At 42.9% G+C, this 72,089-nt stretch overlaps 1 protein-coding gene and 1 pseudogene across 4 annotated transcripts; one reads left to right on the top strand and one right to left on the bottom strand.

Moving 5' to 3' along the window:
• The first annotated feature begins 16,439 nt into the window (after positions 1 to 16,439).
• On the top strand, positions 16,440 to 16,729 carry LOC142448687 (small integral membrane protein 8 pseudogene; annotated as a pseudogene).
• A 13,061-nt stretch (positions 16,730 to 29,790) lies between these two features.
• YWHAZ (tyrosine 3-monooxygenase/tryptophan 5-monooxygenase activation protein zeta) lies at positions 29,791 to 59,329 on the bottom strand. 4 transcript variants are annotated; one of them, XM_075549431.1, is made up of 6 exons: positions 59,261 to 59,329; positions 58,728 to 58,914; positions 55,899 to 56,203; positions 35,303 to 35,426; positions 34,638 to 34,801; positions 29,791 to 34,563 (listed from the first exon to the last, which is right to left on the bottom strand). In XM_075549431.1, exons 3-6 carry the CDS (start codon positions 56,190 to 56,192, stop codon positions 34,417 to 34,419), a joined length of 729 nt encoding a protein of 242 aa, XP_075405546.1. In that variant the 5' UTR covers positions 56,193 to 56,203; positions 58,728 to 58,914; positions 59,261 to 59,329; the 3' UTR covers positions 29,791 to 34,416. The 4 variants fall into 4 exon arrangements, with proteins under 4 accessions (XP_075405546.1, XP_075405548.1, XP_075405545.1 ...); XM_075549433.1 differs by lacking the exons at positions 58,728 to 58,914; positions 59,261 to 59,329 and adding an exon at positions 57,331 to 57,353 and having other exon boundaries at positions 29,791 to 31,922; positions 34,468 to 34,563; XM_075549430.1 differs by lacking the exon at positions 59,261 to 59,329 and having other exon boundaries at positions 58,728 to 58,936.
• Between the last annotated feature and the right edge of the window lie 12,760 nt (positions 59,330 to 72,089).

The raw sequence follows: 72,089 nt of genomic DNA, 5'->3' as shown, positions 1-72,089 counted from the left end.
CAGCCCTTTCCCGACACAACCTCTGAAGATAAAGCACACCAGCCTGTGTGATCACGAGATGCCAAAGGGATCAGTTATCAGGCATCAAAGAACAAAAATCATATCATTGTGTGCTCTCCTCCATGATACGATCGCTGAAGACAAATGGGTGCATAAGAAAATGTGGTGAAGAAAGCTGATGGTGCCCAACTACCAAGAGATAGCATCTGGGGTCTTAAAGGCTTGAAGGTAAACAAGCAGCCATCTAGCTCAGAAGCAGCAAAGCCCACATGGAAGAAGCACAGCAGCCTGTGCGATCACGAGGTGTCGAAGGGATCAGGTATCAGGCATCATCAGAAAAAAAATCATTTTTTAAAGAAACATACTGTATATATTTTATACAGCCCATCTCAAGAAATGAAATCAACAACATTCTATTAACCCTTCCATATATGTGGTTCTCTTCATCGTTCCATGTCTACTTCTTTGCATCCCTGATACACCCTCTCTAGTCCAGCTCCTCACTTCCTGTTCCCTAACCCCTCCCTCATTCCCCAATGTTGCTGACTGCTCTATCCACCCCTACTTTGGCCTCATAGAGACCGCTCTTCACTTTGTGGCCAATGAGATCTTTCCAATGTTTGGTTTTGATGATTAATGGCATGAGACGTAAGTCATTCTTTACACAGGATTTACAAAGTCTGTGCTTACTTCTCCAAAGCAGGGTGACAATTAAGGGGAGGGGTGCCCCAAATGCATAACCAGAATAAATAACTACATTTTAATGAAGTATTTTTTTAAACTTAATGGAATATATCCATGTTGAAAAATATACCAGCATTCACAATAAAGACATCATCAAGATGATAATTTTGATCTTCTTTTGTGCCAGGCTCCAATGTGGCTCTACACAGCACTGTCTTCATTGTTACAAAAACCGCATCCCGCTGCCCCACCCTTTAAAGTCACCTTTTCACTGTCACAGAAACTAAAAATATGTATATATATTTCTGAGAATTTAAATAATTATATAATCCACAACTAGCTTATAAAATACAGACACATAAGCTTAAGAAACTAATCCTAGCCATCACTGTTGATTAAGTAAATAACAATCCATCATTTGAAGACTCTCTTTTGGGAAATCCCCTAACAGTTTGTATTGTATATAAACAGACCAAGATAATAACAAGCTGTCTGCTCTGAGACCAGAGGAATTAGATGGTGTTTGGCTACCACTAGGGACTGTTCTGACCAGGAACAGTCCTTCATCCACATGATCCTCTTGTTTCTGCCTCTGTGAACCAGGAAGTCCACCTGTCACTCTGTCTCACAGTTCCATAGCCTCAGCACTGCTCTATGTTCTGCCTCCTGGTCTGCTTGCATCAGTCTCTGGTGCCTCTGCCTCTGCCTCTTCAGACAGAGATCTAGAATGTGCTCCACTGGTGGTTGTTCTTTGATGGTCCTACGATTTCCCTGTTCCTGCTTCTGGGATGGCTCCTTCTATATTCTTATAGAGCACCAACTAAAACTCACCAATCCTCTCCATTAGTGTTTCACACACTCTATTTTCATGGTCTCACTCAATCCTTTGGTAGGAATTACAGAAACATGGATAGTAGAATCATCTTAGGAGATGTCACTTCACCACACGTGGGAAACAGAAGTGGGAAGAGTGTGTAGGAGGACAAACTCTCAACACTTACATGTTAAGAAGTCTGAGGGCCAAAGGCTCCCGCAGAGGCAATCTTCACAGTCATGGGTTGGAGATGGGTCCCACTCACATTCTCCTAAATAGAAGTTGTTCCCCAGGACGTGCCCCCATAATAATGCCAAATCTAAGGTGCTGTTTGCAAACACATAATCACTGACTATACACATGGAGATCAACTGCTTGAAGTTATCTGCCTGTAGGTTGTCAGCCATCTGAGGCAATCAGACCCCATTGTCTGTCCCACCCTAAGTAGGGCCCACTCCCTTCTGATAAGAATAATGGATTGTTCCCCTGAGGGAAAGCTCAAAGACTCCTAAGGTCAAGCCAACGTAAGGAAGACAAGGGTTAGGCTGCCATCTTGAGTCTAGAGCCCAGCTATCTCATTATGTGTAGGCCTTCCTGTCTCATGTGTGTCCCTAGTGCCTCCCCTTCCTCTTGTCAATATCCTCCTAGCTCGTCCCCCTCCTGCTACACGTATGGTCTATTGTACAACCCCTTCCTTCCTATTACCATGCTTGCCGTGGCCTCCTGCTCAAGATGATACAAACTCATGGGACTACATTATGCTTCTCTGCGTGGACCTGGCCCGTGAAGTCATGACTGTGGAGGTGAGCCCGTGTATGTTTTATCTTGTCTGATGGCTCTTTAATTTACTCCTCAGTTACACAACCGCCCCTTGGGCCCATTCCATCCAGGGGCCTGGTCCCTATAGCCACAATCTCTAACCTATGGACCTGGCACAAAGGGATGTCTAGCTTCAGAAAACAAAGCAAGACTTCACATTCTATACAAAAGAGACCTTTCAATGGATTAAAGACCTAAATACAAAACATGAAACTATAAAAACCATGGAAGAAAATAGAGAGTCAATGCTAGGGGCCCCAATGTAAGGCACAGTAGAATACTAAACATAACTAAAAACACACAATCAGCAGAGGATGACCTAGATAAATGGGACCTTCTAAGAATTCAGTGGGAGAAAGATGAGGCTTTCTACTCCTGTAAAGAGTCAGTTCTCAGACACCCACTGGGATAATGGTACCCTGTCCTAAAGGGCAGCTAGGGGTCAGAATTGACTTGATGGCAGTGAGTTTGGTTATTTTTTAGAATAATTAAATATTATGTTGATTAAATGTTTTCTCTCTAAGAGCAAACATTCTCCAAAAGAATGAAATACTATGGTCATAAAAAATTTTCTCAAAAAGAAAAAAAATTTGGAGGTTTATAAAAGCTGTGAGAGCTCCCAATAAAATGATCTTTTAATTTAAAAAAGAAAAAAGACACAGTGTAAGATATGAAAAAATGTGTACGTATATAATTTATCAGGGGTTCTTGAGGGTGGGGTGGTGGAAAAAGGAACTTATTAATAAGGGCTCAAGTAGAAAGACAGTGTTTTTTAAATGATGATGGCAACATATGTACAAATTTGCTTCATATAATTGGTTTATGGATTGTTATAGTATCTGTAAGAGCCCCCAATAAAATGATAATTTTTTTAAAAAGAGAAAGAAAAATCTGACATATTGGGGGTGGGGGAGGAATTAGCTACAGTATACCTAACAGAGATCTAATCTCTAAAATTTATTGAACACTTTAGAGATTGATAACAAAAAGATGTAAACAATGTAAATGCCCATCAATGGGTGAACCAATAGTATGTGGTCCATACTGTGTACTAATAAAGAATGACAAGTCTGTGAAACATTCACAGATGGTTGAATTTAAGGACATTATGCTGAGTGAAATAAGTTCATCAAAAAGGACAAATGTTGTGTAAGACCACTACTACTTTTCAAAAACACACAGAAAATGTTGACACATGGGGAGGCTTTCTTGGATGGTTACTTGGCTGGGAAGCGTAGGGAGGGAAGCTAGAGAGAAGGTGTTCATCATGGCAGAGGAAAAGGGAATACACAACACGAGGGAGTGAACGCAGCATGAAAAAGACAAAGGAACCACGGAAAGAAATCCAAGCCTAAAGGGAAACTGGCAATTCCTATCACAGACATCCTGCAGCCAGCAGGAGTGGCAAATGATAATTTACAATACGTTCACAGATAAACATGCTAAGCAGCTATGGAAAAATGTTAAAGGGCACACCCACCTGCAGATGTAAGTTTGTTCACAGATAGTTCTATGTACACAATTACAATATTAATATAGCCAATAGAGCAGGGGTTCTCAACCTGTGGGTCACGACTCCTTTGGGGGTCAAATGACCCTTTCACAAGGGTCACCTGATTCATAACAGTAGCAAAATTACAGTTATGAAGTAGCAACGGAAATAATTTTATGGTTTGGGGGGGGTGGTCACCACAACATGAGGGATCATATTAAAGGGTCACGGCATTAGGAAGGCTGAGAACCACAGCATTAGAGTGTACAAGGGGCATAGTCAGGGAAACATCTCAGACATAACCAACTACCTTGTAGGATAAAGCTCCTAAGCTTGAGGGCAATGGACCACAGACTTGGAGGACTGCTGTGCTGACCGGCACCCACAGTTCACAAAGGCAGCGATGAGGATGGCCCAGGACACAGCAGTGCTCCCTTCTGTAGACCTGGGATCACGGTGAGCCAGAGCCGACTTGATGGCACCACCAACCGCAAGCGTTCCTAAGGACATATGCTCTCCATACTACTTTGGTGCGGTCTTAAAAGTTTGAGTTACTTAGTACCCTATCGTTAGAGCTTCCTGAGGATCCATTTACATTTGTTCTAGTTTTAATACTTATGCTTTCTTTTTAACTTATGGTAGGCTTCTATCTGCTTTACTTGGTTATTCTGATTAGTTGGTTTTTTTTGGTTATGACTTGTTTTAAAAATGTGTTTCTGTCTATGAAATAGAGGATAGATAAATCCATAGCAACAGTAACTGGATTAGGGGTCCCTGGGAGGTATGGCAGGGGAGGGGAGAGGGGAAATGGGGAACTAATCATGGTAAGTACAACATTGAGGAAAATGTTCTAAAACTGATTGTGGTAATGATTGAACAACTTTTCTTGGTGTGATTCAACTATGGAATTGTAGGATATGTGACTTATAGGCCAATAAAACTGTCAGAGAAAAAATATTTGTGAGCCATCTAAGATGCAAATATCAGTGTCTTGTCATCTAGAGCAAAGTAGTTTAAAAGAAACCAAAGTCTCAAGGGAGCAATTGGCCCAAAGGACTAATGGACTACGTGTACCACAGCTTATTCAACTGTGAGACCAGAACTAGGTGGTGCCCAGCTACCACTACCACCCACTCTGACTGGCATCATCAGAGGGTTCCAGGCAGAGTAAAGGGAAAATTAAGAACCAAAACATTATCCACGCACACACAAATTAGTCACAAAAAGACCAGACTTACTGGTCTGACAGAGACTGGAGGAACCCATTGAGACTACAGCCCTAGAACACATCTTTCTGATCTGAACTGAAGACATTCTGAGAGGCCACCTTTCAGGCAATATTCAGGCCCACACAATGAACAGAATCACCATAGAGGAGCATGCTCTTTAGAACAATTAATGACACAAGATCAAAAAGAAAAGCGAGAAGTCAGAAAGGAGTAGAAAATTCAGGAGAGAAGAAATGGGGAACTCGTGGAGAGTGCTACCACAGGGGGAGGAAGGCAGCAGAGGCAATGGCATGTGGGCCCTGAGTGAGCTCCTCCAGCCTCAGTGCGGAGACAGAGAACCCAGTTTCACAGCTGCCCGAGGGTGATTCCTGCGGCGAAGGGTTCAGACATCCCTCCACTCCCGATCCTTCTTTACCCTGTTCTGACACCAACTATCCCTCACACCACACTCGACGTTTGTGCTGAGTTCTATAATCGGTTGCAATGGCTACATATAACCCACAGACGATGCTCACAATAATGGGGGGTTATTAGGAAAGGTAACAGGTTAAAACAAGTCAGGATCAGAAAGCTTATAAGGTTATAACTCTTTTGCTTGCAGCACCTTCTCAGCTAGGCCAGCAGTCATGTCTCTCTGATCCTTGGCTCCACAGCCACACAGTCCTTGGTCTGTACCCAGGTCCATCAGGTGTCATAAAGCTCCTTTACCAAATTCCCAGAGGGTACTCCACTCTGTAACCCATCCTCCTGTCCTAAAGCACTCAGTTTGATTCACTCTGTGGGCTGAACAGCCCACCATTGTCTCACGGTCTCAGCCTGCCTTCTCTGCTCTGTCTCGCTGTCTTGGTGCACAGCCTCTGGTGCCTCTGGACCTCCATCTTCCAAGCAGAGATCTCTATGCACTTTGCTTCTTCCTTGATGATCATGGGATTCTCTGCTTCTGCTTCTGAGATGGCTCGAGTTTATACCCAACAAAATGGCAAAGCTGACCAATTCCCAAATTGAAGTCCTCTATACCTTATTTGCATGTTATGGATAGAAGAACCAGAGCAAGAAATCTCACTTCAGTGAAGCATTTGATGTCACTTTATGTATGCTTGATGTACAAACTGTCAAATGGGAAATTGGTTCACTCTGAAAACTTTTACCTGAAACAATAAAAAGTTAAAGCAAACCCCAAATACTGCAATGTGATGAGCTCATCTCCTCAGAGGAGCGCTCTGTTCTCAGTTTTCCACCTCAGAAAATCTTCTAGTGGTAATTGACTATTGATAAGATTTTTTTTCCCTTCACCCATTGCATGTGTCCCAGGACTTTTATTTCCCCAACCCTCTAACTCCCCTCTGGACCTCTCCCTCTCCTTTGAGCCAAACAGGTAAGTGTTCAGCTGCCAACCAAAAAGTTGTCAGTTCATATCCATTTAGGGACTCCCCGGAGAAAGGATGGTGGATCTGCAGTCCTACTCTGTCACATGGGGTCACTATGCATCAAAATCAACTTGATGGTACCAGCAACAATAGAGCCCTCCCTAGCTAACTCGTGCACATGCGTGCCCTCTCTGAGTGAGTGTCCCTTCCTTCTGAGGCCCGCTCCTCACACAGCAAGCGAGGCTGGCCCATCCTCTCAGACATTTCCCTTAGATTAGCAGCTACCTCATTGTCAAAACTGCCTACTGCATTATTTAGAGAGTCCAGAAAGGAAGATCCATGTCTGGGTGCTTACCCAGTGTGGTATTGTGTCTGTCTCTAGGATGTTACCTCACCCGACTGAAGACTGACAAGTATTTGTCAAATATACTATCCAAACTAGAGTGGATGCCCAGGTTGCTACAGTAATGGCAACTCTGCTTGTGCTTTTAGCTGCACTGGCAGACTAGGATGCAAACAGCCCTCACTCTTCTGGATGGATTAGAGCTCAACCTAGAGGAAAAGGGACCGTCTATTCTACTAGCTGCTGACAATTACAACCTGCCTCTGAAAAGTCTTCAGGTCTGTGTGAGAGAACACGACAAGGACAACGAGGGTGGAAGGAGGAGGAGGGGTGTCTGAGGAAGACCCAAAGAGAGGGGGGGAAGATTTTGTGCATCTAAGAAAAGGTTGAAGAACCGTGAGCTTGGGAGAGGAAATGAGACCAGTGACCCAAAGTACACTCACCCTCCTCCAGGAAAAGTTCTCAGAAAGGTGGAAAACTCTTGAGCAAAGCATAAAGGTGACAAGTTTCAGATGATCTGTTTGTAGGGGGGGGGGCGGATTTAGGGAAAACAACAGCAAATATCTTCAGGGGTTAAAAAAAGATCATTCTGCTTATACCACGCTCCACCCCCACCCCCCACCACCACACTCACACCCTCAACTTTATCCAGTGAGGATGTGCAGAAACTATCATTTGCTCTTCTACCATGAGGTCATGGGTTCAAAGCCACCAACTGCCCCATGGGAAGAAAAATGAAGCAATGTACTTTCATAATGTAGCAGGGTGGAAAAGAGGAAGACTTTCAGCAAGATGGAGTGATACAGTGGGTGCGTCGATGGGCTCAGACAAAAGAACAATTTTGAGGGCGGCACAGGCCTGGGCGGTGTGTCCTGCTGCACGCAGGGGCTTTGGCTGTGAGTTGGAACGGACTCAATGGCACCTAACAATCACCACGTGGGGTCCTCACCATGAGGTCCTTCTTCTGGGGCAGTGGTAGAATTTTTGTCTTCTTTGCTTTCTACTTTAAGGTAAATATCATTATCCCGAGTTTACGACGAAAGAAACAGGCTCAGCAGAGCGTCAGCAGTGTCACGGAGGCCGTTGGCTTTCAGTTCCCACTCAGCCTTCTAGCTCCGAATGCTGAGGCGGTTGCCTGGGGGTAGACTGTAAGAACATTCCAGGATGCTGTAGCGTGTAGACAGTGTCTGATCCCATTTTGCCTGTCTCCCTTATAAACGTATTCATTGCTAATGTCAAAATGAGATCTAAAAAATTTTAAATAGACCTATAAAGTAGTTCAGATTGTCATGTTAGCATCTAAGAGTGGGAAGGACGGGGTTGCGAGGGAGACTGTGGGCAACGGCACAGACAGCTGCCAGTGGGCGCATTCATCATGCAGTAAAGTGGGGCACAGTCAGAGCTGCCCTCGAGCCAGAGCCTGTCTCAGCTTGGAGTAAGTGTCCAGGATGGCATCAGGGAAGTGGGCTCTGGCATCCCAGCTCTGCCCCACCAGTGGCAATCCACTACCCACTCTGGAGCGCAGTCTTTTCACTTCTAGAATGAAGGTTTGCTTAGGTCATCATAAAGATGATTTTCAGGCCAAACTTCGTGGGTTCCCTGGTGTTTCCGTACAGCTACCTGCAGTGCCGCCTGCTGGCCACTCTCCTAAAGGTAGGGGCTGAAGGTCTTTGATTGGAGTGAGCGCGTGCACACTCTGCAGGTTCAGAATCTGGAATCTAGCACAACTGACTCTGCATCCCAATCAGTGATTAGCTGTGTGAACTTGGATTCCTACTTCCCCTCCGCACAGTCTCAATAATGGGGATATACACATCAAAAGCCAAACGGATTTGATTCTGACTTACAGAGACCCTACAGGACAGGGTAGAACTGTCCCCGTGGGTTTCCAAGACAAACTCTTTATGGAGTAGGAAGCCTCATCTTTCTCTGGGAGCAGCTGGTGGTTTCGAACTTCTGACTTTGCAGTTAGCAGCCCAATGCGTAATCCACCACACCACCAGGGTGCAGTGAGGATATTAAATGAAAAAATATATAGCACGGTTCTTTGTGTGAGTAGTCCTGGTGGCACAGTCAGTTAAGCATTGGGCTGCTAACCATGAGGTCATTGGTTCAAACCCACCAGCTGTCCCATGGGAAGAAAGATGAGGCAGTAAGCTTTCATAAAGGTTTTTAGTCTTGGGAACCCTAGGAAGCTTGTTCTACTCTGTCCAAAGGGTTGTGGGACAAAATCAACTGAATGGCAGTGGGTTTGGTTCGGGCTTGGTTCTTCACCCACAGGAGGTCTGTGCCAGCTCCCTGTCCATTGGATGAGGATGCTGATGAGAGCTGTGGCTGGCCCTGAGGGCTTCTCCCAGCAGCTGGGAACTTCCTGGGAAATGGTTTCCTGGTCCAGTACTTTTCAGGGGTCATGACTTTAAGCAGACTGGGCTCTTCAGTGCAAGTAGGACACTTAGTATCCCTAAGCCCTGAGTGTAATACCAGCATTTCCACGCATTGTAATCGCCAAAATGAACTTCCTGCCACATTGGCAAGCCCCTCACCTACAAAGGAGTACTTTGCGTCAAACTGGACTCGATGGCAGTTTGGTTTCTGATCACCACGGGTAGTCCCCACCACTCGCCCTCCCCCCAGTGGGGAGCCTAGAGGGCGGGAGCACACTCCCACAGGTGCTCAGACAAACACGCCTCAGTGCCCTCTCAGTTCCACAGGCCTGAGTCAGTGAGATCGCCCTCTTGCTCAGCACCCCAGACACTGTGGTCTGTTCAGGTCTAAAGAATCACCAGAGACCTCACAGAGTAAGTTGGGCCTTGGTAGCACAGAAGGCGAGAAAAGTCATTCCCTCAGCCATTAAAGAAAGAACAGCAAGTAAGGGACCTAGGGTCTGCTTTCTGCCTTCATGGTGTTCATTCTTCATTGATTCACCAAAATGGACTGAACACCTGTCAGCCACCGAGGAGATTCCGATCAAAACCCAATGAGAAACCACTTCACCCCCACCCCACTAAGATGGCTATGATAAGAAACCCAGTAGATGGCTCGTGGTAGGGAGGATATGGAGAAACCAGGACCCTCCTGCAATGCTGGTGGGAATGCAAAATTGGGGGAACACTTTGGGCACCAGGTTGACCATTCGTCAGAAGGTTAAAGACTTCCCGTGATGTTCATTGTTGTGTGCCACTGATGCCGGCACATAGCAGCCCGACATGGAGAGCAGAACTGCCCCCAGGGCTTCTCAGGCTGTAATGTCCACAAGAATAAATCATCAGGTCTTTCTCCCCCATGAAACGGTAGGTTCAAACTGCCCATCTTTTGATGAGCAGCCAAGCACGTGGCCACTATGACACCAGGGCTCCATGGATTTACACTATGACCTTGTAATTCCACTCCTAGTCACACACCCAAGAAAGACAACACATGTCTGCACAAAATACACAAATATTCATAGGAACATTGTTCATGACAGCCTAACAGTTGAGCAGCCGGCACCAATCCCAATATGCGGACAGCCCCCCTTCCCGCAGAGGACAGCACTGAAGCTGCAGTTCAGGGAGAGGGACACGTCTGATCAGAGCACACGGGAGCAAATGAAGGGGGAGGGAGAGAGAGTGGAGCACACCCTGGCCCGACAAACCCTGAAGACAATATTCCTGATCAGAACAGCCAATGCACAGAGAGGACCATAGGGCTGGCCTCACCACAAGACAGAGACACGACGTCTCTCACCCATAGTGCTATGGAGCACAACACTGGAGACAGTGTGGGGATTGCCCCTGATCTGACCCCACCACACTGAGGCAAAACACTAAGGGTGTGCAACAGAACAGCAAGGGGAACAGAGCAAAGAAGTCCCCAGGGACTATCAAAAAGAGACTTTGGGGCCAGGATGTGGCACCCCATCAGACTTGACTGGAACCCACCCCTATAGATAAAAAAATAGACCTTGAACTATTTACAGGCTTTTCTTTGGTTGCTGTTTTGTTTTCTTTTGTTGCTTTGTTTTGCTGTCTTATTTTTTGTGCGTATTATTATCTCTGTAGGTCTATCTAGATAAGATAGGCAGGATAAACGATCTGGAGGAGAAAACAAGGGGACCGACCATTCTGGGGGGATATGGGAGAGGGGGAAAGGAAGTGGGTGTTAACAAACCCAGGAAGAAGGGAACAATTAGTGATCCAAAATCGTGGTGTAGAAGGGTGTAGGAAGCCTGGTAGGACTTGATCAAGGGCAAGTAGCTGAGAGGAATTACTGAAACCCAAATGAAAACTGAGCATGACAGTGGGATGAGAGGAAAGTAGAAGGAAATAGAGGAAAGAACTAGGAGGCAAAGGGCATTTATAGAGGTCTAAATACAGGCATATATATATATGTATGTATATTTATATATAATGATGGGGAAATAGATCTATGTACATACACTTACAGGTTTAGTATTACGGTGGCAGATGGACATTGGGCCTCCACTCAAGTACTCCCTCAATGCAAGAACACTTTGTTCTGTTAAACTGGCATTCCATGATGCTCACCTTCCCAACACGATCGCTGAAGACAAAGCAGGTGCATAAGCAAATGTGGTGAAGAAAGCTGATGGTGCCCAGCTATCAAAAGATAAAGCATCTGGGGTATTAAAGGCTTGAAGATAAACAAGTGGCCATCTAGCTGAGAAGTAACAAAGCCCACATGGAAGAAGCACATCAGCCTGTGTGACCACAAGGTGTTGATGGGATCAGATATCAGGCATCAAAGAACAAAAAAAACATATCATTATGAATGAGGGTGAATGTACAGTGGAGACCCAAAGTCCATCTGTAGGGAACTGGACATCCCCTTACAGAAGGGTCACAAGGCAGAAACGAACCCTTCAGGGTGCAGTAGAGCACCAAGAAAACATACGACTTCCCTCTAGTTCTTTAATGTTCCACTGTCATGACCCCAATTCTACCTTACAAATCTGGCTAGACCAGAGGATGTACACTGGTACAGATCAGAGCTGGAAGCACAGGGAATCCAGGACAGATGAGCCCCTCAAGACCAATATTGAAAGTAGCGATACCAGGAGATGAAAGGGAAGGTGGGGGGGAAAGGGGGAGCAGATCACAATGATCTACATATAATCCCCTCCCTAGGGGACGGACAACAGAAAAGTGGGTGGAGGGAGACATCGGATAGTGTGAGACCTGAAAAAATATCAAGGGTTTGTAAAGAAGAAAGGGTAGAGGAGGAAGGGGGAAATAAGGAGCTAATAAATACCAAGGGCTCAAGTAGAAAGAAAATGTTGCGAAAATGATGATGGCAACATATGTACAAATGTGCTCGACACAATGGATATATGTAGGGATTGTGATAAGAGCTGTAAGAGCCCCCAATGAAATGATTTTAAACAAATGTGTTGCTACAAAATCATAGAAACTTTATTAAACAATGATACCAAAATGTGTGTTGTTGAATGATCTAAAAAAAATTATACCAAAATGTGAAAAAAAGAAAGCAAACTGTGGTCGTTACATAATCTGGGGTCATCTTGAGACTAGTAAGAGTAAAGGGGTGGAGTTTAGCTTGTCAATCAGGTCGCAGCTGATTTGGAGGCACTGTGGAAATAAACAGCTGACTGAAGCCCAGATACACACTCCTCTCCCTGGGAGACATTCCCGTTCACAAGCCAGATGGAGCTACGCTGATGGAGCCAGAGTTCTGGAGCTGAAGGAGCCACGTGGAGACCCACTCCAGCGCTGAGATGCTTCCACCACCTCTTGATCTGAAACTTTCCAAACACTGGTTTGTAATCTTCTTACATTCGGTATCATTGCATGACTACGTGAATCTAAGAGCAATTTATGGACTAGTATTGACATATGAGCTATTATCGGACTTAATGGACTTAATCTGGATGAGGCTTGGATGTTTTCTTAATGTATAATTGCTCTTTGACACAAAGTTCTCTCTTACACAGACAAATGTCTATGAACTTGTTTCTCTAGTCAACTCAGACTAACACAAAAACCAAAGGTCCTCCAGCTGATGAATGGACAAATAAAATGTGGTAAAGCCATATAATGGGATATTATTTGTTCATTAAAAGAAATGAAGTACTGATACATTTTACAGTTGTGGAGGTCTTTAAATAGTTTAGTGAACTAACGGAGAAGTCTGCGGGGCCAGCCCCAATCCCAGCTACATTGACCCTCCCCCCCACTCCCAGAAGATTGCACTAAGGAGAACAACTTGGGGAGAGTGGTAGGTCTGCCCAGACCACACAGGAGCAAAGGAAGAGGGAAACGGAGGTGGGGGGGGAGGGGGGAGCAGAGAGAGAGAGAGACATCCTGGCCCACCAAGACCCAAGGAAAACATTCCTGCTTGGAGCAGCCCAGGCACAGAGAAGACCCAGTAGGGCGCGCGCCACCACAAGAAATGACATCCCCTCACTGACCCACAGCACTTCAGGGGACAGCATTGGAGATACAGTGTGGGAGCTGTGCCTGGTCTGACCCCCCCCCCCCCCATTGGGGAGCAACATGAAGGGAGCACAACAGAGCAGCAAGGGGAGCAAAGCAACCAAGTTCCCGGGGAATCCTGAAAATAGACTTCAGACTTAGAACGCAGAGCTTGGCAACTCATCACACTTGATCCAAAAACATACTTAAGGATCAGGAGACAGACAGACCTGGAACTGTTCATAGGCCTTTTTTTCTTCTTTCTTTCCCCACGTCTATCTACATAAGATATGCAAGATAGCAATCCTGAGGAGAAAACAATAGGACAGATGGTTCCAGGGGGACAGGGAGGGAAGGAAGGGGAGAGCCAATAAAACCAAGGACCAGGGAACACTAAGAGATCTAAAGTCAATGGCAAGGAGGGCGTAGAATGTCTGGTGGGACTTTGTCAAGTGCAATGTAGCTGAGAGGAATTACTGAGAGCTGGATGAAGGTTGAACATGATAGTGGGATAGGAGGAAAGTAAAAGGAAATAGAGGAAAGAACTAGGAGGCAAAAGACATGTATAGAGGTATAAATATAGCCATTTACATATGTAAATACATTAATATATCTATGTACATAGATTTATATATTAAGTATTAAGGAAACAGATGGACAGTGGGCCTACTCAAGTCCTCCCTCAATGCAAGGACACTTTGGTCTAACAACCTGGCATTCTGTGATGCTCACCTTCCAGACATGATAGCTGAAGATAAAATGGGTGCATAAGCAAATGTAGTGAAGAAAGCTGATGGTGCCAGGTTATCAAAAGATATAGTGTCTGTGGTCTTAAGGACTTGAAGTTAAACAAGTGACCATCTAGAAGGGAAGCAGCAAAGCCCACATGGAAAAAGCACACCACCCCCTGTGATCATGAGGTGTCGACAGGATTGGGTATCAGCATCAGAAGACCCAAAACAATCATACCTATTGGAACAAGTGGAGTCAGAGTGGAGACCCAAGGCTCATCTGTAGACAATTGCACATCCCTTCCCAGAAAAGTCACAAGGAAGGGAGGAGTCAATCGGAGCGCAGTAAAACACTGATGAAACATACAGCATTTCTCTTATGTTTCCTTCCCCCTTTACAATCTTAACCCAGTTCTACCTTACAAATCTGGCTAAACTGGAGCATGTACACTGGGACAGATAAGAACTCTTTGACATATGGAATCCAGGACAAATAAATCCCCCAGGAGCAGTAATGGGAATAGCGATACCATGAAGGTAGGCGGAAGGTGGCAGGGGAAAGGGACAGAAAGGGGGAACTGATCAAAGGATTTAAGTATGACACCCCCCCCCACCAAGGGGGACGAATAACAGAAATGTGGGTGAAGAGAGACAACAGACAGTGTAAGATATGAAATAATAATAACAATGTATAATTGATCAAGGATTCACAAGGGTAGGAGGGTCAGGAGGGAGGGAGAAAAAGAGGAGCGATACCAAGGGCTCAAGTAGAAAGAAAATATTTTGAGAGTGATGATGGCAACATATGTACAAATGTGCTTGATACAATTGATGTATGGAATGTTATAAGAGCTTCAAGAGCCCCCAGTAAAATGATTTAAATATATTTATAAACTTATTTATGATATCATTTCAGTATTTCTCTATACTCAGGCTTTTAAACACATATCCCCCAAATAAACTCACTGTCATATAGTCAATTCTGACTCACGGTGATCATGTAGGATAGAGTAGAGCTGCCCCCTTGTGTTTTTTTTTAACAGGAGCAGAAAGCCTCATCTTTCTCCTGAGGAGCGGCTGGTAGTCTCAAACTGCCGAGCTTGTGTTAGTAGCCCCACAATACATATAGCACATCTTAATTCAGACCAGTCACATTCGAAGTGCTTAGGAGCCATAGGTGGCTAGTAACTATCACATTGAACTGCATAATTCTAGACTATTTTTGGATGGCCTTGGCCCAGTATGATAATGAAAACATGCTCTTCACCTTAATCTGCCTTCTTTCCCCAAGTGCTGGATTTTTCCCCCTGATAGCTCCCAGAGATTCCTATCAAACAGGTGGGCTCTGGGCTTGTGAGGGATAGAAAAGTCATACAGTTGATCGCAGTGTGGACAGTGCAGCCAAGGAGCCCAAGGTATGTTGGAGGCTTAATTACAAGAACGTACCTGGTGTCAAGTATAGTGTCGGGCACTTAAGAAATGGTCGGTGAGTATGAGTTGTCCTCTCGTTCTCCTCCCCGGCCCTCCATCCTTTAGCTGCTCCCGAGGAGGGAGAGACCTAGATGAGTCATTAGACACACGTGACAGCAGAGCCAACATACTGAGGGCTGGAAAACGTTCCCCAGAAACGTCCCACGATTTCAGTGCTTACTCATCCAGAATGTTCGACAAACCCCAACGGACTTCAAATATCCCGCGTCCCTCTCCCTCTACTTCCTAGCAAGTCCGGGAAAGGGTAAAGTAATTTTTAATCTCCTTCGGGCAGAGCAGGTGCCCAGGTAGCCTCTAGAAGGGACAATTTGCTGTGTCCACTCTACGGGGAGCCTGGGGGTGAAATCCAGTCCTGGCCAAGTCACAGAGCCAACACGGTTTTGGAGTCATAGAACTGCTCATTTGTCAAAGAAGGAAGTGACATCACCGAAAACTGATAGGAGAGCGCCCCAACCTTCAGTAGAAGGGCACACACTGGATGTTCTAACAGAGGCAGGCCAGACAGGCAGCGTTCTGCCAAACCAGCCGCTCGGGACAGCTGCCTGTTAGGATGGGTGGTTCGGTGCCGCCCCAGGTCTTTACTATTTCATGGGTTCAAGTAGTGCCACTGGAAAAAAGAACACCCCATACTGACCTTCAGGTTGCTCCAAGACACCGTCATCTTTCATGTGGGTTTTCACAGGCTACTTTCTTGCCAAGTATGCCCTTTTACTTTCAACTGCAACAGAAAGAAATCCCAGAGCCCCTAATCTGGGTCATAGGGTGCTCTTGTAAGACAGAGCCCAACACTATAATCTCTGCTGATGAACTACAGACGGTCATCTGAGCCTGACGCAGCCTATTCATTGGCCAGTGAGTGACTTGGGTGTCTTGGGTTGGGAAGTTGAGCTGGCTCAATCAGTATCTCTCTGGAACTTGAACTACGTCTCTCAAGTGAGGTCAAACATGGGAATCCACTCAAATGGCCTCCAACAAAAGAACAGATAAAAACCTACCGCTCTTGGGTGTCTCCGTGGAAGGTAATAAATCATTGGCAAGATGTCTTTAGCACCTGAGTCCCTAGCCTTTAAAAATGAAGCACCCAAAGACAGATTTTTGAAACCCGGGTCTCAGAGGGGTCCCCACAACAACTTTATTTCAAGCCGCGAATCCAGAGCTTTTCATTAAGCCTAACAAACTGCTAATGGCTTTTGGATTGATAACCTTCACTTTGTGTGGCTTATATCGGTTACCTGCATGCAAGTCAAGAGACTTAAGAGGACCCCTATGAAGCTATTGAGAGTGAGGGACACAGTTGTATGAGAAGGCAAACATCTAAGTGGGATTAACACTACTACAGCGTTTATTACCACCTGTGAAATCTTCCAATAAAAGGCTTTGTGAGTGCACAGAAGAAGAAAAAAGCTACCATTCTCATCTCGCTGTCTCACCAGCGTTTCAATCCCACTACATCTAAAACCAAATCCCCCACACTCACCTCAACAAAGGCACGTCTCCAAATGTTTCTTGTACTGTGTCTTACAGGGTGGATGAATTAGAATTGACTGGAGGACAGTGTGGAGGAGTCCCTGGAGCCCAAACTCTGGTCTGGTGTTGTTATACTACCTGGAGGTTGGCAGTTTGAACCCACTCGTAAGTACCTGGTAACTGGCTTCCAAAGAATCACAATTGTGAGTTAGAATCTACAAGATAGAAACTAAACACCAACTGACAAACATGCTGTCCTGGAGATGTCCTCTTCATTCTAGACTTGGGCCTGAGGTCGCCTTTGTGGTGCCTTTGGAAGGTGCTGAACAAGAAGTGGTCCAAAGAGACCAGGACATTGAAGAACTACCAAGAGAAACAGGAGAGCGAGAAACAAAGTGAACAGAGGCGCTTCCCTCTCATCTTCCCAGCGCCCTGTCCCGGCCCTCCCTGCTTATCCGGTCTGTGTGAGGAGGGGATAGATAATCGGAGAAACTGGACCATCTGGATTGAAGGAAGACTTGACACATTAGGATGTGCAAACGACATGAGTCTGCTGACTGAGAGCAGGAAGACGTGAAGCCCTTCCTGATGGCCAAGGATAGCAGTCTTCAATATGGATTACAACGCAGTGGAAAGAATAAGAAAATCCTCACTACCAATTCTCCGCAAGACTGTTACTGCACATTTTATACGTTGCCATCATCATTTTCAAAATATTTTCTTTTTTTCAAAACATTTTCTTTCGACTTGAGCCCTTGGTATCAGCTCCTTTTTTCCCCCTCCCCCACTTCTCTCTCCCACCCTCTTGACCCCTTGATAAATTAGAAATGATTGTTTTCATATCTTACATCATCTGCTGTCTCTCTTCACCCGTTTGCTTTTTGTTCTCCTGGCGGGGATGGGGGAGAGTTGGTTACACGCTGATCCTTGCGATTCATTTCCCCCTACTTTCCCCCTACTCTCACGGTATCACCACTCCCATTATTGTTCCTGGGGGGTGGTTATCTGCCTTGGATTCCATGTGTCCAGAGCTCTTATCTGTACCAGCGTACATGCTCCAGTCTAGCTGGATTTTTAAGGTACATCTGGGGTCATGATAGTGGGGGAGGGGTGAGAGCAAGCATTATTAAAGATCTAGAGTAGTGGTTCTCAACCTGTGGGTTACAACCCCTTTGGGGGGGTCAAACGGCCCTTTCACAGGGGTCGCCTAATACTTCCTGCGTATCAGATACTTACATTATGATTCATAACAGTAGCAAGCTTACAGTTATGAAGCTGCAACAAAAATAATTTTGTGGTTGTGGGTTACCACAACATGAGCAACTGTATGAAAGTGTCACGGTATTAGGAAGGTTGAGAACCACTGCTCTAGAGGAATGTTGTATGTCCATCGGTGCTATACTGCACTCTAGCTGACTCGTCCTTTCCTTGTGACCCTTCTGTGAGGGCATGTCCAATTGACTACAGATGGGCGTTGGGTCTCCACTCCGACCCCACTTGTTCGCAGAGGTATGATTGTTTTGGGTCTTCGGATACCTGATACCTTATCCTTTCAACGCCTTGTGATCACACAGGCTGGTGTGCTTCCATGTGGGCTTTGTTGCTTTCCTTTTAGATGGTCACTTGTTTATCTTCAAGCCTTTAAGACCCCAGACACTTTTATTGCCAGGCAGCATCAATTTTCTTCACATTTGCTTATGCACCCATTTTGTCTTCAACTGTTATGTCTGGAAGGTGAGCATCACAGAATGCCAGGTTATTACAACAGTGCTGTATTGAGGGAGGACTTGAGTAGAGACCCAATCTCCATCTGCTTCCTTAATACTTAACATATAAATATATGTACATAGGCCTATATGCCTATCATTATATATTAATATATTTATGTATGTACATAAATATATCTCTATAAATGTCTTTTGCTTCCTAGTTCTTTCCTCTATTTAATTTTATTTTCCTTCTGTCCTACTATCATGTTCGACCTTCATTCAGCTCTCAGTAATTCCTCTGGGTTCCACTGCACTTGACCAAACCACCTTGTCCTTGGATTTGTTGACTGCCCCCTCCCCTGTAACTGTCTGTCCTGTGTTTTCTCCTTGGGATTATTTATCTTGCCTATCTTATATAGATAGACATGATAAAGAAGAAGAAAGGGGCCTATAAATAGTTACAAGTCTGTCTCCTGATCCTTAAGTATGTTTCAGACCGAGTCTGGTGAAGTGCCAAGCCCTGCGCTCTGAAGTCTATTTTCATGATTCCTTGGGGACTTGGTTGCTTTGCTGCCCTTGCTGCTCTGTTGTGCTCCCTTTGTGTTATTCCCCAGTTGGAGGTAGGGTGGGGGGTGTCAGATCAGGCCCAGTGCCGCGCTGTCCCCTGAAGTGCTGTTGGTCAGTGAGAGGACGTCATGTATCGTGGTGGGGCTTATGGTCCTCGCAGTTCCTTGGCTGATCAGAGCAACAGTGTCGCCCTCTGGTCTTGGTGGGCCAGATGGGTTTCCTTCACTCTCTGCATCCCCTGACCCTCTCTCCCTCTTAGTTTGCTCCCATGTGGTCTGGGCAGACCTGCCACCCTTCAGTGCTGTCCTCTGTAGTGCAATCTTCTGGGGATGGGATCATCCACATAGCTGAGATCGCCAGCCTCACAGACCTCTCTGTTAGTTCACTGCTTCATGCCGGTCTGTTGCCCTCAAGGCTTGACGTTCCAGGTTGAGGCCTGGCCCCTCTCTCCCTTTCCTGTGGAGACATAAACAATACCCTTTCTGTGGTGGGCTAGTGCCCTCGTCTCCTACTACCCATGTCTTTTTTCCCTCTTTTTCAGTTGGCTGCCTATGCATCCCTGGGTTGGATCTGACCTCTGCCAGGGTGCCTGGGCCTTTCCCGGGAATTCGTGTATGTAGTAGCTTTTCCCCTATGTCCCTTGTGCTTTTTAAGCTTTCCTCGGGGGACTCATGTAGTACTTGTCCTTTTGCACTTGGCTTATTCACTTAGCATGATTTCCTCCAACTCTTCCCCTGTGACGATGTGCTTCAAGCGTTTGTCACTGCTGACTGCATTTCTTCTAGGCCAGATTGGTCCATTCTTTTGGCAATCCCTGCTATACTCAATGTTCTTCACTAACGCCTTCCAGGCCATCCAATCAATCACCAATTTGTATTCATTGTTCAGCGTTTGCATGCCTCTGCGATGACGGAAAACATCATGGCTTAGGTCAGGCACACCTTAGTCTGCAAGGTAACGTCTTTGCTTTTGAACATTTCAAATAAACCTTGACAGATTTGCTGAATGCAAAACACCATTTGATTTTAAAAAATCATATTATTGGGGGCTCGTACAACTCATCACAATCCACATATCCATCCATTGTGCCAAGCACGTTTGTACATATGTTGCCATCATCATTCTCAAAACATTTGCTTTCTCCTTGACCCTTTGGTATCAGCTCCCCATTTCCCCTCTCCCCCCCATAAACTCTTGATAATTTATAAACCATTATTATTTTGTCATATCTTACACTGTCCAGCATCTCCCTTCACCCACTTTTCTGTGTTCCATCCCCCAGGGAGGAGGTTATATATAGATCCTTGTAATCGGTTCCCCCTTTAAACCCCACCCTCCCTGCAGTATCACTTGAGTTCTTGACTGCCACCTACATAGGTGTGATTGTGTATTTATGTAAGATGAAATCCTGCGCAATTTCAGTCTTCTCTCCATTGACCACAGTGTTGCTTATTAGTCCAATTGTAAAGATTTTCGTTTTGTGTTTGTTTTTTTAATCATTTTATTGGGGGTTCTTACAGCTCTTATCACAATCCATCCATCCATTGTATCAAGCACATTGGTCCATATGTCACCATCATTTTTAAAACATTTTCTATTTGAGCCCTTGGTGTCAGCTTCTTTTACTCCCTCCCTCATGAATCCTTGATTTATTTTTCCCCCCCGTGTTACACTGACCGCTGTCTCTTCACCCACTTTTCTATTGTCTGTCCCCTCTGAGAGAACGTTATATGTACATCATTGTGATCAGTTCCACTTTTCTCACCCCACCTCCCCCTTACTCTCCTGGTGTGGCTACTCTCATTATTGGTCCTGAGGGGTTTATCTGTGCTGGATTCCCTGTGCTGTGAGTTCTTATCTGTACCACTGTACATGCTCTGGTCTAACTGGATTTATAAGGTAGAATTGGGGTCATGATGGTTGGGGTGGAAGGGTGGAGAGAAAACATTAAAGACCTAGAAAAAAGCTGTATGCTTCATCGGTGCTATACTGCACCCTGACTGGCTTCTCTTCCTTGTGACCCTTCCTTCTGTAAGTGGATGTCCAGTGTCTACAGATGGGCTTTGCGTTTCCACTCCGCCCTCCCCCTCATTCACGTGGATATTTTTTTGTTCTGGGTCTTCAATGCCTAATACCTGATCCCATCGACGCCTCATGATCACACGAGCTGTTGTGCTTCTTCCATGTTGATTTTATTGCTTCCCTGCTAGACGGCTGCTTGTTTGTCTTCAAGCCATTAAGACCCCAGACACTATATTTCTCAGTAGCCGGGCAACATTAGCCTTCTTCACCACACTTGCTTATGCACACATTTGTCTTCGGTGTTCATATGGGGAAGTGGGGACACAATGATATGATTTTTTGTTCTTTGATGTCTGATACCTGATCCCTTCAACACCTCATGATCACACAGGCTGGTGTGCTTCTTCCATGTGGGTTTTGTTGCTTCTCTGCTAGATGGTCGCTTGTTTACCTTCAAGTCTTTAAGACCCCAGACACTCTATCTTTTGATAGCCGGGCACCATCAGCTTTCTTCATCACACTTAAACACCCATTTTGTCTTCAGCAATCGTGTTGAGAAGGTGAGCATCACAGAATGCCGAGTTATTAGAACAAAGTGTTCTTATGTTGAGGGAGTGCTTGAGTAGAGGCCCAATGCCTGCCTGCTACCTTAGTACTTACCATATAGATATATGTACATAGATCTATTTCCCTATTGTTATATATAAATCTATTTATATATGTACGTGCCTGTATTTAGATTTCTACAAGTGTCCTTTGCCTCCTGCCTCTTTCCTCTATTTCCTTTGTCCCACTATCATGTTTGTCTTCATTCAAGTTTTAGTAATTCCTTTCAGCTACATTGTCCTTGATCGAGCCCCACGTTTTGGCTTTCTTTTCCAGGTTTTTCACATTTCGTTATTACAATATTTTACTTTGTCTTCTTGAGAAGCTCCTCGTAATCTTCCACAGGGGTTCTCAACCTGTGGGTCGCCACCCCTTTGGGGGTCAAACAACCCTTTCACAGGGGTTGCCTGATTCATAACAGTAGCAAGCTTACAGTTGCAACAAAAATCTTATGGTTGGGGGGTCACCACATGAGCAACTGTATTAAAGGGCCGTGGCATTAGGAAGGTTGAGAACCACTGCCCTATAGAAACTTTTTCACCTGATCAATTCCATTATGGAAGATAATTACAGGTTTTATTAGATCCCACTGTGGAACTAGATTAGACTAACCAAACTACTAGACTGGTTGGTATTCAGCAAAATAACAGAACGATAGCCTGGCCAACATCATAGTTCAAACGCATCAATTCTTCACGCTTCCTTATTCAATGTCCCACCTTCACATGCAAAGGAGGCAAGTGAACTTATATCATGGCTTGGGTCAGGTGCCCTTTCATCCTCAGAGTAACCTCTTTGGTTTTGAACTCTTTAAAGAGGTCTTGTGCAGATTTACCCAACACAATGAATCTTTTTGATCTCTTAACTGCTGCTTCCATGAGCACTGATTGTGGATCCAAGCAAGATGAAATTCCTGACTTCAATCTTTATTTATCATGATATTACCTATTGGTTAGTAGTTACCTAGTTGTGAAGATTTTTGTTTTCTTTACATTGTAAGTTGTAATCCATACTGAAGGCTGCAATCCTTGACTTTCATCAGCAAGTGCTTCAAGTCCTCCTCATTTTCTGCCAGTAAGATTGTGTCAAGATGCGGCTTTCTACTCCAGTTAAGAGTTCGTTTCAGAAACTCACAAGGGCAGTTTTACCTTATCTTTAGGGTCGCTATGAGTCGGAATTAACTTTGGACAAGTTATCAGGCAGGACTCGTCCCCAGAGAAGGGCATCATTCTTGGTAAAGTGGAGGGGCAGCAAAAACAGAGGAAGGCCTTTGAGGAGATGGCTTCACATAGTGATTCCAACAATGGGCTCACTCAGAGGAAGAACTGTGAGATTGGCGCAGGGCTCAGCCATGTTTCCTTCTGTGGTACATGGGGTCGTGAAGAGCCGGAACCACCTTGCTGGCACCTAGCAAGAGCGTAGCCTAGCCAGTTACCACCTAACATGAATCATCATACTACATCTTCCGAATCCAGCACCTCTCAATTCAGACTAGCTACATTTCAAGTTCCTAATGGACACATGTAGTGTGTTGGACACTGTGTTTAGATCCTATCCTTAGTATCCATCGAAGTACAGGAATATGACCAACAAAAAGGCAGCTCAAATCCCTCGGGGTTCATGCGTGAGCGGGAAGACTGTTGAATCAACAAAGTGATCGTTTTCTATCCAGTACTTAAGTTGTAATATTTTTGGCAGCAACTGCGAGATGACATTGCAGATCTGCTATAAAAGACCTCTTTAAAGTGTTCCCAAGCAGAGATGCTACTTTGAAGACTGAGGTGTGCCCGACCCAAGCAGTGGGCTTTTCAATCCTCTCCTGCGCATGTGACATCGACAGCTGGATAATGGAGAAGGAAGAACCAAGAATTGATGCCTGTGAATCATGGTGCTGAAGAATAGTAAAGAAGAATGTTATGGGAAATGGAACTAAAGATAATGGAATTTCCCATGAACTTTTTGAAGCCCCCTCATATACCTTGGAATGGACTGTCAGAACAACAAACTGTGCTGGAAGATATACAATCAAAGGACCCTTAGAAGTGAGGCTGGTGAGACGGTCTCATATACTTTGAGCATGGAATCAGGAGGGATCAGTCCCTGGAAGAGGACATGTTTGATTAAGGGATCAAAGTCCCTCAATCAGATGGACTGACAGACTGGAAAGATGAGTGTGTTAGACAGGGTTCTCTAGAGAAACAAAACCAGGATATATATATATATACTACACACACACACACACACACACACATATATATTATTAGTCCACACACCACAGTACAGAGGTCTCAGTCAACTCACTTCCATGGAACAGTTAATATACTGGAAGTCCTTCAACTCACAAGGGCTGCTGGGTTCAAGGTAGCAGACAGCTGAGTCTTCCACAGAGCAATGAAGGCAATCTGGCCACAGGCAGCAAACAGCAGGGTGGGTACCAACAGTCAGCCAGATGACAGGATCTGACAGTCCCAAGCGATGTATACACCAGCAGCGTGATGAAGCAGGTCTCGAATGAACCTCAAGCTCTAGCAACACGATCCAGATTGGGTGTCCCATGGGTAGTGTAGCTTGAAACAAGGCAGAGAACTAGCTAAGGCAACCGCACAATGGTCCAATCATCAAAGAGCGAGAGAGAGAGGTGGGCCTTGCCGAGCCATTTATCTCTTTGCCCTCCACTCAAACTGCAACCTTATTAATCCCACATGTTCCTATTGGCCAGGTTGGCACAATAAACCTATCACAATGGGCCAAACAATTGAGAACACAAGACTAGCCATAGTTTCGTCCTGTTGTACATTGGGTTGTTACAAGTCAGAATGGAATGACTTGCGGGTACCTAAGACCAATCTGTATGGGAATGTTACTAGGTCCTTTCTCCCTCAGAGCCGTGGGGTAGTTTAAGCCATTGACCTCTTGATTAGTAGCCAATAGTTTAACAGCTGTGCACCAAGGCTTTTTATATTCACAATATAATTCCAACCCATTTATTGGGGGGTGGGGAGAAGACACATTTAATCAATAACATGTGTATACATCTCAGTTTCTTCAGTGTCAAAATTAGTTTAATATCAACCCTAGCAGCCTGTAGAGTGGTCGTGAGAAGGCAGTAATATCCTGAGTATGAAAAATGTTTTAAAATTTCAAAGAGTTACACAAATGTAAGGCATTACAATAATACTTGGGTCAAAGAACCCACAAACACAGGGATATAATGTAACCATGGGTTTTTGAAGTCCATCATTATGCTTTAGAAGGAATTTAATGTGGGGAAATGACAGCATGAGGAGGTAGACGCCCGGTGATATATAACCTGCCCATTCTGCAGGTGTGTGAAATGTTAGGAGGACTCCCCCAGCCACCCAGCCCAATTTGATTTTTGTCATGATAGTTTCGTCATAATAGTTCCCTGGACTTTAGTGGATATATATTTCTTACCTGTCAAGCTGAAAGTCTTTGAAGTAAAATGCACTGGATTCTGAGACTTAAAGCAATGACATGAGGTTCTACAGAAATGATTGCTGTAATATATATCTATATATCTTTAAGTTGGACACATGGAGAACAGCAGGGACTCAAAAAACCCAGATTCTTACAAATTACTTACATGCTCTATGATTCTGATTACAAATCTCATTTTAGATGATGAGAAGAAACTGTGCTCATATGCAAAGGTAACTCCTGTCAACTTGTGGTACATGAGTAAGAAGGGATGTTAGGGGATGCAGTCAGTTCTGATTCATGACCTACGTCCATTGGAATGACACACTGCCTAGTTCCTGTGCCAGCCTCACAATCACTGTTTGAGTCCATTATTGCAGCCAGTTAATCCTTCTCCTTAATGGCCTTCCTCTTTTTACTTGACCAGTAGGGAGACCTGGTGGTGCAGTGGTTATGCATCGGGGCAACCACAAGTTCAACAGTTCGAAACCACCAACCACTCTGAGGGACAAAGGGGCTTTCTAATCCCATTGAGTTTGTCTCAGAAGCCCACTGTGGGCCGTTCTACCGTCCTATGGGGTCACTAAGCGTTGGAATCAACTCAATGGCAGTGCATTTGGTTTGGTTGGGTTTCTACTTTACCAAGCATGTAAACGCTGGACAATGACATGGTAGCTGCAACAATAGACTCAAACATACCAAAGACGGTGACGTGGTACAGAAGCGAGCAGCGTTTCATTGCTATACAGTCACCCCAAGTCAGCGCTGACTTGACAGCAAATGGCTGCCCTCATCATCCTGGCCGAATGGGAACATGCCCAGACGGTGCCCCACAACCCTGGTTTACTCCCCAGGCAGTTCTGTCTCCTCACTCTGCCATCAACTCGGCTAAACACCATCTTAAAGGGTTTCCCGGAGCCTGGCATGATCCTCTGCCACATGCACCAGTGTGTGTCTGCAGTTCTATTGGAGCACCCCCACCCTTCATTGTGAACGCCAGTGATGGCGGGAGATCCAGTATTCTAAAACTCTCCAAAGAAATGCTCCCATTTCTATTACATAACCCGAAGATCTTACAGAGGCCCGAAGATCTTCAAAAGCAAAACAGGACAAAAACCAAGACTTTGATACTTTGTTGCAAATCCTGGGAAATGATAAAACAGAACCAGTGATTATCAACCTTCCTGATGCCATGACCCTTTAATATAGTTCATGTTGTGGCGATCATCCCTCCAACCATACAATTTTCATTGCTACTTCATTAATTGTAATTTTTCTACTGTTATGAATCTGGCGACCCCTGTGAAAGGGTTGTTCGACCCCTAAAGGGGTCACGACTCACAGATGGAGAACCACAGATCTAGGTTTGAGGTTCATCAAGAAGTACTGTTTGTACTTTCAACTCTGTAGATGTTTCCTACAAAAATAAATTAACACAGAACTTTAGAATCTCAAAGGAACATGGAAATCTAAGGCTTGGGCACATACGGTGTTTAGGACAGACCACCATTCATTTACGCTCAAGGTGGAGCACCTCATAGCCTGGATGGCTGGTGTGACCCGTCTTCAGGCTCGAGTATATTTGCTATTTTGAAACCATCTTGCTTTTTGGAGACCTGTAGTGTTTTGGGAAGAGCCGGGGTGATCGGTGTGCCTAACCCACAAAAGCAGCAGATTGAAACCACCAGTTAGTCTCAGAAACCTATTGGGGGCAGTCCACCCTGTCCTACAGGGTCATGTCGAGTGGGCGCAGGCAGTGGTGACAGGAATCATCAGTTTTATACACCCGCCCCCTCAGCCCTTTCCCACTGACAAAGTCTCTAGTTTTGGGTGCCTAATCTTTGAGTCAAATGGAAGGATAGCATGTAGATAAAGCTGGGGCAGTATCAGGAATAATTAAGATAGCGTTTTTTTGTCTTACTGTTTTGCCTATTGAGTTGAATTTCTTATCAAAGTCTGGTGACATTCCATTTGTACCCAGGTAAGCCTTTAGACTATGTAGTTTGGGCCCACTATACTGCTTCCACCACCACCACCCGTGACTTGTGGGACCCACAATTGGAATACTCATAATCCTGTTTCTTCCCTAATCCTCATGGCTTTTTGAGGACCCAATCACTCCCCTCAATGTAGAACATTGCTAGTTTATTCACATTATCTGGTTTACGTTATCTCCCCATTTTCCATGAGTAGCATCTACTCAATTAACGCATTCATCACTTATGCTCACTTTAAATGGTTTGCTCATTTAATATTGTAAAGCCTATACTGTGCACACAGCATTTCCCCCTCATTCACACTGAAATGGAGCTGTATTGCTAACACGGCTTCTTTCTCAGCTGTAGTTGAACTACCCATTGTCCTTTCAATGAAGTTTCCAGTTTTGTGATCTCAGTGCTGTTGAAATTGCATCACAGGAATTCCTTATGCATGGTTTCCTGGTGCACATACACAACAGGTCTAGGAGAGAATTCTTGGGTTGTAGAGAATTTTGGTCTATCCATTTTCCTATTTCCCCCTACACTTCAAAACAGCAAGTTATTAATGTATCTGTGCCCTCTTACAATTATTGCTTTGCTTTTAGCATTTCTTTCATCTGGAGTTATTAACATGACATCCTTATAAACCGATATTGTATAAAAACTTTCTATGGTTTTCTGCACCAATTTTTCAAAAAGTTCCTATTGCGTTGCAATTAATCTTTTGTCTTTTATTTGTAATCTTTCAGGTATAGAGCACTGGGCATTTCTCCCCAATTATACCAGGGGTTACTGATGTGAAGAACCCATTTAGATAGCTAATCCTTACCCTTAATCATCTCATTGGGTTAACATTGCTACAAACTTGGGTGATCTGCTGAGCAACTCTGCTGTGTAGAAAAAGTTCTTCAGGGGACTCCGGAAGTATAATGATATGAACATGCTTCCCAAATATCTATGTTCAGCAATGTGGCCACAAGCCTCCCTGGTCTAACATGCTATAAACTAAGAAATTAAAATGTTTAACAATTGGGTGCTAGAAACATACAATTTAAGACCTCTAACCATCTTGTGGAATTCTAAAGCACTGAAGATGAAAAGCAGATGGCATACCATCTCTTCCTATACTATTTCAAAAGCAGTTTGATGCCATCTTCATCTTGAGACTTTTGAATATAATGTATATACTCAAGTATAAGCCAAACCGAGTACCAGCCAAGGCACCTAATTTTACCACAAAAAAACCCTACATTAAAAATGCACTGAAATACTCAGCTTACACACAAGTACACATGGTTATGTATTCCGCTGCTGCAACAAGAACCCTTAAGCAGTCTCTCACGAACAGACCAGTAATGGATCCAACCCAAACATCCAAGAAACCCTAAGGCCACTTTGAAAATATTGACAGGATGTCTGAATTGTAAAACCAGAAATCAACTGCTCACTTAATTATGAGGTGGCTAGTTTGGAGATGGCGCTTTCTACTACTGTAGATTTAATCACAGAAGTCCACACAGGCAATTCCACCCTGTCCTATTGGGTCTCTAAGAGTTGCCGGCAGTCGAGTCTAAGGCTAAACTTCCGGCTATTTCATGGAATAAACTTAGTGTAAGCAGTAACCAATGGCATCTAGGGTGATTGATGACAATTGTGCATAAATGTTTTCTTCAATCAGAGTTAAGCTTGTGGAAGCACGATGGTTGGACAAAAAAAATTGGGTAACAGTAAGACCTCACTACTGACAGAGCCACCAGTCATTCAATCAAGATTTTACTCAGGCTGAGATGAAACCACAAATGATTTAAGAATGTAGCTTTTATCAGTCATATGCTTTGAATTTGGTGTATAGGTGAAAGAAAAATATTGCTGTCTCTATAGTTAAGCCATTGCTTGTCACGCTTTGAATCCTTTGTACCGCACCGTACCCCAACCATTCGCTCTTAATGATTTGTATAGCACAGAATGACAATGGGTCAGAGCTGCAGGAAATTACGCTGATCCCAATGCTGCCACGGTCGATTAAAACGAACAAAAGCAATTCCAACATTTCATACACACAAAGCACAAAACTCCCCAAGTTCCCGGAACCAGTGCATTGTACCAACAAAAAGAAACTCTGGATTGGGGATTAAAAAGTTAACAGGTCAAAATTAAATCAATGATTCATTTTGAATCCCAAGGTAAAATTAAGTCATATTGAAAATCTTTTAAAAGAGAAATGCTGAAATTTTATAGAGCCATGAGGTTAAATTAACAGGTAGTATTAATGAAGCATCCCATACTTTTTTCAGATTCAAACTAGGTGAGTGATGAACATAAATTGCTAATAGGCAAATGTGGCATGTTTCAGATTTTATTTATAATCGAATGAGATCCATCTCCTCAGTCTAGCTTAATTTTCCTTAGCTTTAATTTATTTCACCTTCTTGGCCCGGATCAGGAGAAATAGATAGTCAACGTAAAAAGAATTTTAAGTGAAGAAGCATTCTTATGTGGGCCATTGTTTTCTAGATCTTTTCTTCTTGAAACAGACACCCCCCACCTCCCCCATTGCACTTTTATTTGAAGGTAATACTGGGGACAATTTTCCACAAGGGCTGATATTTACCATTTTAATCTGAGGTCACAATAGAACAAGCAAATAAAACAGTATTTGGGGTTTCAATTTCTCACCCTTATCATCCAGACTCACTGCCTCCCATCATCAATATTTATTGAGCATTTACAGTGTACTAGGCACAATAGAACATACAGAGAACATTGTCCCTGCTCTTGAGGAGCTTACATTCTAAAGGGGGGCCGGGTGGGGAAGAGAATACAGCTTTTAAAATGGTATTTTTGTGTGGTGTTTTCTGCAAGGTACCGAGGAGAGAGTCTGTGAGGTGAGCCTTGGGATATAACTTAGCCCCATCATTATGCAGAGAAGAGAGGAAGAGAAAGGATTTAAAGGCAGACGATGACAGACCATTCAGGATAGGGAGGGTTTACAGGGAGATAAACACAATCTCACCAACTAAGGAGATGTGCTGCAGTAAATAGGATGAGGGAATCGTTTGTGGGATGCAAGCAAAGGAAGCAGGGTTTCTTAGACGTTGAGTGGAGCCAGAAAGATCATGCGGCCTTTTCCCAAGTACGTGGCCACCACGTAGACATGGTTGGTGACAAGACAGAATAAGGCTGAAAAAGGAAGGTGATCTTGTGCACCTGACAAATGGAAAGAATGAAAGGAGCAGAACTGAAGGCAGGCGATAAGATTATTAAGAATATTTAAAAACGCCAACGTGATTTGGAAGCACAAAAACAGTTAATGCTACCCAACATCACAATAAGCCAAGAACATTGTGGCTTCCCAAGTGAGAAAATGCCATATACCCAAAATTTTAATGGAACATATTACTTTTTCCTGTTCAATCTCCCTTCCAAAGTAGAAGCTAATTGAGGGGAGAAAGGGTAGGATCGGACATGGTTGGAACAGTAGTAGTTATATTAGTAGTATTTTTGCCACTATGATAGACTTTGTATTTAAACTTGGTAAAAAGCCCATTAGCTAGCTGCCGAGAGGGAATAAGGAATACATTTCCAAAAATGTACAATTTCCTTTAGAGAAGTTTCAGAATCAAAAAACTAATTTACATGAAGAGCTGTAGAGAAAGTAGTTGAAAATTCCATTCATAAAACTTTTATTCCACTTACATCAACTTAATACATGTTCTTAACAATTATGCTTGGATTGTTCATGAAAATTTCGTAAGACATTAAACAAAGCTAGCCATCATCTCAAATTATTTCCCTGTTAACTATTTTTACAGCACATGCATGTTAGGCAAGTATAAAAAAAAGGAAAAAAAAATCACAAAAGCAAAAACCTAAAAAAAGTTAAATACATGTGTTTTTTTAACTGCTGCGCTTGATATACAGAGTAATGGATACCAAGCAATTCATTTTTACTGCATCTTTACTTGTACATTTGTTCTTAGGTTGCCTAAAACATTTAAATACAAATGAGTGTAGCAAAAATAATGAAAGCAAACAGCAGGTAACTTTACAAATAATGGAATGTGAACCGTTTCTGCCCTTCTCCAGAGTAAATTGGGTCACAACTTTGTGTAAAGGAGTACTTCTGCAGCTGCAGGCGAAGGTGTGCAGATTATGTGTGTATTCCAGAGATACACATGGCTCAACATGTACTATCCGTGGGTTATCTATTTCAACCACAGCCTTGTTTACGTGCTCCAATCTTTAAAGTACCCACAATAACTACACCTGTGACTGGAACCCATTCTCCCTTTATCCCCTTCCCCTCCCCCCCCCCAGGTCAAACCAATATGTAGGCAGCTTTCTGTGCTGAGAAATGGAAGCCGTTTTCACACTGGCCCTCGTGAAGCCACAATGTACCAAAAGTACTCTGCCAAACACTTTTAACTTGTATAAAAATTCCACATCCCCATATTGGCCATCTCAAGATGAAAACAGGTAACTTGCTAAATGTTAACTGGCTCTACTCCCCTAATATTAAACATAAAAACCACATGGGAAATATAGAAATTCAAATAGAAGTAACATAAACCTGTCATAAATCGTAAACAAAAAACTATTTGTGGGACAGCATGGATGACAAATGGTCTACTGTGTAAATTTTAGAATGAGGCAGACAAAAGTTGGAAGGTTGGTTAATTTTCCCCTCCTTCTCCTGCTTCGGCTTCATCTCCTTGGGTATCCGATGTCCACAACTGTTAAAAGAAGGAGAGAAGTTTCATTTTGAAGAGAAATAAAGGGTAACTTTTCCTCCTGTATATGTCAAACTAATAGAAGGCTCTGTTGAAAAGTAACCAGCACTAAAGATACTCCCTTCATATACATTTCACTGCATTTACCTCCCCCCACCATTTTGTAAGCATAGTAAGTCTAACAGGAGTTGTGTTCAAATGAGAGAGAAACGAAGTTGTATTCAGAGAAAGTGAAGAATACAAGAAACCATGAAGCTAACCATTACAAAAGGTACAGCAACAAGAGCTCTGATATGCTGCCCGAGTGCAACCATACCAGGAGATAGGATTCATCCCGACAGAAAAGACTATGAAGTCCAAGTCAGCATCACATCAGAATTAAACTGACTTCAGTTTGTCTGACAGTTTAGTTTAGAAAAACATACTTTCATGAATGTACATAACTCAAAATTAAAGACAACACAAGATACAAGAAACAGAGGTGAGAATGAGTTCTTCACGGAAGGGACATGTTTCATAGCATTAGGGTGATAATTCTATTACACTTTTCCACTATTCTTTTTTAGCAGCATTCGAAACTTCAACCTTGTTGTTTCAACAGATTTCCATATAAACTTTAAAAGAGTCTTACTACTGTGCACAGCTTAGGCTTAAGCACGCTTGTGGGAAATGGAATGAAGAGATTGCAATTTGTGCATTGCTTTTGGAAACTCTTCATACGATGACTTTTAAAAAGGACTGATAGCTAGAAAGATTGGTTCAATGACCTTAAATTGCATGTGGTTTATGCACAGCAAAAATGACCAAACAAATAGCAAAGCAAAAAAATTTTCAAAAAATTTTTTCTAAATATACATCCACCCATTTCCCCCTTTTGCGTGGGGAAAGAAGACACCTCCCAAGGTCACAGTGCTAACCAAGTGACCCAAGGAGAGTCTGTGTGCTGTTCAACAGAGTTAAGACAAGATCAAATTGCTCTAGTTCTTTTTCAGTTCCAATCCACAGACTCTAAATGTCCTACAGAAACATATATGCTCCCTTTTCAGGTCAATGGTTGACAATACCGTATTGCTCAATCAGACTAAGAATCAGCTTTCGGGTGACAGGTTGAACCTTTTTCCTATTTAAATGATCCAACCAATGTTGGCAGCTCCTACGACCGGGGCTCAAAAACACGCGGCATACGTAGTGACAAGTGAAGTGCACATTTTTCTTTCTCAGACTCATGGGATACAGTATATTCACTAAGATGATGCTATACTCAAACTAAAAGTCAACCAGTAGCTAAATCAGGCTCCTTGGAAAGTGCTGTCAAAACATTATAACTAGGTCCAAGTTCTAACTTTTAGAAAGATAATTCACTTATGTCCTGGCAGACCAGTGACTTGGTTATCTACTTCGTGAAAGTAGCCCATGAAAATGCAGAAATCACAACACAACAGTGGCCAGCATACGTACTTTGGACATGTCCTTAGGAAAGATCACCTGCTACAGGAGGAGCATGTGGAGTTTGGGGAAGTAGAGGGCAGCCCTTAGGTGAGGAGGGCTGACAGTAGCTGCAACTATGGACTTGGACATGCTGGCAAATGTGAGGATGAACAACACTGAGGACAATTGCCATGAGTCACACTGACTCAACAGCAGCGGACTACGTAAGAAGGCAGCATTTCAGACGAGAAAAAAAAAAAAGCCTTCATGTACTTTTAAAAAATGGGATTTAAACACAGAGCCTCAGGTATACTTTTTGATCTCCCTCAAAAAACAAAACGGTAAAAACATGATTAAAAATGGAAAGAATTGGTCTATGGGAGAAAACAATAAGGCATGGATTCTAAGCACAGATTATAAAATTATTTAAAGCTTTCACATTAGACATGTGAAGTGTCCTTGATATCAGTTTCTATAAGGTACTTTTATTCATATAGGTTTAATAGTAAGATAAATAAGAGAAAATAATCCTTTTAGTAATCTGTTAAATAAGTTTCTTAAACTGTAATAACTGATATTCTACAGTCATATATGATCATGAAATTCAGTTTAGAGACCCATTTAAATAATGGCCTAAGAGTTTAAAATACTCCAGTTAATTCACAAAACATTTAGAAGAAACTTAAAATTTGGAATTGTTCTGCTGTAGATTCAAGATAGCTGCTAATATAGATGAGTCATATGAGACATACTAGTTATAAAAGAAAACAATGTTGTTGCTAGGCGCTGTCGAGTTGGTTCTGGCTCATAGCAACCTTATGTACAACAGAGCAAAACACTGCTTGGTCCCATGCCACCCCCAGTTGTTGCTATGTTGAATCCTCACAACTGTTGCTGTGTGAGTGCACTGTTGGAACCTCACACATGAGTCTTCCTCTTGTTGTTTTTTCCCCGTTGACTGTTTACACCAGGCACAATGTCCTCCCCTCCCTCTAGGGTCTGGTCCCACTTGATAATATTACAGTCAGTAAATTAACTCTCGTTGCTTTGTAAATATCCCGAGTTTTTTTCATTCACTTTGATGAACAAAAACCATATAATGGTGCTGTAATGTACTTACTGTCAAGTTGTCTCTCAGTAATTGCATTATTAGTGTGCTGTCTTTGTATGACTCTTCACTTAATGTATCAAGCTCAGCAATGGCTTCATCAAAAGCCTATGAGAAAAAAAACTTTTAGTATTCAGATAATAAGGATTATGAATTTTTCATAAAATAAGTTAAATACATACGGTCTTTGCAAGAGAGCAGGCTTTCTCTGGGGAGTTCAGAATCTCATAGTAGAACACAGAGAAGTTAAGGGCCAGCCCCAATCTGATAGGATGCGTTGGTTGCATTTCCTTTTTGCTGATTTCAAAAGCTTCTTGGTATGCTTGTTGTGACTGATCCACAATCCCTGCATATTAAAGAACCAAAATGTACTGATGAAGACTAGTACTTTAGCTAACATGTTCTGAAACACTAAGTTGGTAACACTCTTGACGGAACAGCACCCTTTAATAATAAAATAAATCACATCAACAGGTGCCCCCCACAGGATAGATCACAATAGGCACGGGCAAACATCAGGTCAGAAACTATAATGGACTGTAATCACGCTACAATACTGTAGCATATTTAAAAGTATGCCCCACTCAATGGTTTTTCTGTGATGGCTTTTTCTTATAATGGTATAGAAATATCCCTCTGCTCAAAACTGGCTTTCCAAAAAGCATATTTCCTAACACCTTACTGGGCTGTGGATATATACTCTCAGGACTAAAAAAAGAGCTGACTGCTTTTTTTTACAGAGCCTTTTTAAGTGTTATAAACATTTTCAAAACAAAAGTTTTTGCTTCAGAACCTACCATGTTAGTTAATACTAATTCAGCAACACAAGACCTAAAAAACAGCTTACCTTTCTTGTCATCACCAGCAGCAACCTCAGCCAAGTAACGGTAGTAATCTCCTTTCATTTTCAAGTAGAAAACTTTGCTCTCTGCTTGTGAAGCATTGGGGATCAAGAACTTTTCCAAAAGAGACTAAGGAAGAAAAGACACGGTAGTAATGAAGCATTTGTAAAACAAACAATTTACATTTCTTAAGATCACAATATAGTCAAGCTCAATATTGAAAACACCTATGCCATGATTTCTGAATACCAACAGGGTTACCCCAAGCCAAGTTTCGGCAGAGTTCAATATATTAAGCATTTGAATATTGATTCCCCTGGCTTTTATTTACATGCTGATAAAACCTTCATGCTTCATGAATGTGAAAAGCACTCTTTTGTTTAGGAAGACTTTAACAAGCTGGAAAACTGTCCATTTAAATGTAGTCATGACAATAGAACCTAAGAGCTCAACCTCTCAACTAGCTGCTCTGGAGGACTACTTTAGTAGAAATCAATACAGCAATGGACAATGCAAAACAAATTGTGAAAATAAAATTAAATTTATATAAGAACACAATTCAAGTTAAACTTACAAGAGGAAAAGCTTTGGAAATGTTTTATCTAGATTTTCACTAGTTAAGATTTACCGATTACCTGAAGTAAAAGATATTAAAACTTTAATAGTATAATGTTATTCAAGATCACTAACAATAGCTTAAATGCTAACATGCTAATTATTAAATAGCTGATTTAAAGCACAAAATGATAGCACTGTCCATTATCACCTTGTACGGGGGACAGGGGAGAAACATAATGAAGATTTAAGGGTTCAGAAAAAAAAGGTAAAAAGAATTAGGTAAAGGTAAATACAAAACAAAAACAACCCTCTTTCCTACCAAGAACAAGTATACTCTGGAAATAAAGTGGATTTTGTACTGAGTTGAAATAATTTCAAGGGAAAAAAAAACCCATTTCTTGGTTTCTTTTCTGGGCGGCAGCCGTCCCTTGGTGTGCTGCTGTACATATGAGCTACCTGCATGCAGGAATAGTTTCGAGAACGCCTTTTCAATGTTAGCTTTGTGTGCTTAGTCTGAAGTGAGTTTTGCAATTACCCTGAAACCAGTACACTTTGGGAAGGAACAGCAAATTTTTATTAGTCTGTTCCATACCTTCAGATTCAAAGACTTCTCTAATTAAAAAAGTGTTTAAATGTATTAAAAATCATTTTATTGGGGGCTTGTACGACTCTTATCACAATCCATACATCCATCCATTGTGTCAAGCACATTTATACATTTGTTGCCCTCATCATTCCCAAAACATTTGCTTTCTGCTTGAGCCCTTGGTATCAGCTCATTTTCCCCTCTCCCCCACCCCCAAACATATTCTTTTACAACACACTTACTTATGGGTGCCTCAAACATCCAAGTAATAGTAACTAAGCACTGTAACCTTGGAGATAGTCTGGAGTTAAATTTGGCACTCCAAACTGCATAACCTACTTAATCTTAGATCTCAGTTGTATTTTCATCTGTAAATTGGGATTACAAAAACTTCTACAAAAAGATGTTGAGAAAAATAAAGTGCAAAATGCCAACTGTTGCAATCTTCTACACCACTTCACAGAAGCTAATTTATAAACTGATACTTTACAAGATATCTAATACAAAGCAAGATACTGAAAATGAACTTAAGACACCTGTGGAGTAACTTTAATTTGGGAGGGATAGGTTGTGTTTTTGATTACATGGGCAAAAAGTTAATACCGAATTGGCTATAAAATCTACCTGAGTAAAGGATTAATGTAACTATTCAGAATTCATATATAATTTCATATTAAATAGGAGAAAATATATTAGAGAAGGCTCCATACACTGTGAATAGCTCTCTAGTTCACTTTACATATATGGATTCATATTCTATGAATCACTAGAAATAATGAAAAAAAAAAGACTGCTGAAAACATACATGAAAATAAAATGTCCACCTAGGCATCCCTGTTTCATACTTTACTACCTCAACACAATTTATATATTCTTCTAGTCTGCAGATACTTAAGTGCCATTTTGCTAGGTATTACGAATGGGGCAGCCAAACACTCTCTGAATGCATGGATGAGGGCTTGCTTTACAGGGAAGAAAGTGAAAATGAAGAACATCTTAATTGTGCCCTTCACTTTCAAATGATTTTATTGAACCCACTCAAGAATGGAGAAGATTAAAATCACAATCACATGCAGTTAGTGAAGGGCGAATTACTCAAGATAGAAAAAGTACATAAACCAGGAGAAAACTTGGTTTATGTTACCATGGCAAGATGTCAATGAATACTACCCAACTTAGCAATCTATAAGTAGTAACTTGTGTCTATTATATATATATATATATATATATATTTTTAAACCATTGCACTCAATTTATATTTAACTAAGAAACAGAATTAGATCCCTCAAAGTGAAGCCTGGATTAGCCCTGCATCTGGCTTAAAGCAACCTTGTTTTTTCTTGCGTAGAGAACTTAATAGGAGTCTCCCACAGAGAGAATCCACCCGACCGCAGCTAGCACGCTGGCTCTCTGGAGCTTGTCTCCAGACTCCAGGGAGACTGAAAACTAGCTGTGACTCCCTGAATTGGTCTCGTGCGATATCAACAGTGACAAATACCGCTAGTGAGATGCCACCTCAAGTCAAAAAAGGAATAAAGTGGCCTACATTTATCTATCATATCTTTAGATGTCATAGAGCTAAAAAACCATGAAGAGTTTTAAAAACTGATAAAGAACTGAATTAGAAGTTAAATTTAATAGGTCTAACAGTTTGTTCCAAATATGAATTATATTAAGAACAAAACTGTGGTAGACTTCTTTAACCACTGTTCCAATTATGGACCCACCCCTTAAAGGTCTGGCAGCTTCCCACTTTGCTACACTGGAGCCCAAAGGCAAACTACCCAGCTAGAGAGAGGACCATGCAAGCCACAGGTGGTTTGCACTTGTAAGTACAGCCAGCCGGGATAGGTCACCCTCAGTTCTACTCTCAGCTGAACAAGCCAGGCATTCAGATTCAAGCTAACTATTAACCAGAATCCACAAGTAACCAGAGGGGTAGATTACTCCCCCATATAAATTGCTTATACACCATTTCAGCTTACGAAAGGATTCAAACATAGCAAAGACCCTTGCTAACACCAGAGGAAGAACTCACCAAACACAAGCCAGCCAAACCACAAAACCACGCAAAGAATGCTGGAGCCTTGCTTTCTCAAAGCTCCATTTTATGTGTCACTATGCTTTTTCAGAAGACCCACATTAGCATTGGTTTTAAGGAAATGGCAGAAACCTGAAGAGGATTTTCACTTTTATTTTAAAAGCTAAACTAGCATCCAATCTTTATTTTGCAGCTCGGAGTGTTGCTTCCTAGGGAAAGGACTGCAACTCAGCAGCAAGCCGCCACAGACTTGTACTGGGTTCTACGAGCATGATCCGGCAGCATATTTGGGAGGCCTGAGAGTAATAGGTTTACACTTGTATGTAAATTAATGATAATTTCTTATGCACCATTTCAGCTTAGGAACCCATCCATCTTTGAATAAAGGGGGAAACTTATAAAGCATTGTCTGAAGTCGCTAAATTTTGGATGGCTCGCTATAAAGAAATAAGTAACAGACAGGAAGGCATTAGGCTATCTCTTATTTTAGTAATCATAACAATAATTATAGTGGTCCACACACAGCATTTTTGAACACTTAGATTAAGTACTTTCTGTTAAGTATACACTAAAAGAGATGTGAAGACTTGGTGATATAATGCTTAGGAATCAAAATGCCAAGAAAAAGATTTAGTTCCATATTGTGCTGATGAAACAATACATGGATTTTTTTTAATGTATCCTGACAGACACTAACAAATTGTACAGTATGCAAGAGACCAAGGAGAAATGGTAAGGAATATCAAGTGTCATGAGGTCAGAAAGAAAGACGGGCATTATGGTAAGACGGTAGAGCCTCCAGAGGACAAAACCACAGGTGCCAGAGAAAGTTTCCAGTCAAGACGGGAAAACACTATCGGCGTGGTCCAAAACTGGACCAGGGCATTTACACAGTGAGCTCCACTTTTCATCAAGACTTTTAAAAACTTAAGATCACTTGGGTTGTTTTGTAAATGGGACTCAGAAACTTGAATGTGGTCTCTTTCCACTTTAAGAGTAGATAGAGGAACATCCTTTGAATTAATTATAATAAAAAAGCAATTAAATGTTAATTTGTCAAGTTAAAAGGAAAAGGAAGCAGCACCAATCAGAAGGCAATAGAGACCATAAAAGCAAACTGAGCAGAAAATAGGAGCAAAGAACTGTAAGCAACTTTTTTATAACACACAAAAAATTTAGCAAACATTCCAGGTTAGATTATTAACACAGCCTACTCAACTACTGCAGCAGAACAAGGAGAGCAACTCTGGGCCATTGCAGGAATCTGAATTTAAAAGGGTGAGACCAAAGAATTATTTAATAAGCTAAGTAAATAAAGCAGGCCAGGAGCAATAACTTCAACAATAAAAGGAGAGGGAGGTTGACTACTGGTCGATATTCCTTAGCCAAAAACCAAACTCACAATCATCTAGTTGTTTTCAACTCTTGCTGATCCTTTGGAAGAGGGTGAGAACTGCCCCTTGTGTTTCCAAGGCTGTAACTATAGGAGTAGAAAGTCTCATCTGTAAATTCCTCACTCAAACCACCTTCCTCACCTGATTTAATTTACAATGGAGGTATTCAAAGTAAACTTGAATCTGAACCACACATTAATAACCATTTTCTTAAGTACCGCTTAAGCCAATCAAAGCAAATTATCATTAAGAAAATATTTGCAATGGCAACATACTTACAAATATGCTTGATACAATTGAAGTATGGAATGTTAAAAGAACTTTAAGAGCTCCTAATAAAATGATTAAAAAAACCAAAAATGTTTGCAGCATAGCAACTTTAAAATGACCTCAGCTCACCAACCAATCAAATCTGTCCAGAAATCTTCCTCTCAGCTCATTTCCTCTTATTTGAAAACATCACCTTATTCTCCCATATGTGGTATGTATTCTAAAACAGGTATGCTGTCTAGAAAAAACCTAAAGGTTAGTAGCAACAAAGGCTTCTTTACTTTGAGTTAACTTTATTAAAAAGACCCCTTTTAAGACCTTAAAAATTACTGTAGACCCAAAGGGATTTTGTTGATGTGAATTATAACAGTTAATATAACTTCATTGGAAATAAAACATCAAAACAAAAATGTCATTAACTTCTTAAAAAGAAAGTCTACTGCATTATTACCAAACCTACCTTATAGGAGAGTTTTGTTTAAAAAACAGCTGGTGAGAAAAAGTGGGCTTGTTTAAATGTTTCAAAATGTCATATTTCAAATGTTAAATGCTTAACAGAAGACAACTAGTTTCAACTTGCTTCTGCCTACATTATACGTGGTGGTGTTCCAGTTGAAATATAGGAAAAAATTAAAGTCTTATAAAGTTATGTAGTTATCCAGATTAGGACACTGAAAACAAGCTGTCCCAAACTCTCATTATGACTTTTATCTTTAGCCAAATAGCTATCATTTATTTGTTTTCTCTAAAACAGGTTTGTTTCATTCATTCTCAAGAAAATGTCTGCCAAAGAGCAAGTCCGAATAAACATTGCAGGTCTCCAGTAAAAAAGGCACTTAATTTTTAAAAACCATATACCCCAAAACACAAATATTAAAATTAAAATATTAAAAAACCTGGCTGGTTCAGTCCGGAATCCAGCCCCTTTCTGGGTGAAAACCACCGTTACTTCCCATTTTGCCACAGAGAATAACCAATTGCCTACTTAGGGGCCCCCCACCCCTTGATCTTAGTGATAAGGAGTGACCGGTGTGCTTTGCACAGGCAGTGCTACCCAAGCAGTAACTTAGTACATGCAAAAACATTTCGACCTCATGGATGCCCTAGACTCGTGGGTCAATGAAATACACTTTTTAAACTATAACTTGTGCTGTCGTATCATATTTCTGTATCTACCTCTAATCCTACGTTCTCTCCGCAGCTGTCTCCAATTCCGCCTCAACCACACTTTTCAGGCAGTTTTACTCTGACACACATGGATTCCTATGAATCTTTGTGTTTTGTTTTAAAGCATCTCATATATGAAAACAATAATGTACAATCTATCAAGGGGTTCTGAGGGCGGGTGGGTGGAGCTGATACCAAGGGCTCAACAGAAAGTATTGTCTAGCAAAGAATGAAGGCAACATAAATATAAATTCGCCTGATGCAAGCAATGTATGGATTATGACAAGAGTTTTAAGACTCCCCAAAATGGTTTTTTAATTAAAAAAACCCACTGATTAATTAAAAAAAAAAGCATCTCATAAACCAAATTCACTGCCACCGAGTAGACGCCAACTCATAGCAACTCCACAGGACAGGGTTAAAACTGTCCCTGTTAAGTTTGTGAGACTGTAACAGGAGTTAAAAATAACAAAAAAACCAGTCTTTCTCCCGAGGAGTGACTGGTGGTTTCGAACTTCATATCTTGAGCATTGCAGCACAACCTGCAACTACTATACCAGAGCTACTAAAATAACCAATAGGCAGTGATTAAAATAAAAGGGGAGGCGATATTTACATATTCTACTTTCTGCTAATAGCTTCCTAAATGTTATATACTATATATACTCGAGTACAAGCTGAGTTTGTCAGCACATTTTTAATGTAGTTTTTGTGGTAAAATTAAGTGCCTCAGCTGATACGGGTCGGCTCATACTCAAGTATATACAGTAATACTATAGACCAGTGCTTCTCAACCTTCCTAATGCGGCAAACCTTTAACGTATTTCCTCATGTTGTGGTGACCCCCAACCATAAAATTAATTTCATTACTATAATTTTCCTACTGCTATGAATTTATATAAACATCTGATATGCAGGATTTATTTTCATTGTTACAAATTGAGCATAAAACATAGTGATAGATCACAAAACCAATTATGTAATTATATACTGTGAAATATTTAATTGCAAATAAATGAAATTTTGTCTTAAAGCATGGTATAGCATGGCTAACAGTCTTCATGCTGGGTACTCGTATGTGGGCAGACCCGCCTGGAGATGGTTAGAGGAGTGGTGTCTCGATTCCTGAGACCATCAGAAGTATGTTTTCTGATGGTCTTAGGTGACCCTGAAAGGGTTGTTCGACCCTCAAAGGGGTTGCGACCCACAGGTTGAGAACCACTGCTATAGACATAAAAAGAATGTATGATGATATAGAATGAAGTTTTACACACACACACACACACACACACACACACACAGAATAGTATGTATATAGTCCAGTAATGTATATCCTCCTTTAATAAAGATGTTACAAAATAATAATTTATAAATTATCAAGGGTTCATGAGGGAGGGGAAAATGAGGAGCTGATACCAAGGGCCTAAGTAGAAAGCAAATGTTTTTTTTTTTTAATCTTTTTATTGGGGCTCATAAGGGAAAGCAAATGTTTTAAGGATGATGATGGCAACAAATGTACAAATATACTCGACACAATGGATGTTATGTATGGACTGTAATAAAAGTTGTATGAGCCCCCCAAAAATGATTTAAAAAAATAGATATTTGCACGGGCAAATTCCCAGAGGACAAAGGATACATAAAAAGACCAAGAGATTACCTCTGAAGAGTGAAGGTCAAGAGTTTTTTCATTTTATATCCTATATTCTCTAGCATCTAAATTATATCCAGGGCAAGTATAATTTGTAATTCAACTCAATTATAGTTTGAGAACTATACAGTGGTGGTTATGTAACATGTTAACATTTACGTATCTAGGTGAAGGATATACAATTCTTCAACTATTTTTCTCTTTCTAAACCAAAATCATTTCAAAATTTAACAGGATTATCACCAGTGAGGTTTGCTCTGTCCCCTTGCACCTTTTTTATGTACACCTGTTTGTTTCTTTTCATAATTTCCCTACCAGGCTTGTATTATTTTTGTATTTAGGAGAGAAATGGCATCAGAGAAACAATGTATTTGTTAACCATGTTGAGCAATATCCAAACATCTTCTGAACGAACACCCTACCAACTGGTCAGCTTGTGAAATTTAATTTACACAAGGATAATCATAGAAAAAATATTTTTAATGATTTAGGCAATTCTGACTCATAGCAATCCTATTAAGGCAGAGTAAAATTGTCTAGTTTCTAAGCATCTTTCTTTTGAGGGGCTGCACCTTTTGGTTAACAGCTGGATGCTTTTGCCACTGAGCCACCAAAGCTTCTTAAAATGTTAAATATTCAGTAGCCCAGAATATCAAAGTAATCACTCCTGACGAAGAACTTAATGATTCCAATTTTAAATTATGGGGAGGGGGGCTTCAAAAAGTTTGGGGTGAAAAACCTATTCACAAATGGAGAGGCTTTACTTCACACAAATCCCTGCCCCCTCAGCCAAATTGGAGGATATTAAACTTGAGTCAGTGGCAAAACACTGAGGCACAAGTCGTCAACCCCCACCCCACTTTCTAGTACAATCTCAACCCCTCCTCTAAAACCCAAACATTTCATAGGAGGAATAATCATTGTTTTAATCTACAAATAAGGTGATACAATGTAAGGGCCAGAAAATGGTAATAGTTTTACGTCTCTGAACTGAGCATCAATTTCTTGATTATAAAAAATGGAAGGCTAAACTAGCCGATAGTGTAATTTCCTTTACTCAGCAGTTTTAAATTCTATAGCATTGGTTAAATTAATGACACTTCCAATAGTACTAGCTTATGGATGGGAGTGGGTAGGTGGGTGGTGACGATATTATAGTGCTGTGTATCATAAAATGAGGTTTCTAAAGTGGACCAGAGGCATAAACCATAGATTTATGCGTGAATTTGGTCTCACACTTAATTCTAGCCCCAATCTAAGAACAATGAGTTCTTACGACATGGCCCTCACTCAGTAATTGCCCTTATGAAGAGATCACATAAGAAATGAGTGCTATAGTCAAGTGAGGTGACAAAACCAGAGGGTACCTGGCTATCCAAAAGAACAGTGGCTCAGAACAAGGTCATCTAAGTGAGGTAGCAATTCAGTCAACATGAAAGAGGCACACCTGCCTGTGTAATCTAAACAATTGTAAATAAGCAAATCCAAATCCAAATGAGGGAATGGTACCAGAGCTTAAATTATGAACACCATTTGGAGAAGACTGGATGAGCATGGAGCCCAAATCCATTTGCAGGGTCCCCACAGAGATTAAGCCTCTGACCGGGCAGGAATGTGAACAGCCTTGCTAGGATAGTCATTGTAAAGTGCATTATGGAAGATGTAGTTAGGCTTTAATATTAATACCTTATCATTTGATCTCCCTTTTGACCCATTTAAAGTTGGTTCAGCTTTCATGTTTTCTGCTTTTTGATTGAGGTTTTTCTCTAGTCATTGTTGTTGGTTTTGTTTACTTCCAGTTTGTTTTAATGTTCTGTATATGAAATCCATGATAGGCAAATCTACAGAGTACAACTGGAATAATTATCTAGGAGCATGGAAAGGAAGGTTGGGGGGAAGTGGGGTGCTAACAAAGAGTATAAGAAAATGTTTTGAAATTGATCGTGGTGATGATTGCACAACTCTTAATGAGGGAACTATCAAATTTAATTCCCAATTTTGTTATTCAATTCAAAAAGCACAAAATACTGCAATCTTTTTTATTAGCATACTAACAGGAAATTACCAATTCTCTAGCCTAAGAATGTATGAATTCAAATTTCTAGTTTTATATGATCCTAAGAGGTGCTTAAATTTCTTAGTACTTTTACTTTATTTCATAAACTCAGAATTTACAATCACTTCCTAGATCTCTTAAATTCTAAACAGCAACAGGCAAAGCAGCCACCCAATTTGTTTAATAGGGGTCCATCAATTCGGACATTAGCCTAGTACTCCCTCTTGTGGCTGGAGTGTTTTCCTTTCTTCCACAGAATCACAGGCTCCCAAACTTACCTCTTTCCAGAAAACATAAAAACCTCAGGACCTCCTTGGTAATCAAAGACTTAGCTATCACCCATAATCCAGGATAAAATGTAGATAGCTGCTTTTGTAGCCCAGCTCCCTCAGGGTCCTCCCAGCACCAATTATCACTTGACTGTGAGAAACACTGTATCCTCTTATCTTAAAATTCACAGATCTGTCCTCAGTTGTTTCCAGTCAACCAGTCAAACGTTCTCCAATCAAGAAGCTTGATGTCAGGAGGTATAGTGGTTTCGAGTTGGGCTGTGATCCAGTAGCAGTGCAAAATCACCAGCTGCTCCTTGAGAGGCAGATGGGGAATTGGGGGTGGAGAGGTGGGGTGGGTTTGCTCTTGTTAACAGTTCCAGCCTCAGAAACACAGCAGCAGTTGGTACCCAATCCTATAGGGTCTCCAAGAGTTGGCATCGACTTGATGGTAGTTGAGTTTTGTCAGTAATTTTGACCTTAAGGTTTACCATTCTAGGCCATACTGGCCTAACAGAATAAAATAAGCTGAGGAAAATTGCCCCATAAATTGTATAGTCAATAAATTAAAAAAAGGATTTTAAACCAAACTCGCTGCCGTGCAGTTGATTCTTACTCATACGACCCCATAGGACAGAGTAGAACTGCTCTTTTGAGTTTCCAAGGCTGTGAATCTTTATGGAAACAGACAGCCTCCTCTTTCTTGGTCCACTATGCCAACAGGCCTCCTGTTAAAGGAATAGAGCTCACCTAATGATAATCAAAGAAAATGTAAGACAAATAGGAGAATTTTATCTAGGCCACTCAGCTAAATACCAATTTAAAGTAAAAAAAAAAAAAAGATAAATCCTAAATTAAGAATTTTTAGAGTTGACCTAAGATTTTATATCTGTTGTAAGAGAAGCTGCTCCTTGATTTTTGCCAAAAATGAAACAAAAGGCATGTGTGCAAAATTGAATGTTGGTAAACTTATTTCTGAAAAATCAGGTTGGGGAAAAAGGGATAAGGATGGTTAAGATAAATCAGGTTCAGGGATTCTGGCACTGGATCAATGTCGGCAAATAATCCCAGAGAGAAATTCATGTTTCACACCTCAAATTCAAATGTTGTTCCTAGCTAATAAAAGCAGAATAGTATCGCTCTTCCTGAGTAGTAGGTTATCACCCTAATAGACTTAGGAGTTGTTCCTTTCTCCCCTCCCCCCAAACTCCTTTTATAGTTTGCATGGGCCCTAGTCTGGACTGAAGTTTCTCACCAAACAAGGCCTCATTTCCTAGAACCTCATAGAGCTCTTTAAGACACCTCATTTCTTACATATTTATTTTTTAAAACTCGCACCAAGCTCTTCCATACTCAAGGAACATGGAGTACTTTGCCTCTCAATTGTAGTTATGCTAACCGAAAGATGAGTGGTTCAAAAAAAGCACCAGTTGCTAACTGGAAAATATGAGGCTATCTGCTCTTGTTAAGTCTCGAAAACCCACGGGGGCAGTTATACTCTGTTCTGTAGTGCAGCTGAGTCAAAATTGACTTGTGGCAGTGGATAGACGTATGTTAACTTCTTTTTTCCCCCTTAAGGATGTGGTGTGAGAATACCCACAAAAGCAGCCAAAACAGATGAGCACAATCCCATTTTTCAAACAGGAGCAATCCAAGGGGAGGAAGGGAAATCATTACTCAACAGGTCTGATCATTTTGGGATGGCATGCTTCTAAACATCTTAAGAAATTGTTACAACATTCTCTTCAACAGTCATTCCAATGAATTGCATTCCAAATGATGATCTGGTTATGATATTCATCAAGCAATTCTTAATTGAATGGGCTCTAAATAAATTCTGTGTCACTCTAAACTCTGGACAGTGGTATTTAAAAGGCTTTAAGATGGTAGTTGCTGATTAGGAATTATATTTGTCATGTTTCCAGAAGCCCAGAACAAATGCATTTACAGGCCATAATCAGGCAGTCTTGAGTTAAACAAGAGAAAGTCTCTCTCAAAGATGTATTTATAATTAATTATTTAAGTCACAATCATCTCACTACTAGGTTATTTGATAATGTAGTCAATTTTTTTTAATCTCACATAGTTGAAATACAACAATCATGGAAATCAAGACCCCCAAGAACATGAGAAAAGGGGGAAAATATGATAAACACACAGTCATAGTAAATGCAAGGAAAAAATTCTGAGTAGACAAGGATGTACACAGGAAGCCATACACAAGTACACACGAAGGCTTAAGACAGCCATATGAATATATACATTTGTGTAATTGAATAGATATCCACATATATAATAAGCCACCTAACTATGAAGACTTCCTGGACATATTTAAGTCACTCAAGGGAGTGGTTTACTGGCTCCAAGGCCTTAAGACTATAGTCTCAGAGGTCAATTTAAAGTCAACTGGCAGAATACAGTTCACAAAGAAAATAGTTTACAAATCTAAGGGTCTTTAAAGTAGCATTAGATTAGTCTCCACTCATTTAAAAGAGAATGATGGAAACTAAAGGATCAAAAATGAACCCAATTCATGGGACAAACAGTCCAAAAGAACGAGTACCTCTTCCTGGTGCCCAACTACCAATAGCAACTTCTGACCCATGGGGTTACAATGGAAGGTCCCATATATGAGGGAAGAAAAATGCAGAAAGAATCTCAAATCCCTTTCCAAATGATTCTGGGTACATAGGTAGACACTAGAATCCTTGAGACTACTGTCCTAAGATAACCTTTGAACATGGAATTAAAGCTATCTATGCAGGTCACTTTTCAACCAAATAGTCTGGCATACCAAATGAACAGCACCTCTCCTGAGTAAGATACCACTTCAAACAAATGAACCAAGTGGTCAACATTTACCCCAAAACAAAGGTGAAATAGCAAGAAGGAACGAAGTTAGATCAATGCTTAATTGTAAAAGGGGAACTTAACTTATTATGTAAATTTCATCTAAAAGGGGAGGGAAGTTAAGGATAAATGAGGGACATTTTCTAAAATTCTTTAAAATTTGTCTCAAATGTTCTCCAACTAGGTTGTGGTGGTTACATAATTTAGAACCCATAGCAAAAAAAAAAACCTATGTAAAATTTTTATTCCCAAAGGTATTAAAAATACCGTATATACTCGTGTATAAGCCAAGTTTTTCAGCTGAAAAACTGGGGTTCAGCTTATACATGGGTCAGTGGCATGAATGGATGTCATCTGGTCAAGCCCAACTAACAAAAGGAGGAAATCTCATGAAGCCTGATATAGAGTTAATAGCAAAGTGGGTTCCAGATGCATGGGAAGGCATTCCAGAAGACATGGTGTGACGTGCCTTCCAGAAATGTAGTATTAGTAATGCTTTGGATGGCAGTGAAGACTGTGCTTTGTATGAAAATGACAGCAGTGATGGTGATGACGGCGATCTCAGTGAGGCCAGCATCTATGATGATCTCACACCAGCTGAAGCTCTGCATTGGGATACGGATGATGATGAGGAATCCAGTTTTGAAGGATTTTAACTCTTTACATTTTAGCTTGGTTGCTGATTGAGCTCAGGGAGTAATACTCTTAAGGTATCATTGTTGATACCTTAGTTTTTGTTGAACCTATTTTCCACTTACTGTGCTGGTTACTAATGCTAAATGACTTGTCTTATTTGTTTTTTTATTTAAAATATTTAATACATTACACCCCACTGATGTCTAAATTTTTACTAACTTTATTTTCATTTGTTTTGATCACTGAAACTCACCAATAGCTTCTGCATTGTCTACCCTAGGCTTATACTTGAGTCAATGTTTTTCTGGTTTCCCAGGTAATAATTAGGTACCTCAGCTTATATTCGGGTCGGCTTATATTCAAGTATATTTGGTAAATGTACCAGCATTTTACCAAAGTAGTCACTAAAAATGGCCATAAAACTCACAAAAATCCTTAAATCCGCAAAGTTACTTCCAAGTGGGAAACTATAAACCACACTAAAAACGTTTCCAACATTTTTAAAAAATAAAAAGATCACTTTATTGGGAGCTCTTACAAGAATCCATACACCAATTGTATCAAGCATATTTGTACATATGTTGCCATCATTATTTTCTAAACATTTACTTAAAAAAAACTCATTTTATTGGGGGCTCATACAATTCTTATCACAATCCATACATACATCTATTGTCAAAAAACATTTGTTTCCTACTTGAGCCCTTAATATCAGCTCATTTTCCCCCCATCCCCCTTCTCATGAACCCTTGATAATTTATAAATTATTATTTTGTCCTATCTTAACACTGTCCGTCCCTTCACCGACTTTTCTGTTGCCCACCCCCCAGGGAGGAGGTTATATGTAGATCCTTGTTATCCGGTCCCCCTTTCTATCCCCACCTTTCCTCTACCCTCCAGTATTGCTACTCTCACCAATACAACAAAAACTGGGCATCACCTGCACACTAATAGAATTGTTCCTAGATTTTTAACTCAAGAATAAGCAAACACAGAAATCAATCAATTAGAAATAGATTGACTTTGCAGTCCACCCCTCCACCCCCCTTTTCAATCTTTCCAGTGTCCTGCAGGGGGTGGTAATGCCCATTTGGGGAAACACTGATCTAGGCCCATACACTTCTAAATTTAAGGCAATGTTTCCATCTGTCTAAATCACCCTTCCTCAAGGAATTCTGCTATAGGATTTACACAATGTCAAAATGCTCAAATTGTGTTCCTATTGAATATTCTTTGAGTCATGGAAACAAAAATAGCTGAAGGGGCAAGACCTGGGGTGGTGTAGAGTGGATCGGGTAAGGTCTCTCAATGAAATAAATCCTTACAGGATAGCCCTTGCCTTGTTATCCTTGAGGAATAAGCTACCACACTGTCCTCAGGGGGCAAAACTTCCGGCTATTTTTTTCCCCTTCTCAACAGCTTTCAATTTTCTTGAAATGTCTGCCCTTTTTGAAAGTTGGGAGGTGGGGGGAGTGTGAGGCACCCTGACAAAATGAAGATCAGTGTATTTCTGAGGAACTTCTCTGTGACCATATATTGACTAGAGACATTTTTGGAATATACTTGTGTATGTATGAACCTCAGTAGTAATGTGTTTTGACTAACCCTTTCATCTAGTACAACGCAGACTCATAGTGATCCCCCTAAAGGGTTTCTAAGACAGTAACTGTTCATATAAGCCCATTCTTTCTCCCTAGGAGTTGCTGGTAGTTTCAAACTGCCAATCATGAGGATCTTGGCCCAATGAGTTGCCACTGCACCACCAAGGCTCCCAACAGTGACCCTTGAGCCCCGGCTGATATTGGGGTCAGCTTATACTTGAGTATGTACGGTATTATTGCAAAACTACAGAACACAATAGCAACTGTTCAAATACGATGGCCAAATACATCACTCTTTCCAGGCAATATTCACACTACAATCCAAAAATATTCTACATAATGAGGTAGTAGACATCAAGAGTCCTAAATAAAAGTAATGAAGCAGAAACCTAAGGCTATGTATGTGCAAGGACACAGACCTCAATGAAACAAGAGTGTAGTATAAAGCATTCTGATAAACAGAACAGTAGTGGTTTAGAAAGATCATGGATGAAAACTGCATACGGTATAAAGTCTGGAAAAGTGTCAGTCTGAGACCGCTAGTGCCAGGGAAAAGGTATTTTAAAGCCTACCTTTTGTCCATTCAAATTAAACCAAGCTTACCCTTAAATCGTTCTTACTTCCCAACATAGGAGAGAATATTCTATTTAAGAGAATGTTATCACAGAAATTGGGAATCTTTGATCTACGCTACATGGAAACAAAGCTGAATCCAAGATGTCATTTAGGTAAATCTAGAAAAGGTGCTAAAAGTGGAATGTGTTGGGAGACTAGTTTTAAAGAAGCTACTTGGAATGGACAAATAATTAGAACATCAGAAAAAAATTATACCATCAAGGGTTTGGTAGTTTGCTTACCAAGCACTTACATTCTCATTAGAAACTCAAAACTGTCTTTCATAAGACATCCATCTATAATACATGGTTTGTTCAAGGAAGATGGCAAAATATTTACAAACTGTTATCCAAACACTATACACCTCTTAAGTTCTAATTTTAAAATGTTTCAAGGCAAGTACAATTAGGCATTTGAACTATTTTTCAGTTAATCAAGAAGCTTCTACACCTGAGGTATTACCTGAAGGATATTTTTTTACAAATGGATTGGTTATTGTTAAAAGACAAAATTACAGCTCTAGGTGGCTCTTTTCCCTTTTCTATGTCAAAAATCTCTTTTAAGGCTGAAAATGTTTTTCCTGAGTAGATTTGTTTTTAAAGCTAGATTATTTCATGTGTGTATGTTCTTTCTACACTTTGAAGACTTTTCTCGGGTTACCACTCTTCATTCCAATTTTCAAGCTTTAAAGATGGAAAAAATTTTCCTTAGTTCACTTTTTGAGGGGTGAATTGGATGAGAATTCAGAGGAACCTAGTCTTCCCTTCAACAACTTAGTCAGTTTTGTGACTTTTGTTCCAATTCTCCTGAATATAACTCCGTTTCCTACTTCCTGAGTCACCCTCCTTCCTTCCTGCCTTCTGAGTGTTGTTTGGGGTAGATACTGTCTTCTTTGTCTCATATAGTTTAACTGTAAAGATGAGCACTTTATCGGCTTGTCTACGGTTGAAAGGTCATTTCCAGTGGTTTCAGTTTGTGTTTGAAGAGCATTTAAAGTCCAGAATCTCAGAGGCCCCACCAGTGTCTACCGGCAGTGAACGAGATGTTTTAATTTAGAAGTTTATTCTACATTGCCCACTATTACTCTGTCCAGAACCTTCTATAATGATTGGCCGTGGCATCAAGGCACCAACAGTTCCTAGGGTCTCAGGCTAGTAGCTGTAGGTTCATTATCTTCAGTTAGCTGAATGAAGTTAAGACATAAAAGGACAAATACCCTATGCTCCCACTCAAAGGTACAGCATAAAGTAATTTTTATTAGGAATGGCTCAGAAAGGGGGCATAATTATTAGAGCAACAGTTTCTTTTAAAGGTGAGAGATAATGTCATTTAATTATATAAGCGCAGATGATTAAAAGAGCAAATGTTATATATTTTACTTTAAATGACTAGTAAACGTTAATACCAAAATTCCTTGCTGGGAGGGACTACAGCTATCTATAATGTTACATAAGTCATTTATACTTCTATTTGAACACTATTAAAAGCTCCATTTGAAAAAGATCAGTATCTCAAATATTATCTCCACAAAGCAATGATGGTGGTATAACATTGCAGAATTCTTTTTGCAGCACCATTACAATGAATGAACTAGTGATTTTCATCTTAAAACCTAAAAACTACATAACCCAAGGCACATGTTAGCACATTCAGGTTAGGGATCACCTGAAAGCTGCCCAGTTTCTAACTTTGGTTCCTGGTTCCTACTTAATAGCCACTTTGGGGGCTGGAGATAACAAGCAAATCAGTGCCCAGCAACCACACCTTAGACCAGTGGTTCTCAACCTGTGGGTCTTGAGCCGTTTGGGGATCGAACGACCCTTTCACCGGGGTTGGCCAATTCATAACAGTAGCAAAATTAGTGATGAAGTAGCAACAAAAATAATTTTAAGGTTGGGGGTTCGCCACAACATGAGGAACTATATTAAAGGGTCCTGGCATTAGGACAGTTGAGAACCACAGGCTTAGACAGCCGTTGGCAAATAAAAGTATAGGAGTTTAATAAAATGGAATCCATCAATTTCATTGACTCATTATTAGGATTACTCAAATACTGTTGCCAACTGTTAGAACAGTGGCTAAGCACGGCAGCTAACAGAAAGATTGTTACTCGAACTCACCAGCCACCCAGTGGTAGTTGGATGTGGCTGTCTGCTCCCATAAATATTACAGCCTTGGAAACACCAGGGAGCAGCCCTACTCTGTCCTGAAGGGCCGCTCACTATGAGTCAGAGGAGTTACAAACCTAAGACACATTATTTACTGGTTCCTTCCTATACCTCCTGTAAGGACAGGAAGCCATTCTTTTCCGTATATGGTATTGCTGTCATTGCTTTAAAAAAAGAACTTAAAATCTGAGATAAGTAGGACACTGAAGATCTTTACCTGATTCTCAACCACCTTCAGGGGGTAACTGCTCCCACTTAATTGAGCTTGATTTTTCTCAGGGAAGTGTGTCGGGTCAAGCAACTCCTTGATAAGTTGGCCTGTCTCTCGTTCTGGAGCTCATTTTACACAGCATACTTTGAGTCTGAATTAAGTTTTCTAAGTGCATTTCCTCCTTTTGCCTTTTATGTTATCATTATCATTGTGCAAGATCAAAAACAAAACACAATACGCTAACCAATTTCTGGCCACACGTCACCCAGGTCTCTATAGAAAAGGTGTTTTAAGCAACACTAGTGTTGGACCTTCCTCAGCCTCCTTTTCCTACCTCTGAGAGTTAAGAACTTGGCAGGAAACGTTGACATTAGCACACACACTGTAATTTCAAAGTGACAGGGCAAGAGGATGAACCCCTAGTTTTTCATATCAGAAGTACACATTGTGAAAACAGTACCAGTAACCATTTTCATGGTAACGATCTACATTTCTAAAACTAACATAGTGTGCACCTGTGTCTGCTTACTAAATGGCAAAATTAAACACTTTATAACTGGAAAATAGGTTAGAAAGAACTCTTCAGAAAAACAAGTCTGGTTTTAAAAAAAAGCAAATTAAGGTACACAATCATGAAACGTTACTAATCCTTAACTACAAGGACTCAACCTCCCCCCCACCCCAGCTTGGCCCCCAACAGGAGATCAACTCTGCTGCATTGCCTTTTTTCTGTTTTGCAACAAGGGGGTGAAAACATTGTATGGAAGGCTTTTCCAAAGTCAACATGCTCTCCTTGAAAAAGCTGAAAAAGCCCATTTATACAGAATCAAATTTAAACAGAGAAAAAAAAAATTTTTAATTAGTAGTGCTGCTGGTCTATTTCTATTACTTATTCACTTAAATACTTGCGTATTTCCCGTATGTTCAGAGGTATGTATCATGCAAAGACCTCTAGCAGAACCTTACTCTTGAAAAGACCAAGGATGGATGCAAAAGCTTGTTTAGAATTCTCCAGCTTCTTAAATAGTAAAGACATTAAGGTTTAAATTTCATGCACAATTCTCAAGAACATGGGCAGTAGACACTACCTAGCCCCCATAATAACCTTATCAACAAGCAGAAGCTATTCAGAAATTATTCTAGTCATGAAGATCTACCCCCTCTACATAGGTGACGCTATTTCCCCCCATTGTTAATGAAACCAAAAGGAAGCAAAATTACAAGTGCTAACTCTTTTTTTTTTTTAAGTGCCAGTTTTTTCCTAAGAAAGTTCTCACACACCAGCAGCTTTTACACTTTGTATACGGAAAACATGCAAATACCTACCTGGAATCACAAGGCTTCTTAGTAGAGGGTAAATGTTAACACACCCTCTTGTATCTCTAAAATGGACTTTCCTTTTAAAGGACATTATAGTAATTTATAGTAAATCCTTTGAGTCTAAAATACACATCACATAAAATGTGCTTATATTACTAAAATTACTGTTCTTGAAAAAGACAACCTGAAGAAAATTTCATTTTAGATAAAGTTAGGAATTCAAGCTATTCCATTGATAATTCAACACTAATAGAAAACCTGTAACTTTTAACAAAAAAACTAAAGCCCACACCATATCAGAAATAATCCCACATTGTATAGCTCTTTCATAAAGTATTAAGACTAATAACCATTTAGTAAAATGGCCTTAGTCCAGAAATTCTTGATTTAAAGTATTAATATACATAGGATAGCATATGCTAATAGGATCCCCTACCCATTGAGCCCTGAATTTAAGTATTTCAGAAAGCCATTATGAGTCAAGATGACTGATTCTAAAAAAATCTCAACTTCAAGACGTCCATAACCTTTATTGTGGTTGTCAGCATTTAAAGTTGACTTCCAACACTTAAATGCAGGAAGCTGCCAAAGTTCCATTGCAGGGCAGACTTATTTCATTAAGATTAAAGCATATAGGTATGTACCTTGCCTATTATTTAAAGTCTTACATAAAACATGGTATGCAAAATCCGTGTATGTACCAAAACCAAATGCATCATCCTTCATCCAGTCAATTCCAACTCACAGCCAACCCTACAGGTCAGAGAACTGCCCCAATAATGCTCCCAAGGCTGGCACTGGAAAGGAAGCAAATTGCCACATCTTGCCCGAGGAGCAGCTGGCGAGTTTAAGCCACGGGCCTTGTGGTGCCCAGGCAACCACTTTAACCACTGCCAGGGCTCCTTCCGTCTACGGACATCTAAGAAAATTAGTAGTTCTGGAACTACTACAGCTCTAATTGCAATGGGGACATTAACATTTTATCTTTTCAATTAATAAAATACGATCACCAATCTTTTACTTTTATCAAAAATTAATTGACAATCATAGCTACATTTATTTTAAATTATCTTATTTTAGTAATAACACCTTAAAGACTTTAAAATTTAGAACACTAAATTTGTAAGGCGAGGACTCTGTGAAAGAAAACGTTGTACATAATGTAACGTAACCTCTATTAAAGAGAAGCTAGATGGCACAGTTCTCACCAGTACATCATTGCAGATATCCCTTAGCTCCGTCTCAATTTTCTCTCTGTATTCTCGAGCCATCTGCTGTTTTTTCTCAGCACCTTCCGTCTTTTGCTCAATACTTGAGACGACCCTCCAAGATGACCTACGGGCTCCTACAACATTTTTATAAGCAACGGAGAGAAGATTTCTCTCCTCATTGGATAATTCAGCTCCTTGCTCAGTTACAGACTTCATGCAGGCTGCCATGTCATCATATCGTTCAGCCTGCTCGGCCAGTTTGGCCTTTTGCACCAGCTCATTTTTATCCATGACTGGATGTTCTGCGGGGGGAAAAAGTTGCATTTAGATAATTTCTCCATCAAAACATTCAAATTATACCTGTTGTAAATAAGCTACATTAACATCACAAGAAATATACTTTAAAAAAAAAAGCATCTTCAGCGAACAACAGTTTAAGGACTAACATATCTTACAGGTCAGTTAAAGCACATTTAAATTAGACTGCATCTTACACTTGACCAGGATCAACTCCACTTAGTAATGTCAAGTTTTTTCTTTACCGAAAAGTGAACAAAACTGGCAATTTCTACCTTACTTCCAGAATCATGATTCAGATAACTTTACTCACAATAAAGACATGTCAGCGGTGTTTAACCTCAAATTTTGGCTATCACCCCCAACCCAAATCTACTGGGTCTTTGCAGTGTTTTCCAGCTGATCTGGGAATGGTGATTTTCTGGGAGAAATGACCATGGATCAATAAATAACTGACCCCATAGCCACACACGTCTACCATTATCCACGTGTGGAGTCCTAGAACATTAGACTCGTACTCGTGTATAAGAGCATTAGAATTCCACATCAGAAGTGTTTCCAATGCCACCATGCCAGTTTTAATGAGTCACGATCAAACTAAATGCACCATTCAAACTGCCCTTCTCATCTGATTCTTTCATTTTAAAGCTCCCTACACCTTTCCTTGTATTACCCCTACATTTTGCTTTAATGGTATCCCACCTATGGAAATAAGCTAACAATTTTACAGCCTGAGCCGCACTACTGTATAAAGGTGAACAGAAGAGCCCTCGTCACCATGGGTGTTGACTCCTCAACATACTATCCTATGCTTCACCTTGTCAGCGAAATCACATTTCTCACCCCCAAATAATAAGTCAATCCAAGCTAAAGCTATCGCTGTCGAGTCGATTCTGACTCGCAGGCTCTCAGTATTCACACAAATAATCAACTAGCTAGCTTGGATATGAGACAATGTCTCAAGGTGTAAATTATTTAAAATATACGATCCAATATCTCCCCACCTCACCCCGGCACCGTCGGTTCCCCAAATTTATCTCTTCTCTTGCGAACTCAAAGTCACTGGTGAACGCGGTCCTTAACTAAATACCCCTGAAAGTCAGTACAAAGGGAAATGGATTCGATTTCTCACCAGGGCTCCAAAAGGCCTCGCCTCCATATTGCGGAGGCCTCGCCGCACCCATTTAACCCTTAACGGACTTCCGCGGTTCGTTCGGTGGGGGCAACGCAAGCGTGAAGGGTGACTTTAAAGTGCAAGTGCGCGCATCCCGCAACCCCCTCCTTGGCCCCGCCCCGGCGAGTGCCTCCGCACCAGTCCCCGACGTCCCCTCTTTGTCATGGCGGATCCGTGTCAAGGAGCCCAACCTACCGCAGAGTGTTAATCTCCCCCCCTCGCCCCGCCCCGCCCCAGCAGGAGGGAGGAGCGTCGGCGCCCCCGCCCGACCGGGGGGGGGGTGACTGCCCGCCCGACTCGGGGGGCCGAGACACCAGCGCCGCTCGCAGAAGCGGAACCTCTCTCAGTCCGGCCGCGGACACACCCCGCTCTCGCACCCGGCGTCTCCGCCGCCACCGGGCACCGCGGGGGCCCGTTCACAGTCTAGGACCCCCGACAGCTGCAGCAGGTGGGGGAGGGGGGACAGGACCACACCCAGCCGTGCCGGGCCACCGCCGGCTGTTGTGCTCGGGCATTCCCGCCCCGCCGCGCAGGAGACGCGACCCCGGCCCGGCTCCGGGCCCCTCGCGGCCCAGTCCGTGCGGGGGGCGATCGGGAGCCCCAGCCGCCCCGGGCACCTCCCCCGCCCATTCACGAGTCGTGGGCCGCCCCACCCGCCACCGGGAACGCTCCGGTCCTTCCCCCCTCCGCCGATCCCAGGAAATCCAGCTCCCGGGTCCAGGCGAGCCCCACCCCAGCGCCCGGGCGCCGCCGGCTGACAGCCCCGAGCAGGCCCCGCGCCCCTCGGCCCGCCGCGCCGCCGCCCGGGTGGGGGAGGGCGGCCGCCGCCGCAGCGCGGGGAGGGGAGGGGGAGGGGAGCGGGGAGGGGGCGGCCTCACCTGCGCCACTGCAATGCCCGCAGCCCGCGCGGCCGGAAGCGGGAAGGGGGGCGCCGAGGGCGAGGGGCCTGGGGGGCGGCCAGGCGAGGGGTGGGGGCGGATCGGCTGCGGTGAGGGCTCGCTCACCCTCGGACCCGGCGATCCGATGACTCCCCGGGGATGTGGCGTGTGGGCGCGTTTTCCGCCCTCCCCCACCCCCCGGGAGTGGGAACCCGGGGAACGGGCGCTTAGCGGGGCCGAGTCGTTGATCCGGAAGCAGGTAGCGGGAGGCAGCCGCGAGCCGCCCGCCCGAGCCCAGCGGAAGAGAAGCCGCCGCCCGTCTCCGCCTGTGGAGACTCCGCCTCAGCCCCGCGCCGCTACCGCGGGCCGAGCCGGGGCGAAGGGATGAGGAGCGGGGCAGGCGCCCACGCTCCGAAGGCAGGGCTGCGGCAGGGAGGTTCGGGGCGAGGCGGCGGCGGCGCCGGCCGGGTCCCTTACCTGTGTCCGGAGTGGGTGGCGGCGGACGGACGGGGGCTCAGCAGTCTCTGGGCGGCGGCAGCGGCACGGCTGAGACTCTGTCCCTGGATCTCGCTGCTCACAGGCTACAGCCGCTCCGCAGACACGGGGTTTCCTCCAATCACCGGCCCCGGCAGCAGGGGCACCACACGCACGATGACGTCAAACGCTGCTATGGCAACCGTTGATTGGTGCCCACAGCTCGGGGGCCCAGCGCAACCGCCGCTCCCTAGCGCGCGCCCTGCCCGCCCGCCCGCCCGCCCGCGCTAGAGGGCGAGCTCGGAGGAGCGCGCGTCCTCTCCCGCGACCCACACTCCTCTCCACTAGGCTCAGCCTCCAGCTTCTGGCGCCGAGTGCCCAGGGCAGGAAGCGCCTTTTCTCTCCTTCGCTACCACGACCCCGTCCCACACCCCCACCCCTCGCTTTCCCCTCGGGGCCCCGACACCCTGCAGTCGCCCCGAAACCTCCAGCTCCCGCTTCCTCTCCACTAACGAGAAGACAATCCCCACCCCCACCTTAGCTTTCCGTTCGGCTCGCCTGCGCCTGCGCCAGTCACTCCCTTCTGAAAGGGCTCCGGTTCAGCAACATCCGGGACCTTTCACTTTCCTCCCGCCCCACCCCCCCCACCCCTACCCCCACCCGTCCCCCGCTGCCTGGCCCGGCGCGCCCCGCCCTCCGTGCTTCCCGGTGGCAACTGCCCGCGAGGGCCGGCCGGGGGCCGGGTTACGAGCGTGGCTCAGCGGCTCGGGCATTATGATCGGGATGGTGCGGCAGGGTGCGGCCCGGGAGGGGCGGCGGGCCCCCCCCAGCCTCCCTCTCCCCGACGCTCCAGTCCCCGGGCGAGGCCGACCTGGGTCCGCGGCCCCTCCCTTCCGCCTTGCCGCCGTCGCCGCGGGTTTACCTGCTGGCTCGGGGCAAGGTGGCCTTAGCCCTTTTAAGGTTCGGAAAAGCGGCGTCGGCTCCCCGAGTGTGGGCTGAGTGACGGGGAAGATTTCCAATGGGGAGCTCGGGATCTGCGAGGAGGACAATGGGTGGGCGCGGAGGTGGGGGTGAGGTGGGTCGGGCGGAGCTGGGGGGAGGTGAGGCCTGCGGGGGGTGGGGGGGTGAAAGACGCCGCTGCTTATCGAAAGCTTAGGGTTCCCGATGGGGACAAGGCATACCTAGATTGGGGTGGGGGGCTCCCCGAGGCGATCGTGGAAGCCGAGGTTTGAACACACTGTCGCGTTTCTCATAGGTTGGATTTTTCTAGTCCAATAAAGCGTTCGTTCACCTGGAAACGAAATGCCGTAGTGCTCTAAAACGTAAAGATCATCACCTTTTATTCTCTTGGAAGCACGTTGTGAAGGACATGTTACTTCTCCTAGTCCCGAGTGGGCCCCAACTGGCCGTGGGAGTGAGTGCTGGCAGGGGGAGGAGCGGCCCCGGGAGCCCAGAGGGAGGGGGAAGAAAGGCGCCCAGGGACGGAAATTGCAGGTGCCTAGCTAACAAGCCAATCTAAAACGGTAGGGCCGCCACCAAGACGATTTAAGGAAGTTCAGAGATCAAGACAGGCTCAATCAAATATCTGCCCCCACCCCCTTCGTATTCGTTAGAGCTAAGAAAAGACTAGTCCTTGGGTGACCTGCAGAAACCACTTACAAAAGTCACTTCTCAGTGAGAACTGGGAGCGTCTTCCTACCACTTTGTGCAAACTCCATCTTGGCCTCATTGATTTTTCAACATCTTTACTGAATACCTGTGAGAAGTGCTATATGTCGGCATTGACTTGATGGCCGTGAGTTTGCTTTGGTTTATTGGCCTGCTCTGGGCACACCTGACCCAAAAGAGCCTGATGAGCTAGCCCAGCCTGGTTCCTGTCCCTTCCAGCGTCTTACAGAATGGGTGCAGTGGAGCACCAGACTGATCTACAAAGTACCTTTCTCCAGGAGTCACAATTGGCATCTAAATAGTGCAGAGTCCCTGATGTAGGACAAATGGCACTGAACAAGCCCACAAGTCACCACCCCTCCCCCGTGTTTTCTGTACGGTGCTACATGCAATGTTGCAGCACCGATGTCATAGCTGTATGTTTATATGGAACGTTTCCAACCCCAAAGACAAAGATCAGATTTATAAGGATATTGTTATTAAAAGGCAATGACAATGAAACCTTTTTTTTTTAATGAGTCATTCAACAGTCAGAACTGACTGATAAGGGGGCTCTCTGAACAGAACTCCTCCACAAATTGGGGAGTATCTAAAAAGTAACAGGTCAGGAAGAGAGTTTGCAGTGACTGGCCTAATTTCAGTGGGTTTATCACCCCCTGCTCCCAATTTCAGCAGAGATTCATAGTAGGCTGACTGGATGAACAAATTGGGGCTTTATTTCTGAGATGTTAAGGTTACCTTTCTTTGACTCCCGAGTAAATTCTAGGCAGTGATTCACTTAAAATGACTAATGTATCAAAATCTAATTCTTTCAAAGTTGCTTCTCGTGTTGTGGTAGGCACCAAAGTTTGACAGGGTATTAAAAAGAAATCCTTTAAAAAATAGAAATAGACATTTTTTGCCATGTCTCAAATACTTGCCTGTATAGAACATATATGCCTTTTTAGAGGAAGGGAAGAGATTTGTCTGCGTAAGTAAATTGGCAATTTTCTTTAGAAAATGGGTTTTCGTCTCATGCTTTAAGTAGCGAGATATTTTTAATAAAATAAGACCTGTTAGGTTTTACTCAGCATGTTCAAGGTGGAGTGTGCAGAGAAGCAAAAGTAGAGAATGTCACACAAATTCTGAGTGAAAAGTATTTTGAGGACTAAGGAATAATCTATAGCTACGATAGAACAGATCAGAGTAAATAGAACCTGTGAACCTGAACTGAGAAAATTAAGGAAGGCTTTCACTGCTCAACTTCATTACTTCAGTCAAGTTGATTAACCTCTTTGCCTAAATTCCACATTAAAAAATTAATAAACCACTTATCTGATTAGGTATTGCTGAAGATCAAATAATATACATAAAGCACTTTGCAATAGTCTTAGCACAAAGTAAGCATTCAGTAACTTGACTCTCATTCCTTGGTATTTGGGTAGATTTGACGTCTCCATCATTCCAAGCTCTGGAGGCGTAGGGGATCTGTTTTAGGGCTGCTAACTGCTGCTCCACAGGGGAATGATGGTGCTTTCTAATCCCAGAAAGAACTAGTCTCAGAAACTCACGAGGGCTAGTTCTGTCTTGTCCTGCAGCACAAATGTCCAGAGGATCACATGAGTTGGCATCTCTGACCATTTCAAGGGTGGTAAAGATAATAAAATTGAACTATTTGTTTAAAACATCTTTTAAAAGTGAAATATAAACATGTTTGCTCTGGGAATGCAAACTGGCTTTAGTTAACCGGTGTCTTGGCTCTCTGATGCTGCTATAACAGCCGCACCACAAGTGGATGTCTCCAGGGGAAGGCTTTCTCTAGCTCTCAGCTCTGGAGGGAGGTCCTTAGACATCTCCTAGTATCTTGGCCTTTGCTTGGGTTAAGAGCAGTGATTCTCAACCTGTCTCAGGCCGCGACCCTTTCATACAGTTCCTCACGCTATGGTGACCCACCCTCAACCATAAACTCATTTTTGTTGCTGCTTCATAACTGTAAATTTGCTTCTGTTATGTATCGGGTGACCCCTATGAAAGAAAGGATCATTAGACCCCCAAAGGGGTCGAGACCCACAGGTTGAGAGCCGCTGGTTTAGAGGCTTCTTAACACAGGAAAACCAGGAACAAAGGTCGTGTTCTACTCCCAACTCCTTTTTCTTAGCGGTGATCAGGTCCCTCTGATTTCTGCTCACCCTTTGATATCTGAAGAGATTGATGCAAGATAAAACTAATGGTAATCCTATAAATTGTTTCCTTCCTCATTAACATAATAGAGGTTAGTAGTTACAACATTGAGGATAATTACATCAGATCACAAAATAAAGGATAATTACTTGATACTGAGAATCATAGTTGTTAACACTGTTAATGAGAAAGTAATGTTGTAGTTAGGGACTACTGAATTCGTTCCTGCTCATAGTAACCCTATGAACAACAGAACAGAAAGAAACACTGCCAGGTCCTGTAGCTACTGTATCAATCCATCTTGTTCCTGTTGTTAGGTGTCATCCACCCAGTTCCAACCTAGAGCAACCCTATTCATACCAGAAACACTGCATAGTCCTGCAGTCCTATACCGCAGGAACAGTCCACTGGTACAGCCACTGTGTCAACCCGTCTTGTGGAGGGCCTCCTTTCCACCACCCTCCACTGAGGAGACCTTGACTATTGGTCCATTCCTGGAGCCAGATGGAGTGATCTTTTCAGATCTGTGCTGTACATTCTGTGTATTAACATCCTGCGTTGAGACTGTTGGGTACATCTCAATCATGGTCCTTTCCCCACTTCTGTAATCGCACCTGTAACTGATGAATTGATTCGCCACCAATCTTGATTTCGTGACAATTTCTTTGTTTTCTGTTGTCTCCAATGAGCTATGACCATGAATCCTTTGCATGCCATTGTGGCCTCTTGCTGATGGTTTCTCTCGTGTGTCTTTGTCTTTTCTTTGTCCTGTTTAGGGCTGAATAATGAGGTCATCATGCTGTGCTCTAGAATGGGAAAGAATTTACGTTAATTCCATCAGTTGGACAGCCACTTCCAAGGATGAAGCACTTTTGTGATTTTTTCAACAGCCCTAGGAAATTAATTCAATGAATAAAGAACTTTATAATTCTTCTAGTCCAAGTACAATCCATTTGTTGGTGTTACATTAGATTTTTCGTTTAAAAAATAAAAAGGCACAAACTTTGCCTCATGAATTAGGTGAAGGGTTACAGAGATCATAGTTTCACATTCAGCAGTTCATCCACATTTCGTTTCAACTCATCTACTGCAGTCTCCTTGATGTCCCTGTACCACGGATCCTGCTTCACCCTCATGCTTCCTGTTGCCGCCCTCCTTTCCTAACCCTCTGAACTTTGCCCTGCAGTAAACGCTGCCCTTCGGTAACAGGATCTTTTCAGTGTAATCAAAACGGAGCCTGGTTATAATCTCATTTCTAGAAAAATAAACGTTCCGGGTTTCCTTCTGAAGACCTTTACACTGTGATTTAATTGGAGAAATGCCAGCATCGGGCAGTGGGCTATGGAGTCAGAGTTGAGTACACGTCCCAGTTCTGCCGTCAGAATGATGTGAATTTGGGCTACTAAATTGGTTCTACTAACACCCACCCCTCTGATTATTACAGGGAGTGAGAAAGTGGAGGGGCTGTGCGTCATACAACATATCACCATTATTTATTGTTGTGATAACCAACAGTCGGAGGCAGAGACTGGCCCTTCACCAAACACATGTTCTCCGGGTACCACTGGACTCCATTGCCCAGGCCCCTATGCAGTCACGTCTAGCCATGTGACTGAACGCTACCTAATGAGGAGGGACAGAGGTGAGGTGGTCTACTTATAGACCTGGCCCATTAAACACTTCTCTCTTCAACCTTTAATTTCATGCCCTGGATGCTAATTGAACGGACAAGCTTCTAGGGTCTTAGAGGGAGGGGGTGGAGGTGCTGACTCTCTGAAGGCCCCCTTTGAAAACCCACCCCAATCACATTGGATTTTATCAAGAGATAGCCCATTTTTTAAACCATTTAGACTTAGGGTTTATCTGTTACAACCTGAAGTAATGTCTATGGCCACTGGCAAGCTAAAAGAAAGGTAAAGATTTAATTAATAAATAAAATGGGAAAAAAAATAAAACGATGAAGTAAGAAAAGGAGAGGAAAACAAAAATAAGAGAGAAAACAAAGGGTACCTGACTTCATGAAAAAATGCCGTCAAAATAATTTCCTGTGAGTATTTGTAACTATTCCGCTGGCTTCTGGAATGACCTTAGAGAAATTGATTTCATTTGAAATAGATGGAAGAGTCTCCTTACTTTTTTGGGGGTTTAATTTAACTTTGCTTCATATTGTTTTCATTCCTTTATCCACTATGTTAATTCTTGTTTTTCTAAAACAAAGCCACAGTTTCCTCCCTCCCCTCCCAGCTTATACCTTGAATTCTCTCCTACCTTTCAGCTCTGTAGTCTAGGATCCTTTGGCCACACACTGGTTTCTTGTTTGAGGATCACAGCAGGGAGGTGGGTGTTCTGATTTAAAAACCAAAAACATATCAAGGAAGTCAAGCCAACTAACAGTGTGCCAGTGGCCAGAGACGATGCCAGGCATGGTTACTGGAGGGTAAAGATCAGTAAGTCAACGCGTCTCTGAAGGAGCACCAAAGAGCAGAGCCAGACACAGCGCAATGGAGCCCCTCGAAAGAAGGAACCAAGAAAGTGAACGAATGATGTTTGGGGAACTCTGAGGCAGGAGCACTAACTGTCCATGGAGAGGTGAGGAAGATTTTGTGCGAACAAGATTTCCTCTTGGTTCTTCTATCAATTACAGGTCTGATTATTAGCAGTCCATTTTGCTTTCCTGCCTCCAGTGGGATTTTCAATTCTGCTGTTATATTTTTCTTTTTCTTACAGTCTTACCTGATGAATTTGGGTCTGGGCTAAGCAAATATTTAGCAGTCCACCCCAGGGTGCCTTGGAGAAAAAAAAAAGCCCAGCCATTGAAAAGCCTATGGAGCCTTGAGCCTATTCTGATAGAGTCACCGCCAGTCAGAAGCAACTCAATGGCTGTTGGATTGAATTTTGGTTTGGGTTTTGATAGATTACATGCATTCTCTTAGGGAGCAAAACAGACATCTGTTAAAAGGTTCTTCTTTTCCTGAACAATATTCAGATCTGCCCTCCTGCTCAGCGTCTTCAGATGGAGCTTCGCTTTCTTGGATTACAGACTTTTGGGTAGCTCTTCTGTTGTGGGGGTAATTGTTTTTTTGTATTACATGTCAACAAGAGAGGTTCTTTCCAGTCTGTGCTTGCCAGGAGATGGCTGAGGTTTCCTCTCTCACTGAGAACTCAAGTTGTAGGGCTGTGCCAGTGTCCTCGCTCTCGCCTGAGTGCTGGAACCCCAGACGTTAGAGTTCCCCCCACTGAGTGGCGGCTATAACGACGTCCCCCCCCCCCCCACCCGGAGAGAATCCCTGCTGCTGGGAAGCAGAGGTGATCTGCGGCAATCCAGTCAGCTAAGATATATGGGGAAAAGACAAACTTGAACACTGTCTGCTCCCACGGTGCTTCCGCACACCGCCTGACCAGTAGCTCTTGACTACAAGGTCCACCTGAGTACATTGCCTAAGAAGCCCTGGTGGCACAGTGGTTAAAGCTCTTGGCTGCTTCTCAAGTTCACAGCCTTGGAAACCCTGTGGGGATTGTACTGTCCGATAAGCTCGAGGTGAGTTAGAATGGACTTGACTGCAGTGGGAGTGGGTATACCTTGCTTGCATTTTGTTCCCAGCCACTCCTCAGTCCTCTGTACTGCCTGTCTTTGTGACTTGTCCCCAAACTTGTCAATTCTGATTGGATAACACTTTGAAGACTTAAACTTCTTCCTACCAACTTGGTTGTTCTTTTCAGAGGATAAAATTTGCATGATAAAATTTCTTGGTGGTTTGTTGTTGTTGTTTTGTTTTCTTTTGTTGCTTGGTTTTGTTCTGTCTTGTTTTTGTGCATGTTATTATTTCCACAGGTATGTCTAAATAAGAATGGCTGGATGAACATCTGGAGGAGAAGACAATGGGACTGTCAGTTCCAGGGGGACATGGGAGAGGGGGAGGTGGGTGTAAAGGAAGTAGTGTTGACGAGCCCAGGGACAAGGGAACAACAAGTGATCCAGATCGGTGGCGAGGAGGGTGTAGGAGGCCTGGTAGGGCATGGCCAAGGGTAATGTAACCGAGAGGAATTACTGAAACTCAAATGAAGGCTGAGCATGATAGTGGGACAAGAGGAAAGTAAAAGGAAATAGAGGAAAGAGCTCGGATGCAAAGGGCTTATATAGAGGTCTAAATAAAGGCATGTACATATGTAAATATACTTATATATAAGGATGTGGAAATAAATCTATGTGCACAGGGAAGAAGCACACCAGCTTGCATGATCACGAGATGCCAAAGGGATCAGTTATCGAGCATCATAGAATAAAAATCATATCATTGTGTGCTCTCACCTCCTTGATATGATTGTTTAAGACAAATGGGTGCATAAACAAATGTGGCGAAGAAAGCTGATGGTACACAGCTATCAAAAGATATAGCACCTGAGGTCTTAAAGGCTCGAAGGTAAACAAGCAGCCATCTAACAGAAGCAACAAGGCCCGCATGGAAGAAGCACACCAGCCTGTGTGATCACGAGGTGTTGAAGGGATCAGGCATCAGGCATCATCACAACAAAAAATCATATCACCGCGAATGAGTGGGGGAATGCGGAGTGGAGACCCAAAGCCCATTTGTAGGCAATTGGACATCCCCTTATGGAAGGGTTGTTGGGAGGAGACGAGCCAGTCAGGGTGCAGTGCAGCAACGATGAAATATACAACTTTCCTCTAGTTCCTAAATGTTTCCTCCTCTTACCCCCCCCCCCGCTAACCCTACCCCCGCCACTATCATGATCCCAATTCTACCTTATAAATCTGGCTAAACCAGAGGATGTACACTGGTACAGATTGGAATCCAGGATGGATGATCCCTTCAGGACCAGTGGTGAGAGTGGCGATACCGGGAGGGTAAAGAGAGGGTGGGGTGGAAAGGGGGAACCGATTACAAGGACCTCCTCCCTGGGATGGACAACAGAAAAGTGGGTGAAGGGAGACGTTGGGCAGGGCAAGATATGACAAAATAATAATTTCTAAATTATCAAGGGTTCATGAGGGAGGGGGAAGAAGTCAGGGAGGGGAAAAAATAAGGAGCTGATGCCAGGGGCTTAAGTGGAGAGCAAATGTTTTGAGAATGCTGAGGGCAATGATTGTACAAATGTGCTTTACACAATTGATGTATGTATGGATTGTGATAAGAGTTGTATGAGCCCCTAATAAAATTATTTAAAAAAATTTTTTTTGGTTAGCCTCTTCTACCCTGCTGCAGTGTGAGCCCTGGTAGCATAGTGGGTTACTACGCATTGGGCTGCTAACTGCAAGGTCAGCAGTTCAAAAACACTAGCTGCTCCTTGGGACAACGATGAGGCTTTCTGCTTCTGTAAAGATTTATAGTAAAAAAAAGACCACTCTGCCCTCTAGGGACACTGTGAATCAAAATTGACTTGATGGCAGTGAGTTTCTTTGTGTTTATACTGCAGTGCTTTTGTGACATTGTAAGTTAAAGCAGTAGGCAGCTAACTACAAGGTCAGCTGTTCAAGCCCACCAGCTGTTCTCCACCAGTTGCTCTGTGGGGGGAAAATGAGGCTATGTGCTTAAGACTCTTGAAACATCATATAGGGGTGTTATGAGCCAGAACTGACTTGAAGACAGTGGCATTTGTTTGTTTTAAACACACAAACACGAAGTCCTGGCCACATAGTGGATTAAGCTTTGGGCTGCTAACCACAAGGTCAGTGGTTCAAACACACCAGCCACTCTGTGGGGAAAAGATGCGGCTATTTGATCTCCTAATGATTTAAAGTCTTAAACACTTCAAGGACTAGTTTTATTATGTCCTTCTGCTATGTTCCACTAAAAGAGACCCGAGGTTTGTTCCTGGCCCATGCTTCTCATGCACAGTCACCCCTGTCCTTCAGTAAAGGCTTCTGGGTTGCTATAGTGCTGAACAAGTTCCAGGGTCACTTCCAGAGGGTGAATGACCAGGGAGTAAGGCCTGGCGTTCCAGCTCTGAAGATCAACCCGTGAGAACCCTACAAATTATGACACAGTTTTATCAGCACCCAATTGTGAGTATGGTCATGGATGCGACAGGGCAGGCACAGTTTGGCTCTACTCTGCATAGAGTTGCTGTGGGTTGGGGGTTGATACAGCGGCACTTAGCAACAATAGCATTATCGTCAGATATAGACTCTTAAAAACAGTGGATTCTTAGTTTTCAAAACTCTCTCATGATGTTTGAATGGGAAGATGAGAAACTTTACAGCAAGAATCTTAGCTTCACACTGTTTTAATATCTTACCCCGTAAGCCTCTGATTATTACCCTTTTAAATTGTATTGCATTTTTAATATTTTGTAAGCAAAGATAAATACTTTAAACATTAGGACTGTCCTTGGAAGTTAGCATTCAGATCGATGATGCAGAAATGAAGGTGCTGGTTTATAATTACCCAAAGTTTTGTCTGTGTTCCTGAATTGTCCCAAAGGAGAAAATGTACCAAGAAAAATGAGAAAGGACACAGGTCTTTTCAGCCAGTGGAGTTGGCCACCACATGACAAAGCCTGAGGCCTTATACCTGAGAGCCTGTACCTGAGTGTCAAAGGTGCACTCGTTCACAATTCAGACGTTACCCCGTGCACTCTTGGAGTAGAAATATCAGATGGGTTTGTTCCTTTCTGGCCTGTATTTCATTCCTGAGTACCCAACAGTAAGCAATGTGAGCATTGGACTTCATTAAGGCTCTGGCATACAAATATATATATATATAATCTTCCCCTGTACATATTGGAATAAATATCCTCCCCCTCCCACCCCGGCACCTTTTCTCCTGCAAAGCAAGCATCTGGAGAAGGAATCAAGCAGATAGTGAGTTTCTGGCGGTTTTCCTAGGGCCTAATAAACCTGGATTTCCATATTCTAACTTCCCTGGTTCTTTCTCTGGGGCAATTGCTAGCGGCTGGAAAGTACTTTTAGGAGTTTTGACTCTTTCTTAGTCCTGAAATCCTCGGGAATGCCTGGAATAGTTCAAGATTTCAGTGACTTTATAGGGAAGGTCAACCAAGTGCACCCTAAGGGACTTGAGACGGTTCTTCTGGAAAGTCAGATGGGTGTTTTGGACACGATTAACTTTCACACTGCTAATGGCTTACTTCATTGTTAAACATTGATTTTTTTCCCCTCCCTCCACTCAGGCTAACACAGTTGGCAGGCTTCAGACTCAGACAATTAAAAAAAGGAATAAGTAACAACCAGAGGAACGTTGTAATTGATAAGTGACCAGTGGAAAAAGGTTCACACTTCTCTAAATGCCACCGTGTCGAGAGTTGCATGCAAGTTACTGCTAAGAGGATTCCAGCCCATGCCTACACAGCTTTCTTTCCAAACAAAGCGTGTTTAAACACGTCTCTGCCATCAGAGGATGGCTACAGGTAAATACTCTCAGAAACAGACTTGTCTTAGTCTCATTAGAGTGCCTTCGATGAAAAGTCCAATCTAAATTGTAGCTTTTGAGGGGATCTGCTAAAAACAAACAAACTCCCCAAATTGAACTCTCTGCCATCGAGTTGATGTCAACCCATAGCAACCAAATGACTCTTGTGAGTTTCTGAGACAGTCACTCTTTATGGGAGTAGAAAGCCTGTCTTTCGCCTACAGTTGGGGTGGCTGGTGGTTTCAAACTGCTGACCTTGCAGTTTGCAGCCCGAAGTGTAACCCTGATGCCAGGGCTCTGAGGGGATCTGCTGAGTCAGTTGATTTCCAGAGAGGTTGTCATCACCATTTCTTTGAGATTCCCAAGGGCTCATGGGTCAGATTTTCTGGAAGGGCACAAACCACCATGGGGACTTAGTAGGAAGAAGTTTTAAGAAAATGGAACACTGCGTTGGTGGGGGAAAAGACCAGGGCCATGAACGCTGGGCTAAGAATTCCCTTCTCTCATGACAATGCACCTGCTCATTCTTTGAGGCTAGCCAGGGCTGTCCTATGGGATTTGCTTTGGGAAACCTTACCCCGTCCAACCTGCAGCCCTGGCTTTGTCCCTTCTGACTTCTGTTTATGCCTCAAACGGAAACAATGTTGAGAAGGAACCTGATAGGAGGCTTTCGAGAATGCGAGGGTGCCAAGACAAGTGAAGGGGTTTTTGGGGGGTGCGAGAGAGGCAAGCACCCTTCAGAAGTAGGGACCTGCAGGGAGGGGAACTGGAGAGCCAGTAGCTTCCCGCTTTGATAGTTTCGTTTGATAAAAGTTCCTATGACTTTATAGCAACGCTTTTTTGATTTACCCTTGCAGCTCAACACATTTTGAGATGTGACCACTTTGTTTTGTGCCCGTCCATCTATAATAGTCACAGCTAGCAATAACTCACCCGGGAGCACAGTCTGAGAGAGTTAACATATATCACGGCATCAAAAAGTTACCAGAGGCCTGTAAGCACCAGAGGGTGAACTTTAAAAACAGGACAAAGGTGAAGCTTCAGAAGGAACACTAAACCTTGAGCCGCTGACAAAGAGAGCTTGCTTGCCTTCTGACAGTCAGCTGAGCATCAGAGAGCTGGGAGAGGGGGTGTTGGAGTCGCTGTGGGAGGGAGTCTGATATGCAGGTAAAGAACTTCATGTTCACTGCAGAGAGGCAGGCCAAGCCAAGTACATTCCTCATACGGCTTTGGTTAATGACATTCTACTGGGTTTTCTCAAGGGTCTTTCGAGAAGGACAAGTAAATTAAAACACACACACACACACACACACACACACACACACACGAGACCAGGGGGTTCTTCCCGACTAAGATGTTCATTCTTTAAAGAAACAGAACACCTCTGGTGGATTTGGATGCTGGCAAAGCCTCATTTGTTTCTTGACTTTGTGCTTATTGAATATCAGATGTCACAGGCACTAAACTTGGAAAGATGGAGACCAATTTCTAGGCCAACATAGACTCATACTTGGTGTTTGACAAAGAATTCCTCTATATGCCCTTTGGCCTCGGTTCATAGGAACAACCACTTCAGCATTTTCCCCTAAGCCCTGGGTTAGTGCCTTTGTCCTAGTTCTCTGCCTGGTGACACGAGGCCTGGTGGCAGAGTCGGGAGAGCTGAGGGAGCTGCTACACCAAGGAAGAGCTGGCCTCTGCAGCCGTGCAGACGCTAATGGTCGGCAACGAACCCTGGAGCTCTCGAGGGCGCATGAGAGAGGCCTGACAAGCAGAGAGCAGCTGAGACTGCTGTCCTGGCTGGAAGGGGCCGTGCACTAAAGAAAGGAGAGATGTGCTCTCCAAAGGCTAGGGGTCCTCTTAGCCCTTGCCTTGTGCTTCCTGACCCTGCCCCGACCTGTTCTCTCCCTAGTAAACTAGGCTTTTGGTAGTTTAAACTGGGAGTATAGTCGGAGAGTGTTTGTGTGGCCATTGCAATGAATGATTGACCCTAGCAGAGAAGCCAAAGAGTGCTTTTGAGGTCAAGGGGAGAGGGGTGGCTGGTGTCAGAAGTGCTGAAGAAATTGGATTGTGGGAGTGACTCTGGCCTCCACCTCACAGGAACCAGCCTTGCGCTTATTTGGGTCCTCAGCCCTCATGAATTAAAGTGATTCCT

Source organism: Tenrec ecaudatus, chromosome 5 (genome assembly GCF_050624435.1).
Source record: "Tenrec ecaudatus isolate mTenEca1 chromosome 5, mTenEca1.hap1, whole genome shotgun sequence".
In the NCBI taxonomy this organism is placed as follows: Eukaryota; Metazoa; Chordata; class Mammalia; order Afrosoricida; family Tenrecidae; genus Tenrec; species Tenrec ecaudatus.
This window is presented reverse-complemented; position numbering and strand designations above follow the sequence as displayed.

Excerpts from the sequence above, each read along its gene's own strand:
- YWHAZ (XM_075549433.1), bottom strand. The coding sequence starts at position 56,192 with ATGGATAAAAATGAGCTGGTGCAAAAGGCCAAACTGGCCGAGCAGGCT. Across the intron at positions 34,564-34,637 it reads CCTGCTCTCTTGCAAAGACC|GCTTTTGATGAAGCCATTGC; the intron begins GTATGTATTTAA and ends TTTTTCTCATAG. Across the intron at positions 31,923-34,467 it reads TACTGAGAGACAACTTGACA|TTGTGGACATCGGATACCCA; the intron begins GTAAGTACATTA and ends TTCTTTTAACAG.